The 72,089-nt window shown below is 42.2% G+C and overlaps 2 protein-coding genes across 3 annotated transcripts; one reads left to right on the top strand and one right to left on the bottom strand.

The window, feature by feature from the left end:
- Positions 1–874: 874 nt before the first annotated feature.
- Positions 875–10,613, top strand: trim35-13 (tripartite motif containing 35-13; the record flags this gene model as incomplete). Its single annotated transcript, XM_084329015.1, has 6 exons — positions 875–1,341; positions 5,571–5,666; positions 6,724–6,954; positions 8,488–8,510; positions 9,221–9,339; positions 10,033–10,613. The coding sequence occupies exons 1-6, from the start codon at positions 1,177–1,179 to the stop codon at positions 10,611–10,613; spliced, it is 1,215 nt and encodes a 404-aa protein (XP_084185141.1). The 5' UTR covers positions 875–1,176.
- Positions 10,614–10,956: 343 nt separating this feature from the next.
- slc27a1a (solute carrier family 27 member 1a) lies at positions 10,957–55,708 on the bottom strand. 2 transcript variants are annotated; one of them, XM_084329316.1, is made up of 13 exons: positions 55,224–55,708; positions 54,727–54,897; positions 49,996–50,390; positions 46,229–46,396; positions 29,663–29,732; positions 25,400–25,491; positions 23,356–23,465; positions 21,631–21,840; positions 21,039–21,165; positions 19,806–19,943; positions 18,675–18,839; positions 16,644–16,790; positions 10,957–12,629 (listed from the first exon to the last, which is right to left on the bottom strand). In XM_084329316.1, exons 2-13 carry the CDS (start codon positions 54,894–54,896, stop codon positions 12,472–12,474), a joined length of 1,950 nt encoding a protein of 649 aa, XP_084185442.1. In that variant the 5' UTR covers position 54,897; positions 55,224–55,708; the 3' UTR covers positions 10,957–12,471. The 2 variants fall into 2 exon arrangements, with proteins under 2 accessions (XP_084185442.1, XP_084185441.1); XM_084329315.1 differs by lacking the exon at positions 55,224–55,708 and having other exon boundaries at positions 54,727–55,065.
- Positions 55,709–72,089: the final 16,381 nt, after the last annotated feature.

Genomic DNA, 72,089 nt, shown 5'->3' on the forward strand with positions numbered 1-72,089 from the left:
ATTGGTGAGGTGTAACGTGTGGGAGGTCACACTACCCTCACCATCTCCCTCCCTCGCTGTGCAGGCGCCCTGACCGACCTGTAGGAGTCGCTGTTTACAACGACCATAATACCACCCCACCGGCTTCCCTCCCGCTGACTCTGCCAATTGAGCCAAGTATGACGGCCGGCCAAGCCGGAGGCAACGCTGACAGCCGGATTCGATACCAGTGTCTCTCGCATTGGTGACGAGCGCTTAGTCCGCTGCGCCACCCAGCCGCCCTCTCACACCACTTCTCAAGTGGAAGCATTCAAACCTCACCAACATCCTCCGATTTCACCCACGAGTCATTGGAAATGGACTATTGGGGCGTCTGGGTAGTGTAGAGGTCCGAGACCCGGGTTTGATCCCTGGCAGCGGTACCTGCAGCTTGGGCAGATGTTCCAACAAACACAATTGTCATCGTTCATGGGTGGGAAGCCAGTGAAGGTAGTATTCCTGGTCGTTGCAACAGCGACTCCTACTGGTCGGTCAGGGGGGGGGTCTGGGAGAGGTAGCGTTATGCTCTCTCTCTGGAGAAGACGATAAGCTAATTTCCCAAAATGTTGGCGTGTTCTTTTAAAACGATCACGTGTGACTCCTCAGGTGCCAATTCCCTCCTGGTCTTATTTATATGACACTCAATGTTCTCGTTGCTTCATTTGACAGAAAAATTAACTACCAGCAAGCTACTGCAAAATGTAGTCAAACTGCTAGTTTAATTCCACGCAGGGAAGCTTCTCCCCAGCACTTGAGTGGCTGTAACGTGCTGCACGCTCAACACAACACACATCCTGTGGGGCGCTGAGCCGCCCACTCCCTTATTTCAGGCAAACATTCAGGTTTAAATGGGGTGTTGCCTTGAGAGGCGTGGGAAGGGGGTCATTAAAGCCCTCCAAAGCAAGAGCCACCCGCTGCCAGACACACTCTTCTTCTCCAGGGCAACCTTTCTTGTCCAGGGCAACCTTTCTTGTCCAATCTGCAGAAATATTCTCCATCAGCCGGTGGTGCTAACTTGTCTGCAAAGCCCGTCTTATAGCGACAGCTGGGACGGACGGGGCAGTGTGGGGGGGGGACAGCTGTCCTTTGTGCCGTCTTTGTTTCGCGAGGTGACTATAGTGGTGGAGCCCGGTGCCGGAGGCCTGTAAATCCCCCAAGATGAGTAGAAACACAAACGGCCCGTACTGCTGCGGCGAGCACAAAGGAACACTAGAGCTGTTCTGTCTGGAAGACCTGGAGCCGGTCTGTGGCGTGTGCCAGAAATCTGATGCTCACAGGAGTCACAGGATCTACCCCATTAAGGAAGGTGTTCATGACTGTAAGGTAGGAAGGAGAGAGGTTGTTGGAAGTCATTCAAATGGATAATCGACTTTGTATGAATTTTTGTTTAAAAACTTTTTTTTTCTTAAATTTCTTTTTTTTAAAGCCACAATAACTTGTGAACAATCAAACTCAGCCACCTCGAGAGTTTCACCAGCATTAAATACACTAAACTTTTAGTGATTACTGCAAGCATGAACATATTCTGGGGTCACGCTGCTGTTATGCTAGGTTTTCACAACGACTACCACGTACTATGAAGAAAATGCTACGCAGGATCATTTTAAAGTCACTGAATTGGCACTCAACTAATTGCTTGTTCAGAACGTTATTAGCTTTTGTCCACTCCATGTGTGCGCGTCATTTATAACCCAACATCTAACGTTACATAACTTTTCTTCCTCACAAATAATCATAATTGTTATTATCATCATCCTCATCATCATCATTATTACATCATTAACTTAAGTCTTTGTGATTGCCCTGTGCTCCTCCAAGCCGGACACATTATACCCTGAAACGGGAATATGTATGAGGGGCGCTTGGCAGAGTTAATTATATTTCTAATAATAGACTTATATTTTGGGTGGGTTGCTGCTCGGGGCCCCTCGGGGAAACTTGAAACCAGGAGCGTAAGGTTTTTCGTGAGACTTGGCACCCGGAGCGTGCTACTCTCCTGACCTGACCCCCGCGACCTACGGGGCGGGAGAACACCTCCCGCTACTCTGGCATCACCTCCCGCTCCCTCCATAAACTTCAGATGGTCCAAAAATTCAGCTGCCCGCCTCCTCACAAACACCCGGTCCCGTGACCACATCACTCCTGTCCTCCACTGGCTCCCGATCAAGGAACGCGTTAACTTCAAAATACTACTCCTAACCTTCAAAGCCCTCCATAACCTGCCCCCCCCCCTACCTGACTGACCTCCTTCTCCCTTACTGCCCCTCCGGTCCTCTTCCACTGCTTCCCTCACTGTCCCGTAATCCAAACTCAAAAAGTGTTGGTGATCGGGCCTTCTCACGTGCTCCACCCCGAGTCAGGAACACCGTCCCTCAGACCATCAGAGACTCTCCCTCACTCTCCACCCTTCAAATCCCATCTCAAAACCCACCTGTTCTCCCTAGCATTCAACCCCCCCTACCCATAACCCCCCTCCTCCAACCTGTTGTTGCTCGTTACTGTGGCTCTATGTTCCTGTGTCTCTATGTTCCTGTGTATTTCATATTGTTCCCTGTTTTTTGCCTACTGTCAGCGACTTCGGGTTACTGAGAAGCGCTATATAAATTAAATGAATTATTATTACAAGAGTTAACTCTTTAATTAGGGATGCTCGATATTGGCTTTTTTACCGATACCGATATTCCGATATTGTCCAACTCTTAATTTCCGATACCGATATCAACCGATATCAACCGATACCGATATATGCAGGGTTTCCCCGTCCAAAAAACTGAATAATTTCAGGTAACTAATAATTTCACTAGATATATAACAAATATTGTTATTGTTTTTTTTGTTTTTAAACCGATACCGATATTTTCCGATATCACATTTTACTGCCGATATCGGCCGATAATATCAGTCGGTCGATAATACCGGACATCCCTATCTTTAATTAATTGCCAGATCCGAGATATCTCGGGTTTTGGTAATTTTTTCTTTTATTCAATATTTGTATTCATTATTCATCCACTGACATCAGAGTTGCCATAGGAAAGGATTTTGTGATCGCCAAAGTGCACTCAAATGTCTCCGGGCGCTATATTTAGACGGAGCCGAGTAAGTCGCTTCATCAAACCACTTTGGAACGCATCTGGCACACTTGATCCATAAATTGTGACAAATTATGTCCGGGACCAGATGGACACCAATACTGGAAATCGCGATCAGACAATTGGAATATTATTTTTGGAATACCCCCGACCACAGGGACTATCTGACATCAATTTCAGCTTGATCCAACAATGTTTTGATACTGATCCAGCTGATCAGCGTTTTTAGTGTTCAATACGAATGCCGTTACTGGCAATCAAAGCATCAGAAACGACCCCCCCCCCCCCCCCCCCTTTCATGCATTCATGATGAAACATAATACCTATTATATACATTTGATTTGGAAATAGTAGCGTGTCCAGGCAAGAAACGCCAACGCTTATAGTAGAATTCAAGTTGTGCCCTATAAATCGCTTCCCAAGAATGATCCCGGATCACTCTGAAATTATACTTATATTCACCACGGGATAATGCGCGAACATATTCATGAAAAAATTCTCCTTTTTGCATCTTGGACAGAAGAATGTCACTGTCAAATGACCATAGTATTGTCCCCATAGCTATAATATAGAATATAGATATAACTCTCCAAACATAGTGACGCACAGTGAAAATATGTAATGGAAACCTGGCACGTTAGCTACAAGGCCAAGACTAATAGCTGGCACCGAATGAGTTAATGGAGACTAATAATGTGACATGAATGCACGGCTGACTCTCCTCCCTGGACGGCCGACACTATGGACGCCTCAGATCCAGTATGTCTATGGATGCCGACACTATGGACGCCTCAGATCCAGTATGTCTATGGATGCCGGGGGGGTAATCTGGAAGTTCCCGGTTCGATTCCCGCTCCTCCCGGGCAGCGTGTCGAAGTGTCCTAGAAAATATATAATTTCTATATTTAATATAATTTCTTCAATTTATACCTACCTACTGCTTTCATCATCTACAACTGCCCTGCACTGTAATCATAACTACCTACCTCATATAGTCTACCCATATAACTCTGTATGATAGTATATTTATATTCGGTAGTCGACTACCCCCCCGAATGCAAAAAAATAATATATATATATATATATATACAAATTTAATAAATGTATCATTAGCAATATTTTACTCTGTCCATTCTATTGCATAATTTTATTATCTATTCTACTATTTTATTGCACTGTATTATTTTACTCTGTCTATTGCTTTTTATTACAGGTTCAAAACTGTCAGGTATTAAACTGTGTGGGTAACAAACAAGAGACTGTCAGGCTTTGCACCCTGAGAGAGGGAACTGCGCCCTGAGGGGGAGGTTTGCCCTGGGTGGGAGGTTCAAAGGGTCAAAGTGGGTATAAAACAGGAGGGAAGACTGTCAAGTTTTAAACTGTGGATACCAAATAGAGAAGGTAAAGACGACTTTGAACTGTTGAACAGTAATCCAGAACCATTTTATTGCACTGTAAAATATATATATATTTTTTATCTATTCTATAATTTTATTGCACTGCACTATTTTACTATACCATCTATTTTATCTTACTCTTTTTATTATTGTCTATTTAAAACTGAATCAAACCATAAACGAGGTGGCCTGTTGGGATGTAATGTGAAAAACTGTGATTTTATATGTCTGCACATTATGTGCTCATTTTATGTTGTGAAGCACTTTGAGCTGCAGTTTCTGTATGAAAGGTGCTATACAAATAAAGTTTATTATTATTATTATTATTATTCCATTTGGGCTGTGGGGGGTGCTTTATGTCTGAAGGAGTCGACTGAAGGCTTCTTGTCCTCTGCAAAAGCATGCAATTGGTCCACTGATGGATACATCTTGATATTTGTCTAGTCTAGTGTGTTCATTAGATGGGTGAAATCCTCTTTCAGCGCCTCTGTGCCAATTTTTTTTAGGCAATTAGCCTCGCTAGTATGCGCGCCATTAGTGTTAGCCACGCTTCTAGGCCTCTTTGCTTTTGGAAAGAATGATAATAATATATATACCGGTAATATAATTTTTTTGCATTCGACTAAGGTTGGCAGTCGACTACGGCTCCTTTAGAACGATTAGTCCACTATTCGACTAATCGGGGTCAGCCCTAATATATATATATCTATATATGCATACATATCTGTCTGAATATACCTGCATATAATCATTCTATATACCTAGAAGGGGTGACAGAGGCTCAGGAGGTAGAGCGGTCGTCTGGTAGTCGGAAGGTTACCGGTTCGATTCCTGCTCCGATTCCTGTGTCGAAGTGTCTTTGAGCAAAGACACTTAAACCTTAACTGCTCCCAATGAGCAGGTTGGCACCTTGCATGGCCGCCTCCGCTGTGAATGGGTAATATGTGAGGAACAAATAGTAAAGCGCTTTGGATAAAAGCTGCTATATAAATACACCATTTATCATTTTTATTTATTAATGCCAACACCGTGTTAAAGTGCTGTCTTGCCGTTGACCTTGCAGGCGGAGCTGAAGGCGGCTTTGCTGCCTTTGAAGGTCAAGCTGCAGGTGTACAGGAAGGCCAAATCGATCTGTGACGACGTGACAGAGCACATTAAGGTAGAGAGAGTGTTTTTATCACAACCAAATATCACTTTAAAGATACTGTAAGTAGTATGTCTTGTTAAAATAAGTGTTACATTTAAAGTGTTAAACATTCCGACAGCCATCGCTGAGTCTCCCGGTCTCTCCACTCTGCAGTAAACAGAACATAAATATACTGGTATCCCTTCCCACTTTATCCAATCAGGAGAGAGAACCCTAGATATTTTTTACTAATTACAAGAAATCTTATCTCACATATTTGCTTAAAACTACGTTTTATTTCTTATTTTTGACAAGACAACTTTTGCAGTGAGAGTTCTCTCTCCTGATTGGATAAAGTGGGAACGGGATACCAGGAAATTTATTTAGTGTTTACTGCAGAGCAGAGGGACTGGGAGACCCATGTTACTGACCAGACACTCTGTATCAGTGATGGCTGTTTACTGCAGAGCGGAGGGACTGGGAGACCCATGTTACTGACCAGACACTCTGTATCAGTGATGGCTGTTTACTGCAGAGCGGAGGGACTGGGAGACCCATGTTACTGACCAGACACTCTGTATCAGTGATGGCTGTTTACTGCAGAGCGGAGGGACTGAGAGACCCATGTTACTGACCAGACACTATCAGTGATGGCTGTTTACTGCAGAGCGGAGGGACTGGGAGACCCATGTTACTGACCAGACACTCTGTATCAGTGATGGCTGTTTACTGCAGAGTGGAGGGACTGGGAGACCCATGTTACTGACCAGACACTCTGTATCAGTGATGGCTGTTTACTGCAGAGCGGAGGGACTGAGAGACCCATGTTACTGACCAGACACTATCAGTGATGGCTGTTTACTGCAGAGCGGAGGGACTGGGAGACCCATGTTACTGACCAGACACTCTGTATCAGTGATGGCTGTTTACTGCAGAGTGGAGGGACTGGGAGACCCATGTTACTGACCAGACACTCTGTATCAGTGATGGCTGTCAGAATGTAGAGCTACTTCTTTGAACATGTAGAACAAAAACATTACAGCACCTTTAAGCAAATAGAGGTCATCAGTCTAAACGCGTCTATTTACAGAACCAGTTTGAGCACACGGAGAGGCAGATCAAGGATGAATTCGAAACCCTTCAACAGTTCCTGAGAGAAGAGGAGGCAGCCAGACTCACCGCTTTAAAGGCAGAGGAGATGCAGAAGACTGGGATGATGAACCAGATGATGGAGGAGATCAACAAGGAACTGTCGTACCTCAGCAACACAATAGTACAAGTGGAGCAGGAGATGAGAGCAGAGGACATCCCCTTCCTGCAGGTCAGTTGATAAGAGATTCTTCAACTAATTGTACAAAGAAAGTTCAAATTGAAATACTTGAATGTACAGGTGCATCTCAATGAATTAGAATATTGAGGAACTATATTGATTCATGCAAAAGGAGCCCTGACCAAGTATTGAATGCGTATACTTTTCAGTAGGCAGATTTTCTTTTTAAATAAATGTACGTATTTTTCTCCCATCCCAATTTAGGTGTTATGCCAATGCCCTTCCTGGTCGTTGCGCGCATTTCCCCCCCACTTGCCGGCCTAGGGAGGGTTGATAGATACTATCACATGTCTCCTGCACAGTGTTAATTTTGTCAACGAAAATGACTAAATATGGTTGTCAACAAAGCCTTTTCCCCTGACTAAATCTAGACTAAAACAAAAAAGACAAAAACTGACAGACTAAAATGCTAGTTGACTAAAACGACTAAGACTAAAATGAAAAATAAATGAAGGTGACTATATATGAAAATGAAAAATGAGCATTTGACACATGACTAAGACTAAAACTATTGGTTTGATTATGTCTTATGGTGTATATATGGGGAGTGGGGCGTCTACATGAATCTATGATCCCAATAGAAATTAATGTGAATTTGACTGACTGTAGCGGTACAATTGCATTACAAGAGAATAAAATGCCTTTTTTTTCATTAACGGAAAAAAATGACAAAAATGTCATCCGTTTTCTGCGACTAAATCTAGACTAAAACAAAAAAGACAAAATCGAGACTAAAACTGACTAAGACTAAAATGTTCAGACCTGTAGTTGACTAAAACTGACTAAACGAAAAATAAATGAAGATGACTAAATATGATAAACGAAAAAGGAGCATTTGACACATGACTAAGACTAAAACTAAAGTTAAAATAGCTGCCAAAATTAACACTGCTCCTCCGATACATGTGGAGTCAGCCAGCCGCTTCTTTTCACCAGACAGCGAGGACTCTCACTGGGGGAGTGTAACGCGTGGGAGGATCACACTACCTCCCCCAGATTCTTTCCCTGCTGAACAGGCGCCCCGACCGATCAGTAGGAGTCGCTGTTTACAACGACCAGGATACACACCCCACCAGCTTCCCACCCGCTAACACTGCCAATTGTGTTAGTATGGACGACCGACCAAGCCGGAGGCACCGCTGACAGCTGGATTTGATACCAGAGTCTCTGCGGTGGTAGGCAGGCGCTTAGTCCGCTGCGCTACCCAGCCGCTCAGTAGGCCGACATTTCTGTAATATATATATATTTCTTTATTAGTCTCGTTCTAATTTTCTCAGATACTGAATTTTGGGTTTTCATTAGCTGTAGCCATAATCAACATTTTAAGAAATAAAGGCTTGAAATATTTCACTGTGTGTAATGAATCTATATAATAATATGATTTCCACTTTTTGAATTGAATTACTGAAATAAATCAACTTTTCCTCGATATTAAAATGTATTGAGATGCACCTGTAATGTTTGAAGTTATATTACTTGAACATAATACATGGTGAAAATCGTTTTCTTCAATTTGCTTTACAGAATTACAAGGACACAATCAAGAGGTACAGTATGTTGATTCTTGTCAAAGCCCATTTTAGTAATAACTCTTCAATGCTTTAATGAGATTTCCCAAATGGGTGTGTTCAGCTCTAGCAAATCCCGGCGAACAGACTTTATATAATCCCCAAATTCAGGGTAGACCACTAAATACTAGTTAATGCGGTATTAACGCGTCAGCGCCCGATTCTATTAACGCCACTATTTTTTTTAACTCACTATTAACTTTTTAGATTTTTTTACTAGACTTCACTCCGGTGTATTATTGATACTCTCATTGATACTATGTTTGTTTCTGACTCAAAGTGTGTGTGTGTGTGTGTGTGAGAGAGAGATAGAGAGAGGGGGGGGGGGGTGAGTACTCAGCCCTTGTGTGGGTGAATATAACAAGTTCCTAACGTTTTCTTTCCCCTATTATTTCATTGTTTTAAATTATTATTTTCTTTTAAGTTATTTTGTGCATCACTCTGTTTTGAATTTGATGCAAATTTGCGATGCATGAGGGTCATCCTTTTGTGTTAAATGGCTGCATAAAGCAAGCTTTTGTTGACTCATGTTGATAAGAGTATTAAAACATGGAACTTGAAAAAGATCAGTTTAAGGTATGAATTTTTTTAAATGAGATTAATCGCGAGTTAACTAAGGAAAATCATGCGATTAATCAGATTAAATATTTTAATCGATTGACCGCACTAAATACTAGATCTGGTTACAGAACCTGGCGAAGCACCTCAGACCCTGAGATGATTCCTGGAGCCCTGATTGACGTGGCGAAGCACTTGGGCTCTCTGAGATACAACGTGTGGGAGAAGATGAAGGAGATCATCAAATACAGTGAGTTCCTGTTTCTAATATTCCGGCTGGTTCTTAGGGTTCCTCCAGTTTGCTCTGAACTAGGAAAAGCTTTTTCCTGGAATGCCCTTCGACTGACTCTGAAGCTGAAGGTTCTTCCTTCTTTTGCAAGTATGATCTCCGACCACTGTGTGTCAACTTGTAACCGTCTTAGCTGATTCTTTTTATAGTTTATTCTTATTTATTGTCCCTATGAAGTTGCTGATAAACAGTCTTGTTTTGTTAGCTCGTCATCGCTGTAAATGAGGGTGACCTCAGTGTCTTATAAGAGTTTAAATAAAGGTTTGAAATTGAAATAATACTGTATTCTATTGTGCTTCTATTTCATTTAGTTTATATCCCATTTTATTCCACCTTTTTATTTTACAGTTGTACAGCCCTGGCCTATTCCCCTAATTATAGTTATATTCTATTGTGCTTCCCTCTTTTTTTTTATGATCTTTTCCCCCCTTCTTTTTCCGTTTTCTCCCCTCCCAATTTAGTTCATATTCCATTTGATTTCATTCCATCTTTTTATTTTATTATCCGTCCGTTATTGTCCACGACCAAAGCAAATTCCTTGTATGTGAAAACTACTTGGCAATAAAGACCTTTCTGATTTTGATTCCGGTTAATATCACTCTTTCCTTAACTTTTGTCCGATTTCCTCGTCCCCCCCCCCCCCCCCCCCCCCAGATCCCGTGGTTCTGGACCCCAACACGGCGGCGAGCTGCTTCGACCTGTCCGAGGACCTGACGACCGTGCAGTGCTGCCGCCCGATCCGCAAGCTGCCGGACAACCTGGAGCGCTTCGACATCAGCGCGGGGATGCTGGGCTCGCAGGGCTTCTACTCCGGGCGCCACAGCTGGGACGTGGAGGTCAGCGACAACACGTACTGGGTGCTCGGTGTGGCCAGCGAATCCATCAACTGGAAGGGCAAGCACGTCCTGACGCCCGCGCAGGGGTTCTGGACGATACGGTTCCGCAACGGGGAACACAAGGCCTGCACGGCGCCGTGGGCGTCCCTGACCATGACGAGAGCGCCGCGGGTGGTCAGGGTGGTGTTGGACATGGACAGAGGCATGGTGGCGTTCTTTGACCCCGGAGAGAGGACGCCTCTCTTTACTTTTGCGGATATCGGCGCGCCCAGAGTCTTCCCGTACCTCTGCACGACCTGCACCGAGCATCCTCTGAAGATGCTGCCTACGAGAATATCTGTGTCAGCCGAGCTCGATTCTCCACGGAGGTCTTCTGCTATCAGAGCCACTAGACGATAGGAAACGTTGTTCTAGATGAGAGAATCGGGAGTTGCTTTTCAATGTTATATTATTGTCTATTTTAAAACTGCCATAGAATCAAACCATAAACAGGGTGGCCTGTTGGGATGTTGGAGCCTAATGTGAATTGTATATGTCTACACTTTTTTTTTTTTTGCTGCTGTGAAGCACTTTGAGCTGCAATTCTTGTATGAAAGGTGCTATACAAATAAAGTTTATTATTATTATTATTAATGACATGTGTGAAGAATAAGGCATGTTAGTCTTTAGTGAAAGCAGTGCGCATTAGAACACAAGCCACTTGTAGTGTTGTTATGAACACACGTAACGGAACACATCTTCTGAAATGTTTATTCGAGTTACACTCAAACGTTTGCCAGATCTCAAAATAATGTTAAGATTCACAATCATTTATATCTACATTATTACTCTACCGTCGAAACACTTTTGTTACATGGGGTCAAAACAATGTATGCCACTGAGCTTCTTAAGACACAAAAAAATGTAATGAGAACTGTTAAAAATCTATTTCCGCATTCTTTGTGAACTTCAGGCAAATCGTTAAACACAATTTGTAAATGGGGCACAGGATGATGGTTCATATAAGGCACATTCAGTAACAACTTTGAGAGTGTGTGTCTGTTTATAAACCTGTGCATTACTTCAAAACATGATTCGTGCACAACTTCCAACTAAAGTATCTAGGTTTCATTTTGCTACAAAATGTAACATTCCATAAAAAAAAAAAAACTAAAGAAATTAAATAAACCTCCTACAGTTAGTGTTTGTCCTAGTGCATGTACGCTGCATGTTGCATAATGGTTAATCACAGCCTCACTGTCATCCTTAACACACAGCCATAACTCAAGTATTGCTCGATTCTACACAGATCCTACCCGTTCTGTGGCGCTTGCAGCATTAATTCACCCTGTTCACCCTGTTCACGGGACTCCTTCATTATCTCTTAACCACCAGGCGAAATATTCTGGTGCCATAACATGAATCCCGTTTCAAGTGAGACCCTCCCCCCCCGCGGGAAGATCACTTTGGCTGCGTTCACACACTGCAGACGAAAGTGGCCCCCGAATCTGATTTCTTTCTTTGCTCATTATATGGCTCAGATCGGATTCTTTCACGACCGTGTGAACGGCACAAATCACATGGAATCTGATCTTTTCAAATCCGATTCGGGCCACTTTCATAATGTGGCCCGGAATCAGATACAGGTCAGATTTTTTGCAACGCGACCTCAGTCTGAACAGTCATGTGATTATTATTTTTTTTACATCAGTCTAGATTGACATTTGTCACAATTCTTTACGTCCCGTCTTCTTTATTCCTCGTTTGCCCCGTGCGGGTCAGTTCAGGAGCGCGAGCAGTTCACACTGGAATCTGATATTGGCCACATATATATATATATTTTTTTTTAAATGTGAACAGCCAAACAAAAAAACGAAAAAATCAGATCTGAGCAATACATCAGAATTGAGCACTAAAGCTTGCAGTGTGAACGCAGCCGTAATGTCTGAAGCCCCCCAGGTGTTCTTCTGGCTAAACTATGAGCAGGAAAAATGATGAAATACAACGGAAACGAATGCCCTCGCACTATTGTCCTGGGGTGTTATTCATACAGTGTTAGAACATGATCTGTAACAGTACAACGGCTGCCTACTGACGGAGCCCTTTCCTCTACAGTCCCTGAATAATTCAGAGTCAGGGAGGTGTTTTAGAGAGGAGAGACAGATCCATACTGCCACCAGTACACAGATCCATACTGCCATGCAGTACACAGATCCGGCCCCCTCTTTCTACTGTGTTCAACAAGAGGCACCCTGACTGCCTCGCTCGCTCTGCCATCTCATAGAGACATCCTACTCTCCACTATGTCATTGTGCATTTCCTCATCTACGACCTCGTAACGCCCTGCTCTGGAGTTCAAAAAGTAGATCTGGTCGGTAGAGAAGCGCGGGTCATAACCCTCCCTCTGCAGCCTGGTCTTCTGGATTTTAAAGGTGCCTGCAAGCAGAGAAACAGAAAGATACGTTGTGTACAGTATATTTTTCATTCGTTCAATCTTTATTTAATCCGGGAAGGATCATTGAGAGCAAGCACTCATTTACAATGACGTCGGGAAATACAACACGTAATAAATAAATATATATATATATATTTTTTTATTGTTTGGGCGAGCCCACAACACAATAGACAATAGTGTCATCTGCATAGAGATGAGCCTGACAACCCCTCAACGAAGAGACAATATCATTAATACAAATAGTAAATAAGACTGGCCCCAGGATTGAACCCTGCGGTACGCCTTTTGTAATGGGCAAGCGCTCGAATTAGACATTTACCGTTTGTCTGAGCACTGAACGACAACATGCACACTTACTGGGTGGCGGGCATAACTAGCGGGTCCATTAACTGGAAGGGCAAGCGTGTCCTGACACCAGCAGAGGGGTTCTGGACTATAAGGGTTCACAATGGAGAACACAAGGCCTGCACTGCCCATGAAGAAAACACCACAGTTGGTCAGGATAACCACCACTTTAAAGCGACACCTGCTGGCAACAAGCGGTACCGTCTGTGTTTTCAATACATTTCACACAAGCCTCTTTGCTCTATTGCCTCAGTCACGTGTGCTTTCTTTTCTTTTTGTTTTACATGCAGAAAGAATTCTTGGTTTATTGGCGGTCGAGGTAGCTGCATATTTGTTTTCAATCGTTGCAAAAAGATACCCAGTGTTCTGCGAGCGAAAAAACGATCACGTCTCGTTCGTTCTGGGCGTACTTCTGGTATCGTGAGGAGGCTGACCCAGACCCTTTGAGGCCAGAGCAGCGAAGGTGAGTCCTGTGTTGAATTGTGGTCACAATTTGCTCTGTACACGCTCCACAACTTTATGGATGTTTTCTTTCAATAGAAATAAAAAACCCAAATTAGCCCATTTTCAGGAATCTGAATCTTATCGATACTTCAGTCAGACAACTTTATAAACTGAAAGTGTCTGCTCCGTCTGTGTGCACAGCAGAGTCGCGGCACAGAGTAGCAGAGTAGATTTCACCACGTGACGGAGAGAAGGAAGTCTCTGGACCACATGACATGGTTACACAATGGTGCCAGAGGATTTGGCAATATTTTGGATTTAAACCCAACGCTAATAGGGAACCCGTTAACGTTAATGAGGCAATCTGTGACCTTTGTATGAGGAAGGAAGTTGTACAGCCGCCAGAGTGAGGCTACTGGGCCCTACAGCAGCAGGACAGACCAGTCGTGATGCACTGAATATAAGAGGGACAGTGTGAGCATTCGTGTTGTTCAAAGTACTGTACGAGTGTATTCTTAGTGTAGTGTACATACTACCAGGAAAAGTCATTGCATTTCAATATGTGGAGTGAAACTGTGGAACAGTCTGAATGTTGTGCTTAAGTAATGTCCAAATATAATACAATTCAAACGGAGTTATAAAGAAATCATTTTCACGAGGTACAGGGATGAGGAAGGGATTTGACATTCACGGGTGTTTACATTTTTATTTTATTTTCTTCATGTTTTACATATATTTTTTTATGTTTTACATATATTTGTATATATATTTGTTTTGTAAGGATTTAAATCAGTAAGGAATTACATACATTTTGAGTAATGGAAAAGGGGTAGGATTAAATAAGTGTATACTTCTTCCTGCTCCTTTTCGAACATGTAAATAAATTTTTTTTATTTCATTGTTAGAGATTAATGATTGTTTTTGTTTTATTTACATAAAGATTTCAAATCAAATCAAGAGAAAGATCTAAGGCTGCATAGCTACATTGATCCGTCAACGAACGGATAGAAAATGTACAAGGTATTACCGTCCGTTGGTTTATTTTTTAAATGAACACATAACGTTAACTCATTCAGCGCCAGAGTAATTCAGAGTAAACTCGTTGTTGGCCGCCAAGCATTGAGCGCCAATAAAAAGTAAACTCGTTTTTAGATCCTTTGATATTTTTTCTTTGATCCCCGTTCTAAACAGTCCCCCGGAGCCTCCTGGCATAACGTTGGAATTGCAATGACGATCGAAATCTGACTGATTGGCTATTACCGTACGGCTTACTTTGCATGTCGGACATTTGCCCGAAACACGTATACAGAGAAGTTGTCGCGACATAGAAGTAACTTCCTAATCGAATTAAGACCCATCATAATCATATTTAAGACCCTTTTAAGACTTTGTAAGGTCAACAATTCTTATTAAATGTAAGACTTTTTAAGACCCAAGGGAAACCAGCTTGTTTCACCAAAGTGATCATTTAAAATACAGTCTTGTTGAAACCTTTGTGCATGAATTACTAGATTTTAACTACAATAAATACAGCCTTCTCTTGGGCATTTCCTGGTTGTTAAACAAGGTAGGTAAATACTTACACCTACAAACATAATAATATTCTAACAGCAATTAATGATTAGTTATTAATTAAGATTAATAAATTATTAATTCATTTAAAGGGGACATGCATTGCTAGTCCTTGCACTATTTGGGCAACTTTACACAATTCCTATGAGTCTATGGAAGACATCTGTAAGTTTTTTAAATTTTTTTTTAATTCATTGTTTTATATTTCTAATGAAGTACTCGAAGGCATAATTATTCAACCTCAGGATTTCAGGCCGTTATTGGATGGGCTCTGCCCATAAGCGCTTTCAGTGACAGTCACCCACACAGCGTGATACATACGAGAGAGAACGAACGAGCAAACGAGAGAGAGAGAGAGAGAGAGAGAGAGGGGAGAGATGCGTCCCCGACACACACGCAGTCAAGTTTGTGTGTAAATGCTCCGAGGGAGAGAGATGGCGCACACACATTTACACACACTTCTGCACGGTCCCGCCGGTCCCTCTCTAACTGTACCATGGGAGGCTGCAGTTGGTGAAGCATATGAACGTAAACGACTGAAGTACTCCAACATAGCAGCCGAGGCAGAACAACGCGGCTGGCGTGCCCAGGTGCTTCGGGTGGAGGTTGGTTCTAGAGGATTTGTTGCCATGTCCACAACCAAGCTTCTTAAGGAGATGGGAGTGCGAGGACAGGCGTTCCGACAAGCTGTCAAAACACTGTCAGAGGCTGCCGAACGAAGCAGCAGATGGCTATGGATTAAGAGAAAGGACCCCAACTGGGCTGCAAAATGACCATCGAGGGGTAAAAGCAGAGGGGGGCACACCTGGGACGCCAGGTGTTGCCGTTGAGCCCTTCGGAGGTGTCGTGGGCCTGTCAACGAAACACCAATGAAGGAGGGTGCCCACCTGAAGACCCCAGTGAAGCTTTTACCACTACCCCATTCAAAAAAGTGCTGATTATCTAAGGGATTGTAATATCTAGTCCTATAAGCTCAACTCTCGCTCATTCTCTGCCTCTGTCAAAACCCGTTTGAGGAAGTGTCAGGTTACACTATGCGCTACAACCAGAGGGGGCGTTACTGCAAATCAGTACCTTATTCACGTCAGCAATACAGTCAAATCAGAACAGCTTAGTTGAGTGAGGGAAGATCTCGTGAACTCGAGACTAGACTGATTAGTCAATATGATAATTAACGACACAGACCACATTGATACAATCCCCAATTGCTAGGATACAATGCTAAACACTGGAAAAGGCCATTTATAATGCATGGGACCTTTAATTATTCAAAAATATATTTTAAATGCATAGGTTTATTAAATATGAGGAGCTAAATGACAGGCCGTGTTGTATCAACAAATTAAAGAAAATGATGTAACAGACATTTTGATAGCAGGATAAGACGTTTTGAAAATGTGAAAAATACTGTCCGAAAATAATTATTGCAGCTTTAGAAATACCCATAATAGCATTCTTCGCGATACAGATATCGTGTTCTTTGATTTTTACGATATCAATATGAATTCTATTATTGTTCAGCCCTAGTATAGAGGACATGCTACGAGGAGAAAATAACTGGTACATAGATTGGTCGTTGGTTGGAAATTGATATGCACCTATAGGAATGAGATCTGGGACTGTGCTGATCTTACCTGTGGTGTCTACTTGTGGGGAGATTCGTAGGAACACAGGGCGAGCGTACGGGGGTAGTGCTTGTTGAACCCCCTTCCAGAAAGCATCACAGTCGAAATTCCCCAGAGTGTCTGCGATAGCTGCCATGCCTGCCTTCCCCTCCACCCCTGGGTTCGAAAACACAACAGAGTGATAGTGAGTAGGAGAAGGCAACCAAGAGGTTAATCATGTCAAGGCAGAACAAGTTTAAAAACACTATTGTGATATCGATTATTAATCAACAGAACATTGTCAACTTCTAACTGTTTTAGATTATTAATCAACAGAACATTTTCAATTTGTAATGGTTTTAGATTATTAATCAACAACAGAACATTGTCAATTTGTAACTATTTCAGATTATTAATCAACAACAGAACATTGTCAATTTGTAACCGTTTTAGATTATTAATCAACAACAGAACAGTGTCAACCTGTAACTGTTTTAGATTATTAATCAACAGAACCTTTTCAGCGTGTAACTGTTTTAGATTATTAATCAATAACCTCTTTCCCAGTTTTATCTCCGTGAGAACTACTGCCAAAAGTGTCTATGGGGTAGAATTTCCGGTGTATGTACTTCCCCTGGAAGCTGCCTCCGAACGGACCAACCAATTTGCCGAATCCTGTCGACAAACAAGCTAGAACGTCCCGGTCATGTAGTAAATTCTTCAGGCAAAGCCGTTGGAGTGGCTTAAGCGAGGAAATATTGTGCACTTCACACGTTTCTATAATTGTTTTGTTGGAACCGGAAACGCCTGTAGCCTGTACTTCCTGTACTTCCGTTTAGACACTTTAGGAGGCATATCTTGTCCAGCCTAATTAAGCAACAACAGAACATTGTCAACGTGTAACTGTTTTAGATTATTAATCAACATTACAACTTGACCTATTACTCTGCCTTTTTGTCTTATTTATTTATTTATTTATTTATTTATTTATTTATTTATTTATTTATTTATTTATTTATTTATTTATACTGTATTGTTATGTACAGGTGCAGCTCAATAAATTAGAATGTCGTGGAAAAGTCAATATATTCCATTGTATTGATGCAGTAATTTGTGCAAAAGGAGCCCCAACCAAGTACTGAGTGAACATACATGAACATACTTTTCAGAAGGCCGACATTTCTATATTACAATCTTTTTAAAATTTTTATTATTGGTCTTATGTAATATTCAAACTTTCTGAGATACAGAATTTTGGGCTGTAAGCCATAATCATCCAAATTAAAACAAATAAAGGCTTGAAATATTTCACTTTGTGTTTAATAATCCTATAATCTATGAGAGTTTCACTTTCTGAATTGAATTACTGAAATAAAATAATTTTCCCACAATATTCAAATTTATTGAGCTGCACCGTATATTGCAATATTTTTTTGATTGTACGACTTGTTTTACTGTTCACTTGTTTTGCTGAAATTATTGAATATTATATGTATGTAACATATCAAAGAAAGTACCAGAACTTATCAGACAATGTACCGGTACATATCAGACAAAGTAACTAAGTTAGGGGCGGTCGGGTGGCGTAGCAGAGATTGCGTTTGTCACCAATGCAAGAGGCTGCGGTCTCGACTCCCGGAGTCAGCATTGCCTGTGGCTTGGGCCGATCGTCATACTAACTCGTTTGGCCGAGTTAGCGGGAGGGAAGTCGTGGGTGGTAATCTGGCCAGGTCTGGTCAGGTCTGGGCGCCTGCTCAGCGAAAGGCAGGAAGTGGTGAAGGCAGCGTGACCTCCCACGTGTTACACTTCACCAATGAGAGTCCTCACTGCCAGGTGAAAAGAGAGCCACTGGCTGTCTCCGCATGTGTCGGAGGAAGCATGTGGTAGACTTCAGGGTTCCCTTGTACCGACCAGTAGGGGGAACATGCGCACAACGACCAGGTAGGGGAGGGGGGGAATTGGCATAACGACTAAATTGGGATGGGGAGAAAAGCATAGAAAATCAGGCGGAGAAAAAGAGGATTAAAAAAAAAAAAAAAAAGTAGCTAAGTTAGGTGTCACCTGGAACTGCCACCCCATATACGGCTACGTCTGTCTGGCCCAGCAGACCGCTCAGTGTGCCCTCCACCTCCGTGGTGGAGACATTTTCCCCGCGCCAGCGGAACGTGTCCCCGCTACGGTCCCGGAAGTACATGTAGCCCAGCTCATCCATCACCAGCACGTCACCTGGGCGAGAGAGACAGACCGTACAGGGACAAGAGTGACAACTGGTTTTCAACCTTTGTATCGGGTGGCAAAAACAATCACTTTAAACAAAATGTCACTTTAAAAATGGAAAGTCACTTTAAAGGAAGGAGGTACTGTATAGTATAGTTTAGATACATTAAGAGTTAAAATTGTAAATTGTATATTGTATACTAGTGTTTCTCAGGAACTTAGCATGTCTTTTTTTATCATGCATATCTTGTGTCTTACCTATTACATTTTTTTTATATGCCTATTTTATTATTGTATTTTGCACAATCAATGCGGGCATGACCACCCGCATTTCACTGTAATCCCTGGTATGTATGTGACAAAAAAAAATCTCTTGATTCTTGATTCAAGGTTGGAGAATCAGCATCAGCAAGGAATCAAACAAAGTCTGTGACTGAAACTAAACATGAAATACTTCTTTGTCTGACTCTTAACCACCGAACCCTGCACGAACTACAACGTATGACGTATAGCGTGCCAGTTAGGGTACCTTGTGCATCCTGCACCTTGTCTATACGGTTTACTTTTACTCATAGTATATATAATCTTTTACTATATTTATTGTAATGTATAATATAACCGATAGGGCATACAGACCCTCATCTGCACCTTATTATTGCCTATATTTATGTCTTTCTACTTTTACCCTGCCCATACCTTATCTTATCTTAATACATATCAGGGTTTTTTGTATTAGAACTTTGTGCACAAATGTAATATGATCAGGCATGCGATTATGAAAAACCTGAACATTTTCATAATGATACCTTGCTAAACAGGAATTTCCAATGTCTTTCAAATGTCTGTGAAAAGGTCTCTTCACTTTGTATAGTACTGTATGCTAAAAATAATTAGTTGAAAATACCTGTGTTTGAGATTACCATGAAATCTGTATGTATGTTCCATCAATTATTTAGACAAAAGATTATCGCTAACCTGATAAATATGCGGAGTCGTTTTTCTTGAAGACATTGTTGGCTATCTTCTTCTTCGTGGCGTCCTGGCTAGCATAGCCATCGAAGCGCCGTAAGGGATCCTGTTGGTTGATACGACCCACCAGCAGGCCTGGCTCTCCTGCAGGGTGAGAGGGAAGGTCAGCAAAGGCTTTCCAGGAGAGGAGAGACGCACATGGACAGTGTCCACCAATCACAGTGAGCAAGCCTCCATCAATCACAGTGATCAAGCCTACACCAATCTCAATGATAAAACATGTAAACAAATAAGAAATAAGAATGGAGACAGGATTTCATTCTCTAGTTGATTGACTAAACTCTTAGATTAGATTATAATTTCCAATTCATTGTCATCATACAGCACAAGTACAGTACATTGCAAATAAGTTTGGCATCCAACCAGAGTGCAAACAGTAAAGTGCGATAGTAATATACAATGTACAGGTGATTAAACTGGTAGTTTAAGTACTACTGAGTAATAGTGCTAATCAGATATATGTACAGGGTTGTAGTATTAATATGTACAGTGATACAGGTATAAAGACACTGTGGTAGTAAGTTGTACTGGCCAGCAGTGTAACTAGTAAGAATAGGTAAGGGATATGTACAGATATAGACATTGTATATTACTATCACTTTACTGTTACATTTGCACTCTGGTTGGATGCCGCACTTATTTTCGTTGTACTATACTTGTGCTGTATGATGACAATTAGGGATGCTCGATATTGGCTTTTTTACCGATACCGATATTGTCCAACTCTTAATTTCCGATACCGATATCAACCGATACCGATATATGCAGGGTTCCCCCCCAAAAATGTTTAATAATTTCAGGTAATTAACATTACATATCTCTTGTTGTGGAATTAACACAACATTATGCATACTTTTGACAATACAAAAAATCTGAATTTGTTCTTACTTGCTTGCCTGGGTAAATAAAGGTTATAGAAATGTAAAAAATAAAATGTATTTTTATTAAAAAAAAATGTAACCGATAGATACAGATATTTTCCGATATCACATTTTAATGCAGATATCGGCCGATAATATCGGACATCCCTAATGACAATACATTTGAATCTAATCTAATGTTAAAATGGTAAAAAAAAATAATAAAAGATTGGGGCTTTGGTGGTTTGAGACGACAGCAAGCGTGGCTGATGTCTGGGTGCTTTGGGTGTAAAGTGCCGGTGTTCACGGTGCTCCTCACCAGGCTGACACGGCACACAAAGCCCCCGGCTGTCTCGCACCAGCTCCATGGTCTCCTCGTCCACCTTCACCAGACGGATGGGGTAGATGTTGGGGAGGATTCGGCTGTTGAACCCGCAGGCTCCCACCTGGAGACGAGAGGGTTAACTGCACCCTGTTCCGACTCACTTCGTTCAAGACTCAAGGTGTTTATTTGTCATAATACACGGTTAAACAGACAAGTTACGCGGTACAATGAAAAAATCTTTACTTTGCTAGTCACAAAATATAGACTTAAAACTAAAATGGAAAATATTAAGAAAAAGTTTAATGCTAAGATAAAGAATCTTAAAAATATATAAATAAAGTAGAAAAATAAGGCAGTGAGAGTAACAGTATTGCACATTCAGTTCACAGTGTAGTGGTAGAAGGATACAAAGTGCACTATTATATATATACACACACATACATGTATGTAATGTATATATATGTATATGTATGCATGTATAATAGTGCACTTTATATCCTGATAAAGTGAGTTGGAACATAATATTGCAATGCATATATTTCACTTCATATCACCCGAGAGACACAGAATCACTTTGACCTCTGACCTTGCCGTCCATGTTGGCGATGCTGCAGTTGCACTCGGTGGCTCCGTAGAACTCCCCGACCTGGGCCACCTTGAAGCGGTCGGTGAAGGCCTCCCAGACGCTGGGACGCAGGCCGTTCCCGATCGCCAGGCGAACCCGGTGACCCTTCTCCGCCGGCTTCTCCGGCTGGGACAGGAGGTAGCGACAGATCTCCCCAATGTACTGCACCACCTGTGGAGAGCCAATCATGTTCATTCAGGTTCCATGTGATGTACTGCACCACCTGTGGAGAGCCAATCATATTCATTCAAGTCCCATGTGATGAACTGCACCACCTGTGGAGAGCCAATCACATTCATTCAGGTTCCATGTGATGTACTGCACCACCTGTGGAGAGCCAATCACGTTCATTCAGGTTCCATGTGATGTACTGCACCACCTGTGGAGAGCCAATCACGTTCATTCAGGTTCCATGTGATGTACTGCACCACCTGTGGAGAGCCAATCACTTTCATTAAAGTTCCATGTGATGGACTGCACCACCTGTGGAGAGCCAATCACGTTCATTCAAGTTCCATGTGATGGACTGCACCACCTGTGGAGAGCCAATCACGTTCATTCAGGTTCCATGTGATGGACTGCACCACCTGTGGAGAGCCAATCACGTTCATTCAAGTTCCATGTGATGGACTGCACCACCTGTGGAGAGCCAATCACTCTCATTCAAGTTCCATGTGATGGACTGCACCACCTGTGGAGAGCCAATCACTCTCATTCAAGTTCCATGTGATGGACTGCACCACCTGTGGAGAGCCAATCACTCTCGTTCAAGTTCCATGTGATGGACTGCACCACCTGTGGAGAGCCAATCACGTTCATTCAAGTTCCATGTGATGTACTGCACCACCTGTGGAGAGCCAATCACGTTCATTCAGGTTCCATGTGATGGACTGCACCACCTGTGGAGAGCCAATCACGTTCATTCAAGTTCCATGTGATGGACTGCACCACCTGTGGAGAGCCAATCATTTTCCATGTGGATATTCTTGCTTCCAAGCTGCGATAGAAAATTGGCTTCCAGTACAGAATGTTCAGATTTGCACTACATCTCTACCTCATTTCTGCATTTTGTACATTGTATATTTTTTGTACAGTGTTTGGTCTGTATTCTTTTTACTTGTTTTACTGTATGAAGCACAATCTTAGGGGGCTCATACAGAACCAAGCATTTCACTGTAATGTACATGTACCTATGTGACAAATAAAACTTGATCTTGAAACTTGAAATAGATCCAGCTTTCCTGTGATTAGTAGAAAGAGGATTGTTGAAGCCGTTTTCTAAATCTGGACTATGGTGATGTGATTTATAGACAGGTTTCAACTCTTAAAACCTTTGATGCTTCCAACACCTGGAACGCCGTCCGACTGACTCTGAAGCTGAAGGTTCTTCCTTCTTTAGCTGCATTTAAAAGTATGATCTCCGACCACTGTGTGTCGACTTGTAAATCTTAGCTGATTTTTTATTGTTTATTCTTATTTATTGTGCCTATATGTATGAAATTGCTGATAAACTATCTTGTTTCGTAAGCTCGTCGTCGCTGTAAATGAGGGTAACCTCAGTGTCTCACGGGTTGAAATAAAGGTTTGAAATGAAATATTACAGACTCAGAATCCTGCTTCTGTTTTTTTTTTACAAACATCGTCACTCTGCAACACTGACGTACGGTTTGGAAGAAGAAGCCTTACGGTGCAGTTGTGCTTGATGCAGTCCTCCCAGAAGCGGCTGGCGGAGAACTTCCTCTTCACCACCACAGTGAGGCCGTTGATCAGACACTGTCCCACTCCCATGATGTTACCTGAGCCGGGGGATAGAGGTCTCACTTAGGATAGTAGCACAGGTAGCATGAAACACAAGCATTTACACAGGGTGCCCAATCTTACACATACAGTATCTGTAACTTGGTGGGCGGCACGGTGGCGCAGTGGTTAGCACTGTTGCCTCACAGCAAGAATCTCCTGGGTTTAAACCCCAGCAGTGGTTAGCACTGTTGCCTCACAGCAAGAATCTCCTGGGTTTAAACCCCAGCAGTGGTTAGCACTGTTGCCTCACAGCAAGAAGCTCCTGGGTTTAAACCCCAGCAGTGGTTAGCACTGTTGCCTCACAGCAAGAAGCTCCTGGGTTTAAACCCCAGCAGTGGTTAGCACTGTTGCCTCACAGCAAGAAGCTCCTGGGTTCACTTCAAACCCCAGCAGTGGTTAGCACTGTTGCCTCACAGCAAGAAGGCCCTGGGTTCAAACCCCAGCAGTAGTTAGCACTGTTGCCTCACAGCAAGAAGGTCGTGCGTTCACTTCAAACCCCAGCAGTGGTTAGCATTGTTGCCTCACAGCAAGAAGGTCCTGGGTTCAAACCCCAGAAGTGGTTAGCACTGTTGCCTCACAGCAAGACGGTCCTGGGTTAGAAGTGGTTAGCACTGTTGCCTCACAGCAAGAAGGTCCTGGGTTCAAACCCCAGCAGTGGTTAGCACTGTTGCCTCACAGCAAGAAGGTCCTGGGTTAGAAGTGGTTAGCACTGTTGCCTCACAGCAAGAAAGTCCTGGGTTCAAACCCCAACAGTGGGCCTTTCTGTGTGGAGTTAGCATGTTTCTCCCACACAATAAAGACACGTGCATGCTAGGTATATCCTGCCATTACCCTTGGCGAAGGTACTGGCGTTACAACTGGAGTTGATCCCCAGATGCCGCACTGTCTGGTTGCCCCACTGCTCCTAAATATTTAGGATGAGTCACAAATGCAGAGGGCGAATTTTACCAGGGGGATTAATAAAGGTTCAACTTATTAACTTAACTTAACTTCTAAACTTTATCTTTCAAAAAGAAACAGCTGTTGCACTAGCCCAGAACAGCAAAGACTCAATGTAATATTATAATCCTGCTCAAGATATTCAGTGATGGTGGATCAATGCATATAATCCTTTTTACATATCTGTAGATCAGGGGTTCTCAAACTCTTTTATACCACGACCCCATTTTATTTAGGATTTTTTTTGGCGACCTCACACTTAATGTATCGGGTAATTTCAACGTGGAATTAAGGAATATCAAAATAAAAGCACACGTTGTTGAACTTGATCATGCATATCTATTCAAAAATGTTATTACATCACTATGTTATCAATACACATTTATAAAACGAGGCATATTTAGCCAAAATATGTTGCCAGAACATACGTTTATTTTTTTACTTTCCAATGTGCCAACTGTCACCTACCCACGACCCCACTTTGGGTCGCGAGACCCGTAGTTTGAGAACCGCTGCTGTAGATACTATATCTATACATATCCCTTACCGACTCTTACTAGTTACGCTGCTGGGCAGTATGACTTACTACCATAGTGTCTTTATACCTGCTTCACTGTACATATGAATACTACTAATAATCTATTAAACTATGTAAATACTGGTACATCTTATTAGCACTATTACTCAGTAGTACTAATTTATATATTTTATATTATCCAGTTTAACCACATGTACATTGTATATCACTATTGCACTTTACTGCTACATTTGCACTCTGGTTGGATGCCAAACTTATTTTCGTTGTACTGTACTTGTGCTGTATGATGACAACATCTTAAGTCGTAAAGCACTTTGGATAAGAAGCGTTATATAAACGCAGTCCTGCGTCTGACCATGATAGCGATGACCATTTCTACCATGGTTTATCTGCAGGTGAAGGCTGGGAGACACAGATGACGGAGGAGAACGGAATCACAGACGGCAGCCGTACCTGCAGAGTGGTAGAGGGGCAGGCAGTCGTAGATGATATCATCCGGCCGCATGCGGAAGGCGTAGTACCCGAAAGCAGCTATGCGGTAATACCTGTTTTTAAAGAGACACGTGAGGTCAGAGTCTTCCTCACAGAGAGGAAGGTGCAGCCTGTTGGAGGGAACGTGGGAAGAAAGACTCCGACAATAGTCATATCTACTGGGACTGTTCGTCCGTTCTCCCTCTACGGACACGAGTACACAAGTACATGGAAGAAATACTACAAGTAGAAATACAATTCAAATTCAAAGTGATGGGATAGGATTGAGGGAAATTGATTTTGTTATAAGGGATGACGACTACAAGTATATTTTTAACATATTATGGGTGGCGACCAGAAAGACTCTCACCAAGGAAACTCTAAAAGGAAGGAAGGGTCGTCACATCAGAACACCAGCGTTCTATGCTCAGCTTGGTGTCAGACTTTGATGCCAGTTCTATTGAAGCCTGTATTAAATAAAAAAAATATACAAGCTAGCCGAGTATATGAAACCAGTATATCAAACGTTAGCTAGTTAACAAGGCAACAGATTGCAGATGATTCTGACGATTCTGACATCCGAGGTAATAACCTGTTTAAATGACGACGGTCATTCAATCTTTATTTATACTCGATAATACACAAGAGTAATTAAACTCATTTACAGTGCCGCCGAGATGTCACAGTGCGTTCAAAGACATCAGACAATCAGAATAATTAAGAGCACATTTTAAAATAGCTAAAAGTTAAAACGGAGGTAATAATTTAAAAACAATTACATATTGTGGTGACCCGATTGGTCATTAAGGTTCTAAATCGAACCATAGACACTAGAGTGTCTAGTTTCAGTGTTTCCTGCAGGGTATTCCATGATGTGTAGGGGCAAAAAAGCCAAAAGCAGATCTACCAAGTTCAGTACAAACTCTAGGCACTCTAAGTGTAAGCCAAAAACTGGACCGTGTACGACAGGGTCCAGTGGTCCATTCCAATAAATAACTAATATAATTTGGACAATCTCTAATTATGGCTTTATAAATAAAAAGATTGCAATGCAACCTACGTCTCTCTGCCAGAGGCCCATCCGACCTTATTATATAGGATACAATGGTGAGTACTAGGGATGCACGATATTGATTTTTTGACACCGATATCTTTATGCTCCTCAAGCCGATAACCGATATCGATATTTATTGTATTATACATTTTTTTTAAATGTATATATATATATATAATTTTTTTAATCAATTTTTTTTTATTTTTTTTTTAGTATTTATAAGCTCAGACGTCATCGGTACTGCTATCGGTACTCGAGAAATTATGGGTTTTTTTTTTTGAGGAATTTAAACGTCGCAAACTAATCTTGTTGGCCGTTTTCTATCTCTCCTCCCTGGGTCTCTCTCTGCCTACGCGAGCCAGCCGGCTGTGCTCTTACACACACTCACTCACTCACACACACACACAGCTCTGCTCTCGACAGCCCCCGTGTGTGTGTGTGTGTGTGTGTGTGTGTATGTGTGTGTGTGTGTGTGTGTGTGTGTAAGAGCACGGCTCACGCAGGCAGAGAGAGACCCAGGGAGGAGAGATAGAAAACGGCCAACAAGATTAGTTTGCGACGTTTAAATTCCTCAAAAAAAGTCTGGGTCTATTTTTACTAAAGTCGATGCTGACAACGCTCGTTGCTACAAGTGCAACAAGACATTTGCCAGTAATGTACAGTATAAGCGCTGGTACTTGTCAATGTGGCTGGCGGGGAGCAGCCAACGTTATACTAGCTCCGAGTAGAATAATGGCCGACAATCCGGAGGTAAATAAACGAACGAGAGCTTCTGATTGGTGGTAAGAAGAAGAGGTGGGTGCAAGCAGAGGGACGTAATTGGCAGATCGACTGTCTGTCTCCGAATGTAACGTGACTACGTCACAGCCAAGAAGGGGAGCGCTGGATTTGTGAAAAACTCCCTGTTCCTAAACCACACGCTATCAGTTTTACCACAGTACTGGCAAAACGGGAGGAGGCTATAATAAAAACAAGCGCCCTTCATCCAAATCCACACACACCGGATTTCTTTTAACCAAAAAATGTATTACGTTATCGGAGCTATCAATAACGTTATCGAGTTTATCGGGATGACGTCATAATTGCTGATATCGGCCCGATAATTATCGTGCATCCCTAGTGAGTACCATAACTATCACCGGTGATGAATCTAATGGCTGAATGGTAAACAGAGTCTAAGGGCTTAAGAGTGGAAGCCGCTGCATGTCTATAAATCACATCTCTGTAATCCAAAACAGATAGGAACACTGCTTCAACAACTCTCTTTCTGCTAATCATAGGGAAGCTGGCTCTATTTCTATACAAAAAGCCAATCTTTTTCCGTAATTTCCTGACGAGAACGCCCACATGATATTTAAATGTAAGTCCTTCATCAATCCAAATACCAAGGTTTTTGTATTCTGAAACTCTCATTATCAGAACCGTTCAGAGTAGATATATGCAAGTCACTATAAACAATATGTTTGGCTTTGGAAAACAACATGAATTTAGTTTTACTGGCATTAAGCACCAATTTTAGACTAATAAGTGCATCTTGTAGGGCGTCAAAGGAGAGTTGTAAATATTTAGTGGCCAAGCACCTGTATCAAAGCCAACACTCGACACACAATATTTGTAAGAGGAGAAGGTGGTCAACAGTATCAAACGCCTTCGACAAATCTACAAACAGGGCAGCACAATGCTTTCCTTTGTCAAGGGCTGATACAATACACTACCTAAAGCATACTGCACCTTGTGACACTGTGAATACTGGAATATATATTTCATATTTCATTTAGTTAGATTTAAATTATAATTATATTGACCAAATTGTTTACCCCATGCTCAGTATGCTCAGTATATTCTTACTGTATTTATTTCTGTATATTTTATTTCATTTCATTTTATCCTATTTTATTTTACTCTACTCTTATCCTAGGCAACTTGAGTTGATTTGTGTTATTATTCTAATTTGTGACCTGTCCTGTCTAAATGTTGAGCGATTTGCAGTGTCTAATTTCCCACGGGATAATAAAGGTATTTCTATTCTATTCTATTCTAATGTCATTTATAACTACAGTAGCCGCCGAGATTGTACTGCGTTTTTCTCTAAAACCAGAATGGTGTGGGTTTAATATAGAGTGCTTTGTGATGAATGTTTTAAGTTGGTCGTTTACCAATAACTCCAGGATGTTTGCTAGACAGGATAACTTGGAGATTGGTCTGTAATTATTATAAACAAGGTCATACACGAGGAGACAGCTGAACCCATTCAAGTCAATGTCGAACGAACTGACAAAATGTCCACACTTGGCACCAATGTGCGCATCACGTGCTACACAGTGACGTGATGATGAGCCTTCTTTCTTTTATAGTTTCCTTTTATAGGTTTGAGAAGAAATGATCCATGAGCTTTATTTGATGGAAAGATTGACGTATGCATTGAGACGACAGAGGGAGAGGTTGGAGGAGAGGTGGAGGAGATGGTGGGAATCGGCGAGGCGCACAACACCAGAATTTATGTGACTGAGAAAAGAACAATGAATGAACCCTTTTTGTTTTGTTTATTTATTTAATTCGTTTGTATTAGATAAGATGGGGGAGGGGGGGGGGGTACAGGTATGGGCAGGGTAATAGTAGAAATACATAAATATAGGCAAGAAGATCTTTTCTGAATATAAAATATGAGAAAAAAATAAACAGCGTAAACAATATAATTAACACCGAATATAAAAATATGAGAACAATAAACAGTGTAAACAATATAACTAACTAACACAAATATGAGAGTTCATTATATATAACTATAAATACAAGTTTTATGAGTGTTGTATTGAAAAATGACACAAGAGGGGTTACAATTTTACCATACAGGTTAGCTGTGCATTTAATCACCTGTACATTGTATATTACTATTGTACTTTACCGTTTACATTTGCACTCTGGTTGGATGCCAAACATATTTTCGTTGTAATGTACTTGTGCTGTATGATGACAATACATTTTAATCTAATCTCATCTAATCTAATAACAACCCTACAGAATATCACAGACTTGACAACTCTAGACGAGACAAAGTTTACTTCCTGTTGCTAGTGTTTGCTAATACAGACAGCGGACAAGGAATACAATTGGGCCCAAGCTGTTCCCATAGCAACAACACAATGCCACCGAAAAGGGATCTACAAGCTGGAGTTTAACGGCACACTTACCGACTCTGCACCACGATGGCAGCCTTGGGCAGACCGGTGGTACCCGAGGTGTAAATGTAGAACAGGCGATCTGTAGGAGAAACAGAACATTAACCACGTTGATAAAAAGAGAAAGACTCAGAAGAAGCTTCTATCCCCAGGCCATCAGGCTGCTAAACGAACAATAAACACTATGCAACAACCATCAAATGCACACAGCACACACACCCACACTCACTTAAACAAACAACACACTGCAGCACCCACTCTCCACACTTTAGATCACACAAACACTTTATATTTATTGATATTTATTGATAAAGGATTTGCACTACAACTCGTACACCTACTGTAAATCGTACCTAAATTGCACCTCATCCTATTTCTGCCTTGCACTATATAGTATTGTATATTAGTACACTACACAGTATGGTAACTCAGTTACGTCTATTCTGCATCGAACATTGTACATATGTCTATACTGAACACTGACTGAACATTTTTTTTACTTCTAATTTACATGCTATACTATGTTATTTTATTTCATACTTATCTTGTCTTGCACAGTCTCTGGAGCGTAACAGTAAGAAGCATTTTGTATAAAAGTATTCTGTACTTCTGTATGACAACTATTAAAGAAACTTGAAACTTGAAACACTTGCGAGCTGCGTACAATCTGTGCAATGAGTCACTGCCCACAATCAACTTCGATGAACATTGTTACTCAGCTGATAGAGTTGTGCCCTTCCTGATGACTTGTCGTACAGAACTTGTAAGTCGCTTTGGATAAAAGCGTCAGCTAAATGACTAAATGTAAATGTCAACAGATTTATCTGGAGTCATAAATTACATTTGGGGTCACACGCCTACATGGCACATTGTATTGTATTGTGATGACGATTGAATCATCAAAAACTTTGTTTGTGAACGAAAGAAGGAACAGAAAGAAATAGTTTTGGTCGGATTGGTTAGCGCCGTCCCCTGTGGTCTGGGCGACGCACGCTCGATTCCCGGCTGCCAATACATTAGCTCAGCATTATTTACTAGGCTTTACTTATGTTCTCATAATACTCATGTTTCATGTTTTTAATATGTTTTGAATACAAATCTCTTCCAGTTTACTCATACTAATATAGAATATGAAATCTGCTACTGCCTTCCCCCTAAATTACATGTGTAATCCATAATCCCATAATGAACATGCCACTCTTACTCTTCAAAATGCATCTTCAACTTTGTTAATTGTGTTGTTGTTGTTGTTTAGTTCCACTCCCAAAGTATCCGTCAATTTGAAATGATCCTCAGGTTTTATAGTTACTGCCATGGATTGTTGACACTTTTTGTAATCAGATTACCGGGATCCTATTATGTAATCCACGACTCGTCAACCTTGTTTACCGTTTGACACGTGTGGCCGGGAGTATTCAGTTTCCATGTCCATCAGCAAGTTGCAACCTTAGCTAAACCTCAGTCTATTCCCTTCTATTCTGGTGAGGCTCCCTCCCGGCGCTGGAGCCTCGGTTCAGGTTTGCCCTGCGGTGGTTCACACATGTTTCCATTGTTGCAATCAGCTGTTTTACTACTAGTGGACTTCCATCAGTCAATACCAGTCTTCCACCCACTGTCAAAACATACAAGCAGCTACACAACTAAATGAAGCATTAACAATTAATGTCAAACAATTCACTGTAAGGGAATGCATTGCACAAAACAACGACAACACATACCGAGTTCTGTGTCACTTTTTATTAAAACATCCTCAAATGTATGAATAATTGAAGTCTACTAGTCAAGTAGAAAATGTAGACTACTTTGGTTATTGTTTATCTAATCGAATATATCTGGTTATAAGTAACAAGAAAATAGCTTGATATAAGTATCTTGTTATAATGAGAAAAGATATTCATATAAATGATATAACGAGATAAAGAACCGGGTAAATCTTTAAATTGGGGCAATGGAAGAGCTGCGTGCTTTCCTCCCGAGCGACCGTGAAGGTTTTACAGGCCTGCAAAGTTGACAATTATTGTCTGTATTTTAACCTTTTCTCTTGTTGCATGTTATGTATATAGCCCTACCTGTTGATCCGTGGGGTGGGTGGGTGGGTGGGTTTGGGGGTGGGGTAGATTATACAAAAAAAGCGAAAAAGGGTGAATGAATAATTCTGACTTTGTAATTGTACAAACTTGCTTCACCAATAAAAACGTTTGTTTAAAAAAAAAAAACGAATGATGAAACTAATGAATACACAAGGACGCTGTCCGTGCACCAACTGCACCTGCTACTTCAAATAACACTTCCGCCATCAAAGCACAGTAAGGAGATAACAATATCACAGTAGTAGTCGAGGTAGAGTGTAAAGTAGTAATTCTTCTGTGAGTAAACAGATGGGAGAGGACCAGGGCTGGGAGCTCTATATAAAGTGTTTTAATGAAGTAAACGTACAATTATAAAACTGTACAGGTTTTAATATCAATTCTCTGCAAATTTTATGCCAGTCTATAATTATGCCAATTTTATGGTAATTCTATGTCTATTTTGTGTCCATTTATGTCTACATCGCTGCTGTGAAGCACTTTGGGCTGCAATTCTTGAAAGATGCTATATAAATAAAGTGTATTATTATTAGCATCATTAAATGTAACACAAACATCAGAGACAGACTGGAGAAAACTCAACACGCTACCCGGTGCACCACCGACTCCTCGCCCCCCTCCCACAGGACACTATCCATGCCGACGCTGCTCTTGCCCCCCCCCCCCCCCCCAGACGCTGAAGATCAGGACATTCCAGACCCCGGACAACCAGACTGACGCCTCACAATCTGCACATCAGAGGGAGTTATGTATATATATATATATACATATTACGCCATACGCTGCCCACTCCTCTATATTGGCCAAACATTCCGTCCATTACTCACCCGCATCATAGGACAGAAAAGTGCCGTACCCCACAAAGACTCCTAAGCCCCACTCGCTGAGCGTTTCACTCAACGCTCCCACAGCTGAAATCATCTCCCGTTTTTGGGGGCCGATTGATTGGTCAAACCCCCCCCCCCCCTCTGAGGGCGGAGGTTTTGAGAGGACACTCCTACAAAGTGAAACGCTGGATCATTCTCTCAATAGTCTCACCCCCCGTGGACTGAATGAGGACCCGTGTTTGTTTTCTATCATTCGTGGACAATTTTATTTTTTTTTATTTACGTATAGTATCAGTATATTTGATATTTACATTTAGCATTTAGTCATTATTCTAGCTGATTCTTTTATCCAAAGTGACTTACAGATTGTGAACAACAGGTCAGCAGGAAGGGTACAACTCTGGCAGCTAAGGGTCTGTGGTATTGTTCGTCAAATAGTGTCGAACTTGAGTGTTACACTCTTGAGTGCATACCGGTAGTAGTATAGACACATTAGCCTGATAGGTAGTAGTATAAGTATAGTAGGCATAGTAGTAAGGTACGTATTAATATATATATATTTTTTTTAATATTTCATTTATTTTGATATGCAGTTCTATGTGGTGTACTTCTTATCTGTCGAGGCACCTGCTGTGCCACGCCCCTTAACCTTGTTCCTATCTGGTCCAGAAGAGACGCCCCTTAACCTTGTTCCTATCCGGTCCTACAGCCAAGTAGAATTTGCCGCCTTTTCGATCATCACCTCACTCAACCTATTGCGTGCTTGGGGTCTCGAGTTACAAGACGAAATAGCAGACAAGCGGATTTGACAAGCCGCTCGGACGAGTGACCACGTCCGGTTGTGAACGGTCCTGAACTGACCAGTCACCGCCGATGGCGAAAATTATTGACCACCGTTGTAGCCAAGGAGCGTCTGCTCCGAAAGCGATCCCAGACGAGCACTGATTGCAACGAGAAGAGGGCAGAAGAAGACCCAACAAGTTTCTTTGTTTTGACTCGCGCGTCTGAATGAATGGCAGCGGACGGCCATTTTTTTTGGATAATCACGCTGAATTATTGCGGTACACACATTACAAAAACCTTTGTAAAACAATCATTTTCCATGGGATTCTTCTATAAACTTTGGACCTGTATGACTATAAGACTTCAGGCTATGGAACAATTATGTTTTCCAGCTCCTACCTCTCAGCTGGATTCCAAAAACAGGCATCTGGCAGCAACACAAAAGTAAGGAGCAAATAATTTAATTCAGTGTGTTCAAACCTCGGTTTCACTATTACATTAGCACTCAAAGTGATTTTTCTTTATTGTGTAAGAAACTTCAGAATATTACCTTTCAGAAGAGACCAGACTCATGCATGTGCTATACGTATAAAGTATCAAATCAAATCAAATTTATTTATTTATAAGGCCCGACAACACACGTTAATGTCCCCATGGGCCGTACATGTCTTCTTTAAACAAGTCAAGAACAGAACAAGAACACCCATAAGGTCCAACAAATTTAAAATAAATGCAAATAAATGAAAGAATGCAAGCACTCCCAGACATACCCCACGTGAAGGTAAGGAAAAACTCACTAAAACCTAACAATAGGGAAAAATGCTCCACAGGCAGTGTGGAGGAGAGAAACCTTAGAAGGGCCATTCAAGGGGGGATCTCCCTTCTTAGATGTCGGTGATAGTAGTGTTGCAGACTAACAGTTGGTAAGCATGCACTCAAGTGTGTAGTGAAACACAGATGAGTGCATGCAATAGCAACTGAACATTTTGAAAGATTAAAGATAGAGCTGATAGCGAATCTATTTGAGGCACAGGGGCGGCGCAAAGAGGGTCGCATCCTCCCCGTCTTAATCACGGCACATTCAACACTCCGGTCATTGCTCAGGGACAGCCGGAGACAGGGAGATAGGGGGCGGCGCAGAGAGGGTTGCGACCTCCCCGACATCATTACGGGACGTCCGACACTCCGGTCAGCACTCCAGTATAATAGAAGCACTCCAGTATAATAGAAGCAAATTACTTTGGGTATGCAATCGACAGGCGTTTTATCCAAAATTTGCCCAACCGTTAAGACCCTATCTGGTCTTACAGCCACGGTCCTTAACCTTGTTCTTAACACATTCTGTGCCATAAACGGCTTTTTTCATTTCGGGGCGCAGATTTTTGGCGCCGTCGTTTTTTTGGATCGTTTGATCTTTTTACTTTGATCCCCGCTCTACACAGTTGCCCAGAGCGATCTGCATCATTTAGGCACGTCCCGACACATTGGAACTGCATTCTGATCGACTATCACCAGGTGGCAGTATCGTCCCGTGTCTGAACTGCATGGGGCTCTGGGCTGATAGTCAGCTTCACTTTCAGTTTCTCCTCGCGAGTCACCCCTCCTTCTCCTGGGACAGAAATTCACAGCCCTGAGGGAGGGAGGCTGGCCCTGAGAGGGAGGTTAGAAGGGTCAAAATACCATCACATACATGAAGTCGTATCCTGAAGGTAGAACTCAGAGAGCATGGGCAAATGGTGAGCTATCCTCTGACCTTAGCTGTGATTTTGGTGTCCCCCAGGCATCTATACTGGGGCCGCTGTTGTTTAGTCTATACATTAATGATCTTCCAGCTATATGCAATGAGTCTGATATCCAGATGTATGCAGATGATACGGTAATTTATGTTCATGCAGCTACCAAGCAGCAAGCTGCAAACAAGTTAATAGCGTTGATGACATCGGTCACTGAATGGCTGACTAACTCATGTCTGCATTTAAACACCAAAAAAACTGTTTGCATGTTTTTTACAAAGCGGTTGATGAATGCTGCATCACCTGATGTCTATGCGATATGTCAGAGGAGAAAAGTTGACAGTTGTGTCCGAATATAGATATCTCGGGATAAAAAAAATGTACTCCAATCTTACATTTAAAAAAACAAATCAAATCGGTAGTAAACAACGCAAAGTTTCACTTATCAAACTTCCGTCACATCAGAAACTCTCCGTCAACAAAAGCAGCAGCACTGTATTTTAATGCCATTATTATGTCACATTTATCATACTGTCTGACTAGCTGGACACAAGCCTCCTGTACAACACTACGATCTGTACAGGTAGTTTACCATCAGGCTGTGAAAGTACCCAACGGTAAATTTACCGGTACACCAACGGCAATTTTTTCCGGTACTTTAGTCTTAAAATTTTGTATCTACCTACCTCAGTTGTAAAATACGTGTCCAAACTTCTAATTATTTATTATCATTATTATTTATTTAGAACAATTTGTTAATATATAATATTGCAGTGAGCGTTGTCTGCATCTAGCTTTGTAAAGTGTAACCACACTTGCAACCGTTTTCGGCTCGCCATTGTCCCCGACTGCTTTGTTGTTGACGCGAGCGTGCGGCACACTTCATAGGTTTCGTTTCACGGTAAACGCAACGTTGACGTCATCGGACTAAAAAAAAAAAAAAAAAAAAACAATATCGAAATGTGACACCGGTGGATCTCACGTGAATCGGTACTCGGTAGTACCGACATGATTCGGTCGATACCCTTAAAAGTACCCGTTCGGTACCCATCCCTACACACCCCTTAACCTAGTTCCTAGACACTCTCCATCCGGTCCTACAGCCATCCTTTAACCTTGTCCCTAGACACTCTCCATCCGGTCCTACAGCCATCCTTTAACCTCGTTCCTAGACACTCTCCATCCGGTCCTACAGCCATCCTTTAACCTTGTCCCTAGACACTCTCTATCCGCTCCTACAGCCATCCTTTAACCTTGTCCCTAGACACTCTCTATCCGCTCCTACAGCCATCCTTTAACCTTGTTCCTAGACACTCTCTATCCGGTCCTACAGCCATCCTTTAACCTTGTCCCTAGACACTCTCTATCCGGTCCTACAGCCATCCTTTAACCTTGTCCCTAGACACTCTCTATCCGGTCCTACAGCCATCCTTTAACCTTGTCCCTAGACACTCTCTATCCGGTCCTACAGCCATCCTTTAACCTTGTCCCTAGACACTCTATCTGGTCCTACAGCCATCCTTTAACCTTGTTCCTAGACACTCTATCTGGTCCTACAGCCATCCTTTAACCTTGTTCCTAGACACTCTCTATCTGGTCCTAGAGCCATCCTTTAACCTTGTCCCTAGACACTCCATCCTTTAACCTTGTCCCTAGACACTCTCTATCCTTTAACCTTGTTCCTAGACACTCTCTATCTGGTCCTACAGCCATCCTTTAACCTTGTTCCTAGACACTCTATCTGGTCCTACAGCCATCCTTTAACCTTGTTCCTAGACACTCTCTATCCGGTCCTACAGCCATCCTTTAACCTTGTTCCTAGACACTCTATCTGGTCCTACAGCCATCCTTTAACCTTGTTCCTAGACACTCTCTATCCGGTCCCACAGCCATCCTTTAACCTTGTTCCTAGACACTCTCTATCCGGTCCCACAGCCATCCTTTAACCTTGTTCCTAGACACTCTCTATCCGGTCCCACAGCCATCCTTTAACCTTGTTCATTATTCAGCAGCAGTACAATGGAATAGCCTACCAATGGAGTTGAAGACCATAAGCCCCTTCTCCACTTTTAAATTAGCTATAAAGAGGTGGATCATAAGTAGCAGAAGCTGGGAGTAGTGAACAAAGGGTTTTTAATATGTGTTGCTTCTTTTTTATTCTTTTATAGTCTATAAAATGGAATATTATTGTATGTATTTTTTTTGTTTTTATACCACACATCCTGAAATACAGACACTACAAACACCCACGTCCACACACCAGTACATAAATCCACTGACACCAATGATGAAGCACCACAATGGAAACAAGCCTATGGCTTTATTGTGTTTTATGAAATCCTATTGGTAAATGGAGAAAATGTATACCCGTTTCATATTGTGATCAAATGTATACGTGTGATTTTTCTAAACCAATAAACTATTCAATCAATCAATCAATCAATCAATGTTCCTAGACACTCCGGTCCTACAGTCTGAGGACGACCTGTCGAGGCAGATTCTTTGTCAATTACAAGATGTACATTGTTTGCTAAGCTGTCCAGTTACAAGTGTACACCGTCTTCATTAAAACCCTTGTTCTAGACGAGCACCCAGCTCCACGTCCCTCCTTCCATTTACTCAGAGGAATGCCATTGCTACACTTCACACTCTACCAGGATGTTGTTAAGTCCTTGACATGCTTGCTGACAGGTGTTGATTGAAGTAGCAGGTGCAGTTGGCGGCGCATGGACAACATACTTTTGTTGACCTCAATGTCTGCCGTGTATAATATGCCTCCCATCTTGAATTGCGTCTTGAATTAACTTCGTGAGGGGAGCGGATCCATTTTCTGATATACAGTACAGATAAATAGTCAGCCACATGCGTGCAGTCGGAGTGCTTATAGCATTATAACCAGACTCTGTCAGCAGCATACAGTACATACTACTCCCGTTATTTGGGTTACATTCTAATATTGCTATTGTCGTCTATTTACCATCTAATTTTCTACAGTTTATTACTTTTTTTATTTATTGTTTTGAGTAAGGGGCAGGTCAAATAAAATAAATTGGGAGGTGCTTTTTATTATGAAATCAATATATTGAGATCTCTTTCTCGTCATAACGGCATCTTTATCTTGTTATATTGAGATATCTTTGTCGTGATAACATCTTTATCTTGTTATATTGAGATATCTCTCGTTATAACATCTTTATCTTGCTATATTGAGATCTCTCTCGTTATAACATCTTTATCTTGTTATATTGAGATCTCTCTCGTCATAACATCTTGTTATATTGAGATCTCTCTCGTTATAACATCTTTATCTTGTTATATTGAGATCTCTCTCGTTATAACATCTTTATCTTGCTATATTGAGATCTCTCTCGTTATAACATCTTTATCTTGTTATATTGAGATCTCCCTCGTCATAACATCTTGTTATATTGAGATCTCTCGTTATAACATCTTTATCTTGTTATATTGAGATCTCTCTCGTTATAACATCTTTAACTTGTTATATTGAGATATTTCTTATTATAACATCTTTATCTTGTTATATCGAGATCTCATTCTCATTATAACGACATCTTTATCTTGTTGTATCTAAATATTTTTCTCGTTAAAACGAGAAACCAGGCAAAACATTATTTATGTATTTATTTCGAATGAATGCAATACGCTTCCGTAAGATTTGGCCTTTCCAATTCAGTTTTTTTTGGCTAATGATCTCCCACTTACCAATGACAACATCGCTCAATAAGAGCCATTTCTCAGCACAATCCATGCCCTTCTTCACAGCGGAGACCCGCAGGTCCGTTTAGTTAACCGCTAAACAAATACCAACACAATGGATCTGAAATTCCTGCTGAAACCTGCTCTGGGTTCCCCGTTGGAGTAGATTTCAGTGTTTATTTAAGGGCTTGACTGCACACGTTGCCTTAGCATTAGTTTTGTGGCCAACACAAAACTATCTGCGTGGATAGATAGCGTTCCAGGGTTCTCTTTGCATTTTGCGTGAACTTACCCATTAATGTAACACAGCTTAAAAGAGCCAATCTGTGATCCAAACATTAACAAACAAGAGACATGTTTTCATCCTCTAGCTGATTGGCTGAGCTCTTCATACAAGGACTAGACAACAAATACTTAATTCCATATTGTGTATTTTGTAGGGCTGACCCCTATTAGTTGATTAGTCGACTAATCGGTCGAAAGGAGCCGTAGTCGACTAGCCAACCTCTTAGTCGAATACAAAAAGAATTAAATAAGAATTTAGATTTTATTTTTTGTCATTCTTTCCAAAAGAAAAGAGGCCTAGAAGCGTGGCTAACGCTAATGGCACGCATACCAGAGGCTAACTGTCTACGAAAACAGGAAAGAGGATTTCACCCGTCTAATGAACACTAGACTAGACAAATATCAAGATGTATCCATCAGTGGACCAATTGCATGCTTTTGCAGAGGACAAGAAGCCTTCAGTCGACTCCTTCAGACATTAAGCACCCCCCACAGCCCAAATGGAATGATAAAAAAAAATATTTTAAAGAAAATATTTAAAATATTATATATATATATATTTTTTTTTGTCGACCAATGGAACATTTTGGCCAATCATAGTCGACCATCCAAATCCTTAGTCGGGGACAGCCCACTATTTTGTGGCTGTGAGAGGTTTACCGTGGTTATGTTTATAAGTGTAATAGTTATCTATATTCCAATTCACCGTGGGTTTAGAAAGTTCCAAATAGAATATTTTTTGTGTACAGATAAAACTCTTCAAGAATGTATGTGAATACACCTCATATTGACCAAGATGACTGGAAATCAAATGAATTGAATTAGAAAAGACCAGATAGTACTAAATCAGACTCATTTTCATATTATTGCAGAAAATATTGACAACCACAACATTAACCAAAGTAGCCTACGTTGTCTAGTGTGTAAATTATTCATACATTTGATTTGTTTGAATAAATAGTGACACAGAACTCGTTTGTCGTTATTTTGTGCAATGAAATGTATTGAGATATTCTCATTATAACAAGATATTTATATCAAGATATCTTCTATTAGATAAACAATAACCAAAGTAGCCTACTTGACTAGTATTTAAACTATTCATACATTTGAGGATGTTTTAATAAAAAGTGACACAGAATGGGTTGTCGTTATTTTGTGCAATGCCTTCCCTTACAGTGAATTGTTTGACATTAATTGTTAATGCTTCATTTTGTTGTGTAGCTGCCTGCTTGTAAGTTTTGACAGTGCGTGGAAGACTGGTATTGACTGATAGAAGTCCACTAGTAGTAAAACAGCTGATTGCAACAATGGAAACGTGTGAACCACCTCAGGGCAAACCTGAACTGAGGCTCCAGTGCCGGGAGGGAGCCTCACCAGAATAGAAGGGAATAGACTGAGGTTCAGCTAAAGTTGCAACTTGCTGATGGACATGGAAACGGAATACTCCCGGCCACACGTGTCAAACGGTAAACAAGGTTGACGAGTCGTGGATTACATAATAGGATCCCGGTAATCTGATTACAAAAAGTGTCAACAATCCATGGCAGTAACTATAAAACCTGAGGATCATTTCAAATTGACGGATACTTTGGGAGTGGAACTAAACCACAACACGATTAACAAAGATGAAGATGTATTTTGAAGAGTAAGAGTTTCAAGTTTCAAGTTTCTTTAATAGTTGTCATACAGAAGTACAGAATACTTTTGTACAAAATGCTTCTTACTGTTGCGCTCCAGAGACTGTGCATGACAAGATAAGTATGAAATAAAAACATAGTAAAAATTAGAAGAAAAAAAAAAGAGGTCACAGTGTTCAGTTTAGACATATGTACAATGTTCGTAGACGTAGTTACCATACAATATACAATACTGTGCAGTGTACTAATATACAATACTATATAGTGCAAGGCATAAATGGACAAGGTGCAGTTTAGGTACAATTCACAGTAGGTGTACGAGTTGTAGTGCAAATCCTTTATCAATAAATATAAAGTGTAAGTGTGTTTGTGTGATCTAAAGTGTGGAGAGTGGGTGCTGCAGTGTGTTGTTTGTTTGAGTGAGTGTGTGTGTGCGTGTGGGTGTGTGTGCTGTGTGCATTTGATGGTTGTTGCATAGTGATTATTGTTCGTTTAGCGATTATTGTTCGTTTAGCAGCCTGATGGCCTGGGGATAGAAGCTCCTTCTGAGTCTTTCTGTGCTCGCCATAAGACTCCGGTATCGCTTGCCTGACGGCAGCAGTTCAAAGAGGCAGTTGTTCGGGTGGCTCGAGTCCTTAATAATTCTCTTAGCCTTCCCCTTGCACCGCTTGTTGTAAATGTTCTGGAGGGTGGGAAGCCCCCCTCTAATTGTGCGTTCGGCTGAACGTGTCACTCTTTGTAGTCTGCTACGGTCTTGTGCAGTGCTATTCCCAAACCAGGAGGTGATGTTGCCGGTCAGGATGCTCTCTATTGTACATGAGTAGAAGTTCCTAAGGATCTTCTGACTGACTTGGAACTTCCTTAGGCGCCTGAGGAAGTAGAGGCGTTGTCGTGCCTTCTTCACAACACTGTCAATGTGTGTGGTCCATGTCAAGTCCTCGGATATGTGGGCTCCGAGGTACTTGAAACTGTTCACTCTCTCAACTGGTGCCCCGTCGATGCTGAGGGGGCTGTAGTCCTTGACCCCCGACCTCCTGAAGTCCACAATCATCTCTTTTGTTTTGCTGACGTTCAGGGAGAGGCAGTTCTCCTGACACCACTGTGACAGGTTCTCTACCTCTTCCAGGTAGGCCCTTTCGTCGTTGGCAGAGATCAGGCCCACCACTACTGTGTCATCAGCAAATTTGATGATGGTGTTGTTGTTCCGCTGTGCTACGCAGTCATGTGTGTACAGGGAGTAGAGGAGGGGGCTCAGAACACAGCCCTGGGGGGCCCCTATGTTGAGCGTGATGGATGAGGAGGTGCAGTTGCCGGCTCTTACCACCTGGGGTCTGCCCGTCAGGAAGTCCAGGACCCACTGGCACAGGTCATAGTTCAAGCCCAGGTCCCTGAGCTTGGCTATGAGTTTGGAGGGGACTATGGTATTGAATGCTGAGCTGTAGTCGATGAACAGCATTCTCACATAGTTCCCCTTCCTCTTGTCCAGATGTGATGCTGCTGTGTGCAGCACATGGGCTATGGCGTCCTCCGTGGACCTGTTGGGGCGATATGCAAATTGCAGAGGGTCCAGGTTGATGGGGAGGGAGGAACAGATGTAGCCCTTCACTAGCTTCTCAAAGCACTTCATGGCTATGGAGGTGAGGGCTACAGGGCGGTAGTCGTTGAGGCAAGCGGGCGTAGATTTTTTGGGTACAGGGATGATGGTGGACTTCTTCAGACAGGTGGGGATGACGGCCTGTTCCAAGGACAGGTTGAAGATGTCAGTGAATACCGGGGCCAGTTGGTCGGCACAGACTTTTAGGACGCGGCCGGGGATGCCGTCCGGTCCTGCTGCCTTCCTGATATCCACTTTTTTAAAGATCCGTCTCACCTCATGCTCTGTTACCCTGAACACTGAGTCTCCATCAGCAGACCCCCCCCCCCCCATTGCCGTGGTTTGTAGGCTGGTGTTGTTATTCACAGCCTCAAACCTCGCATAGAAGGAGTTGAGATCATTTGCTAAGGAGATGTCACTGTTCAGTTTGAGGGGGGTTCCTTTGTAGTCTGTCATTGTTCTGAGGCCCTGCCACATGCCTCTAGAGTCAGCCTGTTCAAACTGAAGTTCAACTTTATCCCTGTAACGCCGTTTTGCCTCTATTACTGCTCTCCTGACGTTGTATCTTGCCATCTTGTGTTCTTCCATGTTGCCTGTCACCAGCCCGGTGTTGTATGCTGATGTGCGCACTTTCAGAGCCTCACGGACGGATTTGTCTACCCAGGGCTTTTGGTTTGGGTAGATATTAATTTTGGTGGTGGGGATTATTACTTCTACCTGAGTACAGACATAGTCAATCACCGTTTCGGTGTATTCGTTAATATTGGCTGTGTTATCACGGAGTACACTCCATTCTGTGCTTCCCAGCACTGCTTGGAGTGACTCTACTGACGTCACGGTCCAACGTTTAACCTCTCGCGAGACCACCGGCGTTCGCTTGAGACACTGTTTGTACTTAGGCAAAAGAAAAATTGCAGCGTGATCGCTTTTACCGAATGGACTAAGAGCCTGTGACTTGTACCCATTCTTAAATTGCGAGTATACATGGTCTAATATGTTCTCGCCTCTGGTGGGACAGGTCACATGCTGATAGAAATTCGGCAGCACCTTTTTAAGACGCGCGCTGTTGAAATCCCCCAAGACCAAAATGGCCGCGTCAACGTTAGCTGCCTGGAGTTTGTTTACCTCGTCGTGAAGTTTTGAAAGTGCGACCTCAGTGTTCGCGTGTGGTGGAATGTACACTCCGATGAGGATGATGGACGTTAACTCTCTTGGGAGGAAGAAGGGTCGACATTTTATCGTGATAAACTCCAGGTCTGGGGAACAGTGGTTAGACATTTCCTTTGTGTTGCCTAAATCGCACCACTCCTTGTTTATCATGAAGGCGATGCCGCCTCCTTTCTTCTTTAGTGACTCTAATGCCGTCCGGTCTTTTCGTAGAACGAAGAAGTGGTCTGCCGGTTCTATTGCATGATTCGGGACATCTGGACTCAGCCAAGTTTCTGTGAAACAGAGGACGTTACAATCCCGAATGTCCCTCTGGAATTGGATCCTTGCTCTGATGTCGTCCAATTTGTTTCCTATCGATTGCACATTGGCCAACAATATGCTGGGCAATGTGGTTCTGTGTCGTTTGGACCTCAGTCTGTTCCGGACCCCGGCTCTCTTTCCTCGTCTTCGCGGCAGCTTTTTTTCTTGTCCGTGGCCGGCATAACAAAGGATCTCGGTGGGCCATTTCTGCTGTTCAGCGATCCGATCCAGAGAGCAATCCAAACGGTAAGTTTTTCTTAATCCAATGTCAATGATTGACTGACGGTCATACACATATAATGCACCAACAGTTGGTGCAAATAAAACTCCTAATACTATAAAAATTAACAAAATAAAGCACAGTCTCGTCGGAGCGATCAGAAAGGCAGCCATCACAGCAGCAGTGGCATGTTCATTATGGGATCATGGATTATGGAGATTATGGATTACACATGTCATTTGTGGCTGAATACGGTGCGATCTGATGGATTGCAAAATAGAGGGAGAGAGAAAAAAGCGAGGGGCTGAGAGAAGAAACAGGCCGGTGAAAACGACAGAACGTTTCCAATGTTTGGGATCAGCTCAAACTGAAACAAAACAGAAACCTCCACTTCCTCACCAGCTCTGGAAAAACAAGCGGCCAAGCTTCTCTCGCTTGTTCTTTCTTCACTCAGAGAGCGACGCAGAGATGACCTTTTCTCTAGCGCCACCATCAGTCCAAGATTTGAGGTTTGGACCGATGGCGACGCTAGTGGATAGGACACTGGGTCACCAACATCAATATGGTTCATCATCTAGGGGTCATGAATGTGCACCTTAATACACATGACCAGACCAGCCTCTGTCAAAACGGCTGAAAATATTCTATGTGAATAATTTTGACTTTATTTTCGCGATTACTGTATATCTCACGGGCCGAACAAACCTGAACGTTATTGCCACAAAATACACTGTTAAGCCCTAGCCCTATTTTCTGAAAATCCACCAAAAAATACATACCTAAGTAAATGTAGGATTGCTCCACTTCTTTTTGCATGTTCTTGGTATCTAGGGACATCTGTGGATCTCAGGGAATGTATTCCCAATGTCAGAAATATTGTGTTGGTTACTAGGCTTGAGTAAATTGTAATGAACCAAAAGGAGAATATAAATGTTTTATTTATTTAATTTTTTCATCTTTGACGGTGAATAACACCATGCTAAATTGACCAAACATGAATAATTGCCACTGAGCTCATTCAGGAGCTTCTTGAGATTACGTGTACAAAACATCTAAGCAAATTAATAAAGGGAAGATGATTAAACAGAAGGTTTTGTAGATACAGTACTGAATTCTGCCATCCGGACGCATGCAATTTGAAATATGATTATAGAATATAGAATATCAGGCCTATAAATTACCTTATTATGGCCAAGTCGCACATCTATGGATCAGGCCAAATCACCCCTTTCCAATGGCAGAGTTCAATCTGGATTTAGTATCACCAGGCGTGCAGCAAAAACCGTGAATGAAATCTCAGTTACTTTTTTTATAATGTAAATTTCACCGCCATTTTTAATCAGATTCCAACGCCTTTTTTGCTAGACATTCACAGAAAGGTAGAGAAACTAACTGTGTTCTAATTTATGACAATAACGTTCAGGTTAGTTCTCAAGTTCGCCAAATCCCTGCGTCAAACCTCGCCTTTTCCCGAAGCTCATATTTCACTAATAAAACTTAAAACCATTGGTAAACAAACAGTGCTGGAAATATACACTTTGACTGCTGTTTTGACAGGGTTAGGGTTTTAATCTTGGCTACATAAAAACAAAAACGCAACATTAATTCATACATTCTGTAGAGATGGATTTATGGCGTGATGTCATTGTCGGTCCGGTACCGGACCGCTCGGGCTTAAGAGGTTAACACTTATTTTAACAAACAAAAAAAACACCACTTACAGCACCTTTAAGCCTGGAGGGAGGCTTTCCCTAAACAATGGTATAGGCCAGGGGCACAGACAGCGCCACCATGACGACGTGCCAGCGCCACCATATGGTTTAAAGAAAATAATACCTTTTAATTACATTTAAAAAACGTTTTGCAGTGAAAGTTTGGGGCCAGCGTAGAAAAAGATGCATCATTGTCTTAATACGTGATTGCTTCGTCCTCTTGTTATTTTGTTCCACTGTGCGTGTGCGTTTGCATGCGTGTGCCTGTGTGTGCATGCGTTTTTGTGTTAAACGTTAAAATATTGTGCAACCATATACACTGTACTTAATGTTTTTAAATTGCAGGAAATTACAGCAAATGGTTCTTTATCACTAATCCCTTGCCTCCTGGAAGAAGGGGGGGGGGGGGGTTGGACCACCCACTAATTGAGACTCAGCGACCATCTTGTTTGAGTCGTGGGGAAATCCCTGCTGGAGGGACTCAGAGGTTCAAACAGTGTGAGAACTCACCATTGAAGCCTTTGGGGAGGAGGCAGGCAGGAGGGGGGAGTCTAGAGGAGGAGGCCAGGATGGGGTCCAGGGGTTGGGCTCCCAGCCAGGCCAGATGGTCTGCACTGAGCTCCCCAGTACAGAACCGTACCATGGACTGGCTCAGGGAGGGACCCACCTCCAACATCGCTGAGGTTTGTTAAGGGAAAAACAAGAGAGACAGACGGGGGAGAGAGAGAGAGAGAGAGAGAGAGGATCAGTTGGGGTGTCGACACGGTCCGAGAGCTGTGGTCGGCAATAGTTAGATGCTGGTGTACGAAATAAAATAACATCATAGGCAAACAAGATTTCCTTTCATTCATATTTTCAATTCTGTTCATCATGTCATTATTTTTTTGCATCATTGTTAGGCAACATTGCCAATGAAAAAACTAAATGAAAACAAGCAGCAGTGATGTCACAGACAGACAAGGCGTTACAGAGAGGTAGAATGTTGACAATACAGTGCGAGGTCACAGTGACAGAATTGTGATATGACAGTGTGATGTCAGAGAGAGATTGATCTGTCGGAGTGATGTCACAAGTAGACAGACTGTAGACCATGTTATGTCATAGCCCCTTCCGTGACTGCGATGTGCAAGCCAGGTGCTTTTGAATACGCAGTCACTCGCAGCTCCATAGCAGCCAGGCTAAGTTGGACCACGAAACACTGCTTAAAAGCTCGGGGTGGGTCCGAAATATATCAGATATAAATTTCAAAAGGTACCCAGCGTTCAATTAGGGTTTCACACACACATACGACGGGATTTGAAAGCTCTGAGTTGCTAATAACATTTTAAAATAGTTTTTATAAAACGAGTGGTACTCACAGAGAGCGCAGTGATTGCTGGACGCACCAGGCATGTCACAAAAGCAGTATAAGAAGAAGAAGCCATTTTGCCAAGGCTCACTCTGTGAGTACCACTCGTTTTATAAAAATGATTTAAAATGTTTATTAGCAACTCCGAGCTTTCAAACCCCGCCGTATGCGTGTGTGAAACCCTAATTGAACGCTGGGTACCTTTGAAATGTATATCCGATATATTTCGGACCCACCCCAAGCTTTTAAGCAGTGTTTGGTGGTCCAACTTAGCTTGGCTGCTATGGAGCTGCGAGTGACTGCGTATTCAAAATCCCCTGGCTTGCAAATCGCAGTCACGGAAGGGGCTAGTTATGTCATAGATGGACAGAATGCAGACCAGAGACGGTGTAACAGACAGAAATACAGAATGTTGGGCAGAGACTAGGCCTGCCACGATAACACATTTTGCTGGGCGATTAATTGCCCCCAAAAATATCGCGATAAGCGATATTATTGCGACCGGTTAGAGAATTTTTTTGAGAAATTTATTTTCCAAAACTTTTATTTTGAAGCCCACCGCTCCGTCTTTTCCGGTGTTTGAGCTTTTATTTTGAAGCCCACCGACCGGACCGGAAGTATTGTTGTGATTATCCTAGCCGACAACTTGTCTCGTCCGGTTGTGTTTTTTAGTTTTAACGTTAGCTACTAACGTTAGATGCAGCTACTACAGGCAATCAACGATGAGGAGGAAGCGTCAAAGCAGTATATAATAGAATAGCTGTGGTGCGTAGGCACTGCAGCACGACTCGAAAACGACCCGTTATAATAAATTAATTCATGTTTAACTTGTCCCCGTCTCCAGTCCTTTGACTAGCCCCACCCGTTCATTGTAAACAATGATGCATGTAATTGTATTAACGTTATTCTGTGTTATTCTAACATTACACTACAAATAACGCTACTTGGTTAAAAGGAGCAACACTATTGAGAAATGTAGTTAAGCTATATGTGGCGTTGCTACTGCCCCACGGAGCTCCCGTGCTGTGCTCTGTAGTAAGGCCAGCGGCCAACCCACACGGAGAGAGACTGCAAGGGGCACTGGTTCCGCCTCATTAAAACAAACGCGCAAATAGCAATTAATCGCGCCCGTCAAAATCATTGCATTCATTTTAATTATCGCGGCAATTAATCGATTTATTGCTTATCGCGGCAGGCCTAGCAGAGACAGTGTGATGTCATAGACACAGACAGAAAGACAGAATGTTGGGCAGAGACAGTGTGATGTCATAGACACAGACAGAAAGACAGAATGTTGGGCAGAGACAGTGTGATGTCATAGACGGACAGAAACACAGAATGTTGGGCAGAGACAGTATGATGTCATACAGACAGAAAGACAAAATGTTGGGCACAGACAGTGTGATATCATACACGGACAGAATTACAGACAGGATGGCATAGACAGAAAGACATAATGTTGGCCACAGACAGTGTTGTTGTCATAGATAACAATTTGTTAATTTGTAATAATTAAAATAATCATCATCACAATGATAATATAATCTGCTATATTTCTGATAAATATGTATATGTATGAGGTTGAAACCTTGCCATGGCAAGTTTGGCAACATCTTTGTGTAAACTCACTCCTGAGTTAAATACCCCCCCTTGGTGTAAACTCACTCCTGAGTTAAATACCCCCCCCTTGGTGTAAACTCACTCCTGAGTTAAATACCCCCCCTTGGTGTAAACCCACTCCCGAGTTAAATACCCCCCCCCCCCCTTGGTGTAAACTCACTCCTGAGTTAAATACCCTGCCCTTGGTGTAAACTCACTCCTGAGTTAAATACCCCCCCTTGGTGTAAATTCACTCCCGAGTTAAATACCCCCCCCTTGGTGTAAACTCACTCCTGAGTTAAATACCCTGCCCTTGGTGTAAACTCACTCCTGAGTTAAATACCCTCCACTTGGTGTAAACTCACTCCTGAGTTAAATACCCTCCACTTGGTGTAAACTCACTCCTGAGTTAAATACCCTCCACTTGGTGTAAACTCACTCCTGAGTTAAATACCCCCCCTTGGTGTAAACTCACTCCCGAGTTAAATACCCTGCCCTTGGTGTAAACTCACTCCTGAGTTAAATACCCTCCACTTGGTGTAAACTCACTCCTGAGTTAAATACCCTCCACTTGGTGTAAACTCACTCCTGAGTTAAATACCCTCCACTTGGTGTAAACTCACTCCTGAGTTAAATACCCTGCCCTTGGTGTAAACTCACTCCTGAGTTAAATACCCTCCCCTTGGTGTAAACTCACTCCTAAGTTAAATACCCTGCCCTTGGTGTAAACTCACTCCTGAGTTAAATACCCTGCCCTTGGTGTAAACTCACTCCTGAGTTAAATACCCTGCCCTTGGTGTAAACTCACTCCTGAGTTAAATACCCTGCCCTTGGTGTAAACTCACTCCTGAGTTAAATACCCTCCCCTTGGTGTAAACTCACTCCTGAGTTAAATACCCCCCCTTGGTGTAAACTCACTCCTGAGTTAAATACCCCCCCCCCCTTGGTGTAAACTCACTCCTGAGTTAAATACCCTAACAATGGTGTAAACTCACTCCTGAGTTAAATACCCTAACAATGGTGTAAACTCACTCCTGAGTTAAATACCCTTCCCTTCACCACCTGAGTTGGACCGTGGTGTTTAACATACGTGGTCACATGGTGCTGGTGAGGGTTGGTGGTTCGAGGCCGTGCTATTGCCTAGTGACCACCGTTACACATAAGATCAGCTGGGGAGGCAAGAGGCTGGCCAGTAACCGAAAGGTCGCTGGTTCGATCCCCGGCAGGAGGGTATATTCCAGCTGTGAGCTGCTGACTGAGGGGTGGCTGGTATTACATCTACGGTGCCCACCATCTCTGCCCAGTGTCTGGTAAGTGCCCTCTCACTTACCGTCGGCGAGCTCCGCCCCGAACACGATCCCCCGGGACCCCGACACGCCCACGCAGTGCATGAGCGAATCGCGGCGGAGGTTGAAGTTGATGAGCGCCGCCTCCACGCCCACCTTGGCCAATCCCAGCCAGAGGGCCACCTGCAGGGGCCGGCTCTCCATGAAGAGGGCCACCACGTCTCCGGACACCCAGCCCTGGGCCCGGGCCCACTGGGCCACGGCGTTGGACAGCAGGTCCAGCTGGCTGAAGGTCCAGATCTCCCCGGTGGCGTCGTAGATGAGAGCCGGCTTGTCGGGGTGGAGCTTCACGGTCTCGGCGAAGATGGAGGGGATGTTGCTCCCGCGACGCATGTGGCGCCACAGAGACAGCTTCACCCGCATGAGCACGTAGAGGCCACTAGAGGGCGGTCACGGGAGGAGAGGGAACCACAATGAGAAATACTCTGTGAAAGCAAAGTGATTGTGCACTTATACGCCAGTATCTGTCCCAACAATGACAGAAAAGTTGTTTTGTACATTTAATAATTTAGCTGACGCTTTCATCCAAAGTATAGTAGTAAAGTATATAATAGTAAAAAGACAGTGAGAAGGTGTATTTCTTCTTTATTCTTGTAGGTATTCTTAATGATATTTGCATCCAATGAAATTACATTTACAGCACGTTGTAACTAAGCTAGGACTCTGCCTCTTTAACTAAATTGAACACATGTTCAATGCTAGCTTGCAAGCTAACGTTACTAATGTCGCGAAACGTTGCTAATGTACGTTGCTAACATTAACTAATGCCAATCAATATCCAAGACAAATCCCTCCCTAGCTTCCCGTTTTTACTAAATAGCGAACATGAGCTAATCCAACAAGCGAGCTAGCTGGTTGGTGTCATTGCTAACAGCTAGATGTTCGAGTCGCAGCAGGCAAACGTTATTTCCTGGAACAAAAGCATTAATTACTAAAGTTACATCGTTGATGCTTGAAATGTCCAAGCTTCCACGTTAATGTATGGTTTTGTTTTCACATAAGGCGAGACAGTACCCCAGAAATCACATTTTTGCTTCTTTTTTTATGATATTGAGATAGTTATATTTTGCTTCCTTAGCATGTCTTATTTCAAACTAGTGGCAATAAAATATCGAAAACAGACTATTAGTTGTTTATTTTACTTACATTTTGTCTGATTGTGTCCATAGATCACAATTACAATACAGAACTTTGAGGGCGTTTTCTCAAAAACTAGTTTTTATGCATTTTACTTACAAACAAAGACATGGAACTCCATGTCCCTAGTACCTACACACACCAAACACTCCACATTTCTTCCCATCCATATCCTGCTTCTAATTACAGAAGGGTTTGTTGATATATAATTCATAGCCGGGTTGATAGTACATTTTATACCAAAACTAGGCGAAAATCGATGGATAAGATGATATAGCCACAATCCCTTCTGGAAAAAGTTTCGTTTTGAATGTATCAACAAAATTAAACCAAGTATTTGAATCTGGCATTATCCATGTTGGTGATTCGTGTCTTGGCGATATATGCAAATGTGAGCATTTGTAATGAGGAAGTGCCTCATTTGCATATATAAACATACAATTCAGAAAACGTGCAATATATTTTTTCTTAGTTTATATGTACATAAAAAAAATTGGGAAAGTTTCATAGTGATCTCTATTCAAATATATGTTTTTCCTATTAGGGGGTACCGTCTCGCCTTAATAGTGAACGTGAGATAATCCAACAAGCGAGCTAGCTGGCTGCTGTCATCGCTAACGGCTAACGCTAGCGGAGCAGGCGGACATAAAGCATACTGAACATTACATTAGAGCCATATGGAATCCGCGATCACGGAATCGCGGACGGAATCGCGGAATTGAGCAATAAAAATGGAATCAACTAAAAAAAAAATAATAATAATATAATTTTTTTTTTATGTTGTGGGACTTGTACAGCACGTTGTTCAACTTTGTCAGTGCTGTAAAGTTTAAACCTTTTTAAATCTTAGACAAACAAAACACTTTGCTTTCATGAAAAATTGTAAGCCGTCATTTGAGGCTTTATAAAAGCAGCACAATGAACACAAATCTGTCAGTGCCGAGTCCGACCTCATCTTAAATAACAAACAGCATTGCTTGTTGTAGTTAACAAAGAGAGGCAGAGTTGATTTTGCAAAAAAATATATATATATCATTTATATTTTTATATTTTTTAATAATCAAATTTTATTTTCATATTCGAATCCCATGCCCATCGAACGAAGCTTCGAAGTATTTAAGACAGCCCTATTAAATGGACTGTTATATCTTATTAAATTGTGGAAATTTATTCATTCCCACTTATTAGACACTATTTCTGATGGTAAAATGAGCGTACAAAGCAAAATACAGAATTCTGAAATATTAAAACGGAAAAAACGGAATTTGAAAAAAAAATTTAATGGAATTTGGAAAAAAATAAAACGGATTTCATATGGCTCTATTGAAATGTGTGAGCTTAGTGAGACAACATGGCAAAACGTACAAAACTTTGCTACCGTGTAACATCTCATATGGGTGCGAGAGCTCACACAAACCCATTTATGGGCCCACAAAGTCAACAATCTCCCATTAATAGTCTATGGAGCAGCCACATATTTGACGTCCACTTGACATCATACACTATAAGGTTTCTCCAGCTGCCCTAGCAGTGGTGTTCGTTCTGGACTGAACCGTCCCGGGGAACTTGTGAAATCCTCTATTTTAACCGGCCAAATACAATACAAAGAAAGTACAAGAATTCGCCTATGGTGCAGAAACCGTCAACATTTCACAAGTTTCACAGTATGACAGACACACAGGTGGTCTAGTGACACCGGGACAAGAGGACAGGCCACGCACAGGGACATAAACAACTCAACTAGACAGTGAATTATCACTCTGTCCCTTTAGTATGCCTACTATGTAGCCTACATTAGTTTTAGTAGTGGCAGACAGCAGGTGATTAGTCACACTCTCCAGCACAGGGCCGCCTCTACGTCACACAGCCTGAAACACACTCCTACACAGAGCTGCCTCTACACCTGTACGTCACACAGCCTGAAACACACTCCTACACAGAGCTGCCTCTACGCCTGTACGTCACACAGCCTGAAACACACTCCTACACAGAGCTGCCTCTACGCCTGTACGTCACACAGCCTGAAACACACTCCTACACAGAGCTGCTTCTACACCTGTACTGTACGTCACACAGCCTGAAACACTCCTACACAGAGCTGCCTCTACACCTGTACGTCACACAGCCTGAAACACACTCCTACACAGAGCTTCCTCCACGCCTGTACACCACACAGCCTGAAACACACTCCTACACAGAGCTGCCTCTACACCTGTACGTCACACAGCCTGAAACACACTCCTACACAGAGCTTCCTCCACGCCTGTACGTCACACAGCCTGAAACACACTCCTACACAGAGCTTCCTCCACGCCTGTACACCACACAGCCTGAAACACACTCCTACACAGAGCTGCCTCTACACCTGTACATCACACAGCCTGAAACACACTCCTACACAGAACTGCCGCTACGCCTGTACGTCACACAGCCTGAAACACACTCCTACACAGAGCTGCCTCTACACCTGTACATCACACAGCCTGAAACACACTCCTACACAGAGCTTCCTCCACGCCTCTACGTCACACAGCCTGAAACACACTCCTACACAGAGCTGCCTCCACGCCTGTACGTCACACAGCCTGAAACACACTCCTACACAGAGCTGCCTCCACGCCTGTACATCACACAGCCTGAAACACACTCCTACACAGAGCTGCCTCTACACCTGTACGTCACACAGCCTGAAACACACTCCTACACAGAGCTGCCTCCACGCCTGAACGTCACAGCCTGCAAAACAGCTCTGCAACAAGTGCCTTATAACTGGACCAAATTTGGACGTCTGCGACAAAATTGGTTTGAAAGGACAGAGGCAACCATTCAAGGTGCCAACCTGCTTATCGGAAGCAATTAGGGGTTAAGTGTCTTGCTCAAGGCCACTTCGACACGCTGGCCGGGAGGAGCGGGAATCGAACCAGGAACCTTGTTTAGGGGTCCACTGCAGTACAGAAGTAGCACACTTGTGTGCATCATTAGATTAGATTAAATGTATTGTCATCATACAGCACAAGTACAGTGCAAGGTTTGGCATCCAACCAGAGTGCAAATGTAGCAGTAAAGTAATATACAATGTACAGGTGATTAAACTGGGTATACAATATATAAATTAGTATGACTGAGTAATAGTACTATTGATGTAAGACTCCTTTTGTACACATAAACAGTACTGTATATTTGTAGATCTGGTATGTCATAAATGTCTAGATGCAATAGTACTGTCAACCTGTATGTCATATATGTTATGATGAATTGAAAATGGGGGACCCTGATGTAAACAAGACTAAAGTCTTTCTCTGGTCTGCATCCCCTTAACAATTGTGTGTATTGAGCTGTACTGTATTGTACCCATTCTGCAATCTGTTAATAAAATGTGCAATCAATCAATTCAATGGTAGTAAAGTACATAATAGTAAAAAAGACAGTAAGAAGAAGGTTTGTTGGTTTGAAGAGGTGTGTTTTCAGTTCTAGAACCATTAGTTCATCACCACCAGTTCTAGAACTACCTACCACAACAACCAGATCAAAACTTTATTTATATATTTTTTTAATAATAATTCTACTATAACACTTACTTGATATCTCTCTTGGCGGTGCGCACCGCGATGTAGAAGTACCTCCAGCTGCTCGTGCCCAGGTAGACCCCGAGGCCCGCGGCCACACTCCAGGACCAGGACACCCCGAGGAACCGCAGCGCGCCCAGAGAGCCCAGAGACACCGAGACACTGGCCACATTACTGCGCATTCTGGAGGACGAGGGGGAGAGGGTGCAGAAGAAACAGAAGGAGAAACAGAACGACTTCATCGTCACGATCGATCACGACTTTATTATTAGCAGCATCCACAGATTCAAAAGACGTCAATACGAGAGAGGAGTAGCCTCTTCATCCAACAGCAAACTTGGGCGATGTGTGGAAGAGTGGTATTATGACTGAAATACAAAATGGAAGAGGAGCAGGTTTGACCAGTTTACCTTCTTCAAGTTCAAGGCTGCGTGGGTGCCATGCCGGGTCATAATAGTTAGACAGTTATGCCGTTGAGCAAAACATCCGACCAAATGATAATAACTCACCTACTGTAACGAACCAGCAGCAGCGGCACACAGTGCGACGCGTCACCTTTCACCTACTAAACACAACTTAGAATGTGTTCCACGTAACAGAGAGTCGCTGCTAACAAATCAATCAAAACCGCATCGGATCTTTGTTGAGGTCGTTGAAAGATAAGTTAGATATGATGATGACGCTTCTTTCGATGTTCGGATGTTTGAACAGTAGGAGGACAGTTTGTTATTAATAAGTGTTTCACTATAGTTTCCCCACACACTGCCTGGCTGTCAACGCGGTCCGTATAGTGTGAGAGGATCGAGTACCAGCACCAAGCACCTTACATGCAATCAAGTTGTGAATGCGAAACATTCACGTGTTTTTTTTTATTCGGTAGCCGCGGATTCAAAGTTATTGATGAACTACTTCCAAAATGATTGCGATTGCGGATCGGAATCCATTTGTGTTGTGTTGAAAAAGGGGGGGCTAAGAATTTGGCTATTCGCTGTTGTACTCCATGTTGAATGTTATTATCGTTGTAGCAGCAGCAACCGAGGATAAGCACCGCCCACTTCGGGTGTTCCGTTTTTCTCGTCGAGCTCACCCATTCGACAAGGTAAACGCTCGTCAGGATTTCGCTCAATTCGATTGGACGACATGTGTTATTTTTCGACTCACCACCAGAACTGCAGGTGTTATAACGGTAACGCTAGTAGTAGCCTATGGTCAAATTATTTTAAAACTTTTTTATTCGGTTTAAATCATTTCTGTACTTTACTAATTTGCCGACTAGCTAACGGTTTACATTAAGCAACGCCTTCCCTCACCTGCTGTAAAATATTTTTTATTATTGATCCACTATAGGCTATTGATTCCCACACAATAAATAGCACAGCTACACATACATCAAGTAAGAGGGAAATATATATATGTATACTTTTTTTTTTTGCTAGTCAGTGCTGACTGAGGGCCTGTGTGTGAGTCCAGACAGGGGCTTTGTCTGACAGAGTGGAGAGAGGGCACAGCAGGCATTTTACCCCAAAATGTGGGTCAACCTCACAAATTGAAACAAAAACAAACTCAATGGATTTCCTGTCCTCTATGTGTTCTGAATGAGAGAAAAAAGACTCATAAGGAATTGTAGGAAGAGGGAAGGTTTTGAAAAGCACCTACATATCCTACCAAAATAAATGTTTAGCCATATTCAATTCAATTAAATGCAATCTTTATTTATACGTGATAAATACACAGAGTAGTTGAACTAATTTCCAGTGTCATCGAGATGTTACATTCACAAGTGTCATGGTACGTTAATACCAGACAATCAGAACACATTTGAAAAATATAATAATTTGTTTTTAATATAACATAATTTGAAAAACGTATTTTTTAATAACCAAAAAACAGGTACCAATTTAAAAACAATTACATATTGTGGTGACCCGATTGGTCATCAAGGTTCTAAACCGACCCATAGACACTACTAGAGTGTCTAGTTTCAGAGTTTCCTGCAGGCTATTCCACGAGGTAGGGGCAGAGAAGCCAAAACATGCCGGTGACCATGCTAGATTACATAATGCTGTATTTTGTCCTTGAGGCAGAAAAAAACAACACATACAGTATTTATCAGTGAGGAGAACTTATTACGATCACATGATCACATCAATTCTCGTAAGAAATAACTGTAGAGAAATAACTGATCAAACTGCTGATCAAACTAACCAATTATCAACTCGGAGAAATAACTGATTAACTGTTGATCAAACTAACCAATTAACCCTCTGAGACCCGCATAGATCATTGTCTTTTTTAGACAAGAGGATCTTTAGAGGGAGATAGCAGGACTAGCAGTATTATTATTATATACCGTTTATATTATATATATCATTATTATGTATATTATATTCAGATACAATTGTATTGCCATATATATTTATGTCTTTCTACTGAAGGGGATCAATAAAGGAATATCGTCTTTTATCTTCTCTTATCTTATGCAACATAAGCCCTGTTCAGACCGCAAGTGACCAGCTCTAATGCCAGTGTGTGAACGAGCTGAGATCTGAAATCTGATCACTCAAACGACCACGTTCACAGGTGGTCTGCGTCCCATTACGGCCACGTCCTGTTAGCAGTGTGAACACAAAAGCGAGTCGGGTCACTGGAGAGATCAACATTCTAAAGCCAGGTGTGAACAGATGTACTTATAGAGCTGGTCACTCGCGGTCGGATCACACAGATCTGATCTTAATGAAAATGGTGAAAAATGGTGCTGACCAACTTGCTTCCGTTTTTAACAGATATTTTTAATTGGTTTCTCAGCACAACTTAAAAGTCCCGGCATGTTATAAATCTGCCACAGTCATCCCTGTGTGTGCCCAAGAAATCTAACGCCGCTCGTCTGAGCGATTACAGGCCCGTCGCTCCGACCTCGGTCATTATGAAGGTGTTCGAGTGGCTCGTCTGCGATCATTTTATCCAGTATATCAGTTTGCTTATCAGCCTAACAGGTCTGTAGAGGATGCTGCTGTATCCATGTGTTTATCTTCTGTGGCCTCTAGTCTATATATGCCACACACATCAGGCGGAAAGGGGAGAAGGTGATCGGTGACCCCTCTCACCCTGCTTACTTACCTCTTTAACCCCCTTCCCTCCGGTATAAGACTCCCAACGTCTCGGGTGTAGGACATCTCGTTTTAGGAATAGTACATATCCCGAGGTTGTCAGTCACCTGAACTCAAGCCCTAATGTACAGGCACTTTGTACTAGAAGGGCTAGCAGTAGCCAACAGGCACTTTAAGGCAATGTGCACTTTAAAAAAGGAGCACCGAGCTCTTTTATGCACTGTAGCAGTGTTGCATTTTTAGGAAAGAATTTTTATTAAAGAATAAATAAAATAAGACGAGACAAGATCAAATAAAAATAATTATAAAATATATTCAGGTGCAGTTTAACAAACCAGAACATCCCATCCAACTCAAAAAGCGAAAATCCCCATAGATCACAGGCCCACCATACACAAAGTGAAACACCCCTAGCAGTGCCGTCTGGGAGAAATGCGAGGCCCTGTGCAAGATTTAAACGTGAGCCCCCCCCCCCCCCCATAGGTAAAAAAAAGTTTTTTTTTATACATTTTGTGCATACAGTCAACGTATTCTTAAATAATAGCACAGATAGCTATCCCACAGGCCACAGCCAACACAGATAGCTAGCCCACAGCCAACACAGGTAGAGAGGGGAGCATGCATGTTCCCCGGGTCCAATGTTCCCCGGGTTCTATGTTCCCCGCTTTGATTGATTGATGAAAATTTTAGCCCACCAGCCCTGATTCCAAACTCTAACCTTAACCAGTTCGAAAGAGGGCCTAAGCTTAACCGTTCGAAACAAGGCGGACATTAATAATTTATTAATGTACACACATGACTGTGGCTCAGCGGAGCAACAACACAATCATCAAATTTGCTGATGACACAGTAGTGGTCTCTGCAAACGACGAGAGGGCCTACCTGGAAGAGGTCAAGGTCCTGGCGGGATGGTGCCAGGAGAACAGACTCTCCCTGAACGTCAGCAAAACAAAGGAGATTATTGTGGACTTTAGGAGGTCGGGGGTCAGGGACTACAGCCCCCTCAGCATCGACGGGGCACCGGTTGAGAGAGTGAACAGTTTTAAGTACCTCGGAGCCCACATATCCGAGGACTTGACATGGACCTCACACATTGACAGTGTTGTGAAGAAGGCACGACAACGCCTCTACTTCCTCAGGCGCCTAAGGAAGTTCCAAGTCAGTCAGAAGATCCTTAAGAACTTCTACTCATGTACAATAGAGAGCATCCTGACTGGCAACATCACCTCCTGGTTTGGGAATAGCACTGCACAAGACCGAAGCAGACTACAAAGAGTGACACGTTCAGCGGAACGCACAATTGGAGGGGGGCTTCCTACCCTCCAGAACATTTACAACAAGCGGTGCAGGGGTAAGGCTAAGAGAATCATCAAGGACTCCAGCCACCCGAACAATAATAATAATAATAATAATAATAATAATAATAATAATAGATCAACTGCCTCTTTGAACTGCTGCGGTCAGGCAAGCGATACCAGAGTCTCAAGGCGAGCACAGAAAGACTCAGAAGAAGCTTCTATCCCCAGGCCATCAGGCTGCTCAACGAACAATAAACACTATGCAACAACCATCAAATGCACACAGCACACGCATCCACACGCACACACTCACTTTAACACTTTGGGTGCCGGGAGCCGTCTTTAGACGTCTTTGCTGGCCATGCTAAAGTTGCCGGGGGACGCTGTACGTCGTCTTTATATCAATATTTCAAAAATCTGCGATCGGATTCATAATGTCCCTCCGCTGGCCTGAGATCCACCAGCAGGACCCACTGAGCTCTCTGGCGGTTCAGGAGCGCCATCTGGTGGCCGATCGGCGCAAGCGCTTAACAGGAAGCGCACTAGAGGTTTTGCTAGACGTCCGTATTGCTTCCGGCCACTCGGTACATGTCCCGTGACTCTAGCTCGTCACTCTACATAGCGATCGATTGCCAATAACTCGATAAACAACATGATTTGGACGTATATACCATTATACAAGCTGGAGATGGACCGGGTAATAATATATCCCATAATGATAAAATTTCTACTCGACGATGATCGCCCAACGGCGCGCGGAGACTGGGGTGAGTTTCAGCGTGTAACGTTACCGTCTTCGATAATAACTGATATTATCAACATTTGACCCACATTAGATGATTGGTATAACGCTGCCCACGGAATTATAAACGCCCCCTCGCCCATCCGGTCAACATCAGATGACGTGTAGTAACTTCTAGAAGTACGTCTAGTTGGAATTTTTTATATCGCACTGATTGCCATCAAACTGTATTTCATCATCAATATAATGCATTTGGGGCTATATATCACGTTCTGGAGAAAGCTGCAGAAAGAGATGAAAACATACTTATACATTAGACCATACTTTACTATGAATATGTGAATGAAAAAGTTTAACGTTGCTACACAATGAACAATACATATAGGACTTTGAATGGGCCCTAATAATGGCAATGTAGCAATAGAATTTAAAAAGTTATAGCCCTGCAAAGAAGGGGACTTTCTCCATAGACAAATAGCGCTGGCAATCTATGGTATATCATTAATTTAACCTTAGGCAACCAAAGTGTTAAACAAACAACACACTGCAGCACCCACTCTCCACACTTTAGATCACCTAAACACACTTTATATTTATATATACATTTCTGCTTTGCACTATATAGTATTGTATATTAGTACATTGCATAGTATATTGTATGGTAACTCAGTTACTTCTATTCTGCATCGAACATTGTACATATGTCTATACTGAACACTGTGACCTCTATTTTTACTTCTTTTTACATGCTACTTTATTTTATTTCCCACTTATCTTGTCTAGCACAGTCTCTGGAGCGTAACAGTAAGAAGCATTTTGTATAAAAGTATTCTGTACTTCTGTATGACAACTATTAAAGAAACTTGAAACTTTAACTAATTAATAAAATAATAAAAATTTATAATATTTTCAATCTATTAATCAATCAAAGCGGGGAACATAGAACCCGGCGAACATAGGACCTGGGGAACATAGGGATGATCCCGTAGAGAGAGAGAGAGAGAAAAGACTACCTCTCGAATTACAACCTTGTTAGCTTTCTGTATCATAACGTTAGCTTTCTGCATCATAACGTTAGCTTTCTGCATCATAACGCAGAATGAGGAAGGGTGAAAGCGTGACCACTTCCTGCCTATTGTAGGGGCACGCAGAGGAGTGGCGTGGTCACATGCAAGTGGGTGCATGCGTTTTGGTTTCCATGGGCACAATTCTCCACTTGCACAATCTGAATGTAGCCATTTCCGGCTGACTTCCGGTTGCCAATAGCACTTCCTGTCCCATCCAAATACATTGGTTTTAGCTACTTTTCTCCCCTTATTTAAACAACTTTGTCGTCACAGAGAGGCAATGAAACGTTTGTATTATTATAGTATAGAATGTATTTAATAAGCAAACGTTTGTCAGCAGGGTTTTTGGGCTGTATTTCATGTAAAAACGTTTACTGTTAGTTTCCTTGCTCAGCCAGCATTAGCTAACCGAAGCTAGTGGTTAAACAGGCCGGATTAGCTTTGAGCTAACTATCTTTCCCGACCCATGTATTCATTCCATTCTAAACATAACGTTAGTTTACAAAACATGACCCGTCTATATAACGTTGAGGAACAAATTATATAGACGGGTAATGTTTTGAACAACTGACGTTACGTTTAGAATGGAATGCATCGGCAAAGATCCGTTAGCTCAAAGCTATTCCGGCCAGTTTATCAACTTCCTGTCATTTAGAAATATGATTTTATAGTGAAAATCATTACCAAAACGTCCGGAAAAACCTAACGGGAGCATTATAGACGGTCATACAAATGTACAAATGCTATAAGGTGGCAAGAAATGCACTATAAACAATACTTTATGCATCGGCAAAGATCCTTAGCTCAAAGCTATTAAGGCTAATGCTGGCTAACAAGAGGCTAGCGCAAGAAACGACGCCGCAAAGTATTGTTTATAGTGCATTTCTTGCCACCTTATAGCATTTGTACATTTGTATGACCGTCTATAATGCTCCCGTTAGGTTTTTCCGGACGTTTTGGTAATGATTTTCACTATAAAATCATATTTCTAAATGACAGGAAGTTGATAAACTGGCCGGAATAGCTTTGAGCTAACTATCTTTCCCGACCCATGTATTCATTCCATTCTAAACATAACGTTAGTTTACAAAACATGACCCGTCTATATAACATTGAGGAACAAATTATATAGACGGGTAATGTTTTGAACAACTAACGTTACGTTTAGAATGGAATGAATACATGGGTCGGGAAAGATAGTTAGCTCAAAGCTATTCCGGCCAGTTTATCAACTTCCTGTCATTTAGAAATATGATTTTATAGTGAAAATCATTACCAAAGCGTCCGGAAAAACCTAACGGGAGCATTATAGACGGTCATACAAATGTACAAATGCTATAAGGTGGCAAGAAATGCACTATAAACAATACTTTGCGGCGTCGTTTCTTGCGCTAGCCTCTTGTTAGCCAGCATTAGCCTTAATAGCTTTGAGCTAAGGATCTTTGCCGATGCATAAAGTATTGTTTATAGTGCATTTCTTGCCACCTTATAGCATTTGTACATTTGTATGACCGTCTATAATGCTCCCGTTAGGTTTTTCCGGACGTTTTGGTAATGATTTTAACTATAAAATCATATTTCTAAATGACAGGAAGTTGATAAACTGGCCGGAATAGCTTTGAGCTAACGGATCTTTGCCGATGCATTCCATTCTAAACGTAACGTTAGTTGTTCAAAACATTACCCGTCTATATAATTTGTTCCTCAACGTTATATAGACGGGTCATGTTTTGTAAACTAACGTTATGTTTAGAATGGAATGAATACATGGGTCGGGAAAGATAGTTAGCTCAAAGCTAATCCGGCCTGTTTAACCACTAGCTTCGGTTAGCTAATGCTGGCTGAGCAAGGAAACTAACAGTAAACGTTTTTACATGAAATACAGCCCAAAAACCCTGCTGACAAACGTTTGCTTATTAAATACATTCTATACTATAATAATACAAACGTTTCATTGCCTCTCTGTGACGACAAAGTTGTTTAAATAAGGGGAGAAAAGTAGCTAAAACCAATGTATTTGGATGGGACAGGAAGTGCTATTGGCAACCGGAAGTCAGCCGGAAATGGCTACATTCAGATTGTGCAAGTGGAGAATGGGTGCTGGAGATAATGATATCTCAGTAAGGCAGAGCGAGACGCGATTGCCAGTATGAGATATAACTGCAAGCCAAGGGAAACCCCCTGTGATCAAAAACTAGACTACACTGAAAATGCTATAAAAATGGATGATGTCAGAATGTATAGAGAGGCGGTAGGTAGCCTTATATATCTAACCACATGTACAAGGCCAGATTTGAGTTTTACTGTGAGCAAATTATCACAATATTTTGCTGAGCCTACAGAGGTTCAGATATCTCAGAGGCACTGCAGAGAAGGAGTTGTGTTTCAGAAGAAACGTCAGTGAGGAGCTGGGCATAGTAGCCTACAGTGATGCCGACTGGGCTGCTGATACAAGAGACAGGCGTAGTACTACAGGATACTGTGTGAGAATGAGAATAGCGCCTTAGTTTCATGGAAAACTAGAAAGCAGCCTACAGTAGCTCTTTCTACTTGTGAAGCGGAATGCATGGCTCTAGCCTCAAGTTACAGGAGTGCATAATACTAGAACAACTACTTGAAGGTATTGATGACCAGGAATATACACTTACAAGGGTATATGAGGACAATCAGGGAACCATAGCTTTAGCCAGAAACCCTGCAAGCAGACAGAGGTGTAAGCACATAGACATAAAATATTATTTTATAAGGTCTACTGTGAACGAAGGAAAAGTAACTGATTTATTGTCCTACTGAAGAGATGAATTTAAAAACTGAAGAAGTTTGCAGGAATCATTTTTAGACTTCAAAATGTGTGAAGATATATGCATTTTACTATGCTTGATTTCTGTCAATACAACAACCTAAGTTCAAGTGGGTGTGTTAAGAGTATAAGGTAAAATGTCCTCAGTTGTACTATTATGTGCTATATATAATCAATGTGTTCTCTGTATATATCATAAGAGCAGTAATGTTGTAACACTATGGGGCGCTCCAACTAAAAGGTAGAGGCGCACATCTGTTCCACGTACTGAGCCTATAAAAGGGGTGTGTCCACCTGCTCAGCTCTCTCTCTCATCCTCTCAGCTGCACCTTGAAGTAGCAGGTGCACGCTGCAACAATATTTATGACCAATGTGAAATAAACCAGGCCAAAAAGGCTAAAGAGTTCATCGTCTCTCATCGATTCCTTTCCTCCGAATGCAACGCAAAGCTGCAGTCATTATCTTAGACTGTTTTGATCCGATCCTGCGACCATGTAGGCTACTGTACATGTCTGTCTGTGTTCTTTTTTGGAGCTCCTATTTATCTGCTGTAACATGAATTGCCCAGTTTGGGACATACTAGGGATGTCCGATATTATCGGCCGATATCGGCATTAAAATGTGATATCGGAAAATATCGGTATCGAAAAAATAAATATTTTTTTTTTACATTTCTATAACCTTTATTTACCCAGGCAAGCAAGTAAGAACAAATTCTGATTTTATTTATTGTCAAAAGTATGCATAATGTTGTGTGGGGGGGAAACCCTGCATATATCGGTATCGGTTGATATCGGTAATTAAGAGTTGGACAATATCGGTATAGGTAAAAAAGCCAATATCGAGCATCCCTAGGACATACCAATAAACTTGACCTTGACCTAAGTTGTTGCAGCTATTTTTTGGGTTGTGACCAGGGCTGGACAACCAGGTATGCTGCATACCATCTGCCTGTCACTCCTCCACTCCTTGTTCCATCTCTAGCTCCTCTCACGACTCTTGGACCCTTCTCCCACCTCCTGCTTCAATTAAACATTCTAAACCGCTCCATTCTCCTGTGCTTGTGTTCTGCTCTTGGGTCCCGGCAGCGTGAATATTAAAGGCAACCAACTTGTGTTCAGCTTTTCGTTCAGCGTTTCTCTGATTGGCCACACGGCCAATCAATCAATCCACTAGCACAAACATTCACGCGTCCCGGCACCCCCTAACATATACACATGGTCAGAAATCCCTCCGCGGCCGGGTAGCGCAGCGGACTAAGCGTCCATCTACCACCACAGAGACAGTGGGATCGAATCCAGCTGTGGTGCCTCCGGCTTGGCCGACCGTCCATACTAACACGATTGGCTGTGTTAGCGGGTGGGAAGCCAGCGTGGGTGGGTCCTGGTCGTTGTAAACAGCGACTCCTACAGTTCGGTCGGGGCGCCTGCACAGCAAGGGAAGGATCTAAGAGAGGTAGTGTGACCTTCCACACATTACACTCTCCCAGTGAGAGTCCGCGCTGCCAGGTGAAAAGAAGCGGTGGGCTGGCTACACATGTGTCGGAGGAAGCATGTGATAATCTCCGCCCTCCCAGACCGACGGTAGGGGGTAGAGTGCGCAACGACTAGGAAGGGGATTGGGAATTGGCATAACGACTAACATTGGGATGGGAGAAAAACGGAAAAAGGGGGGAATAGATTAAAAAAAAATAAAAAAATCCCTCCAAAATGCCACATTAAGACACCAGGACCTCGAGGAACACCATAGAACCTTTTACATTGAGATTTCTGTAAGAATAGCATTTTTCAGCAATTGGATGGCGAGCACTTCCGTTATGGAAATTGCTCAACCCGCCCCTCTTATTGTCAATACCCAGGAGAGCCATGCATTCTCTGAAAGCCCTAGGTCTCTAGTTAGTGGTTTCAAAGAGTCATGAGGCTGTGATTATCCTAGAGGTCACAATAGATCATTTTATACAGTGAGGTAAAGTTTAAAAAATAATTGGTCTCACAACAAAATGGCTGCTAGGGACAAAAATTTCTGCGGTAGGCATAGTACAATATATATTACAAAATACAGCATATATTAATATACTGGGGTGACAGTGCCTCAGGAGGTAGAGTGGTCGTCTGGTAATCTGAAGGTTCCCAGTTAAATTCCGGCTCCTCCCCGCAGTGTGTCGAAGTGTCCTTGAGCAAGACACTTAACCCCTAACTGCTCCCGATGAGCAGGTTGGCATCTTGCATGGTCGCCTCCATCCCTCGGTGTGTGAATGCGAGGCATAAGTTGTAAAGCGCTTTGGATGAAAACGCTATATAAATGCAGTTCATTTTAATATGCACTAAATTCACAAGCAGTGAGGAACCATAAACATACGAGCCTTTTACCCTGATTTATAGGCACTTGATATACAGTACATACAAAATAACTTCAGAGAGACTCAGTACGGGCGCCCTCGTGGCGCACCACGTTAGTGCATCGCTTCCCGCTCCCGGTGACATTTGTCGCATGTCTTCCCCGCCTCTTCTCCCATTCACCCTCTCCTCATCCGTCGGTCATGTCTGACCAGGAAAAAAGCAATAAATGCTAAAAAATAAATCTAGAAAAAAAAAAGAAGAGAGACTCCATACAGAAAGGAGCTTCCATCCCCAGGCCATCAGGATGCTCCATGACTATATGCAACACAAACTCATCCATTGCACTCACCTTTAACATTAACTTTAGACACTAAAACTACACCATATCCATTTAATTTTATTACAAAAAGATAGCACTACATCTCATACCTCACTACCTCATTTAGCTTTTATTTTCTTTTGTTAACATTTTTGTACCTCATCGTTTGCATTTTGTACTTTAGTTTGTATATTGTAACGGCCCACAGTATGGCAGACAAGAACCCAACAGCAAAGACACGGCGACAGTTCAGATGTGGCAGAAACAGTTTAATGAGTAATCAGTGGTCAATACCAGATATCAGTCTATGTGGCAAACAAATCCAATAAGGGGACAGGTAGGAGCAGTGTAAAGAGTAAGCAGGGGTCAATACCAGATATCAATCTATGTGGCAAACAAATCCAATAAGGGGGCAGGCAGGAGGAGAAGTCTGAAATCCAACAGGGAGGGTCAATAGCAGAAACAGGCAGGATGTCAAGATAGCAAGGGAAATGAACAGGTCTAAATACTAGGGGTGTAACGGTAGGTACACAAAAACCATGGTTCGGTACGTACCTCATTTTCCAAGTCACGGTTCGGTACGGGTATTTGGTACAGTGGGGGATAGTTATTTGGCTTTCCATGTTCCACTCAGGGGTGATGTAGTAGTGTGCAGTAACTAATTGTACTTGTAGGGCTGTCAACGAATATTCTATATTGAAATTAATAATTGACTTGTAAAGAAAAGAAAAAATTATAATAATTATATTACATTGTGAAAAAAACAGCCCCCGGTGGGCGGTTAACATACCGTTGTGTTCGGTTCGGTACGGTACGGTACACACTGAAACGGTTTGGTATATGGATACGTGTACCTTTACACCCCTACTAACTACTGAAGGGGCTGATTAGCTAACGAGGGGCAGGTGTGTGTGAGTGGAGCAGGCCAGGTGAATGTGATCAGCAGGTGATGCAGGAGAGAGTGTCCAGGTCTGAAATGACAGGATATATCAGCAAACCAAAAACATATTAAAAACTGACTGAAGTTGTGACATATATTGTATATGTTGTATAGTGTTTGGACTTTATAATTTTTTACTGTATGAAGCACATTCTCAGGGGCAGGGACGTGCACAGGACTTTAGAGGGGCAGGTGATCAAAGGCTGAAAAGGGCACTACACTTGTATGTATATATTAACCGAGCGCGCGTAGCGCGCAAGCGCAATTTTTAAGGGCCCTTTTCTGGTGGGGGGCCCCCTTTTTATGCTTTTTGGGGGGTTTTGGTGATCAAATATTGAATATTGAACTATAATAATCAGTGCAGGAGCTCACTTATCCTTGAAAGACACTTTTATCACTGACTTAAAAGGCCCATATATCTCCATAAATGTTCAGGGGGGAGGGAATAAGTGCTTACCCTACAGACCCCAAGAAGTGCTGTATATTCGGTATTGTTTAATATAAATGCATTTTTCAGTTGGAAGGGCAGTCTATATGCGTAACGGCCTCTATGTGTGCACGTGCCTGCTCAGGGGGCTCCTACAGAAACAAGCATTTCAATGTACTTTATACGTGACAAATAAAACAAAACTTGAACGTGTACTCTTCTATTAGGGTACGGCGGCCCGGTTGTGTAGTGGTTAACACTGTCGCCTCACAGCTAGAAGGTCCAGGGTTCGATTCCCACTTGGGGACCAGGTTGCCGTGTTGCCAGGTACCCAGGTGGGGGTACCTCCCGGGCCTTTCTGTGTGGAGTTTGCATGTTCGGTCCCCGTGCTCACAAGGGTTTCCCCTGCCGATAAGATAAACCCAATGGAAAAACATGCAGAACAGATCGCTAACGCTGTCGCATCCCTGACGAAGACGGACAGGAGCACTTGGATTGGTCCCCGGGCGCGGCCCCACGCCGCAGCCCATGTCTGCTCCCGGCTGTCCTTGGGGGGGGGAGGGCGACGGGATGGGTCAAAAGCAGAGAGGAACATTTCATCGGCGACCCAAAAAGAAATAAAATGTGTATCTGTGTGCCGTATCTGTGTGCCGCCCATCACATGTGTGTGTCACTGCATGACGACATTGTCAATGTGTGCAATGAATAAAGACTTCTTCAAAGTCCAGTTTAATCTTAATACTTCTCTAGGGAATTGTGTACCTCTTCCCACCACTGAGTGCCTGATGGCTGGACGATCCACGGTTCTCATGTTCAGAAGACTTTATTTTGATCTCCTGTGGGCGAGTTCATCTGGTTGGTTTGCGAACACTGTGCACCACTGTTACATAAGATAACTGCTGATCCTCTTGATCCTCATCTCACTTCCTGACCCGGTCCGTTACCTCACTGTTGCCTAGTTTCGACCTGTCGTAATAGTTACAGTGTGATAGTGAAAGAGGAAGGAGAAGGGAGGGAGAGAGAGTTAAGATAAAAATAATGGGGGAGGGGGGGGGGGGGGGGGGGGTACAGGTATGGGCAGGGTGATAGTAGAAAGACATAAATATAGGCAATAAAATTTGATCTGGATATAAAGATGAGTCAAATAAACAGTGTAAACAATATAATTAAGTCTGAATATAACAATGCAGTGTGAGCGATGCAGATGATGGTCTGTATGTCCTATCGTTTATAGAGAGAGAGAGAGAGAGAGAGAGAGAGAGTAGAGAGACAGAGAGTAGAGAGACAGAGAGTAGAGAGGGACAGAGAGAGGTGTAAAGGATTTATCAGTATTGATGCAGTTTTCTTGAGAAGCCTACCCTACCCCAAAATCCTTGACATTTCAATATCTCATGTCAAGGAGATATTGAATGAAATAATAATGTTGTATTGCCGGTGTCAGTTTGAATATATATATATGGTATATATGGATTATTACCGTATATATATATATATATATATATATATATATATATATATATATACACATCTGTCTGTACATACCTGCATATAATTATTTGTACATATGTAACGGTTGTGACGTCACCTCAAACTTCGATGCCCCGAGGGAGATTGGAACACGGGTCTGCCACGCCACGTGCAACAACACAGACCACTATATCAAGAGGTGAATTCACTTCTTTGTACCGTGTCTATGCGTCTTTTGAGGATGTGAGTGAGTTTAACCCATAGCACCGCTACTCACCCCAGCCCTTCTTGACTGCGCTTCACAATACCATCCGTTACACATATCTGTAGATACTATATCTATATCTGTACATATCCCTTACCCACTCTTACTAGTTACACTGCTGGCCAGTATGACTTACTACCATAGTGTCTTTATACCTGTATCATACTACAACTCTGTACATGCATCTGATTAGCACTATTACTCAGTACTACTAATTTATACATTGTATACCCAGTTTAATCACCGGTACATTGTATATTACATTTGCACTCTGGTTGGATGCCAAACTTCTCTTTGTTGTACTGTACTTGTGCTGTATGATGACAATACATTTGAATAATCTAATCGCAACACATAGGAGGGGAACAGAGTGAAACAAATCTGTGAGGGAAGATAGTGACAAAGTAAAGCCAGAAGAAAGGTGAGCAAATCAATAAAGTTAAATCTTATTTTATCTGATTGATGGGTACAGTACAGTACAGCTCAATACATACAATTGTTAAGGGGATGCAGACCAGAGAAAGACTTTCGTCTTGTTTACATCAGGGTCCCCCATTTTCAATTCATCATAACATATATGACATACATGACATACAGATAGACAGTACTGCTACATCTATACATTTATGACATACCAGATTTGCAAATACAGTACTGTTTGTGATACAAAAAGAGTCCAGAAAAGAGAGTATATACATTTGACGTAGAAACTGTACATTGGAGGAGGTTGGGTAGGTGGGGTGGGGTTGGGGGGGGACTGTACATTGGAGGTGGTTGGGTAGGAGGGGTGGGTGGGTGGGGGACACTGTACAAGCAAAACTGTACATATTGACAAAACCATACTTGGTCATTTACTGTACATTGGATGGGGTTGGGTTAGGACATTTACAGGGGCCAGTTTCGAATTGCAGTCTCCCGTAGGTGTTCTTTGAGAGTGTTTTTGAAAGTGGGTAGTGATTCACATTCCTTTACAGCTGTGGGTAGGGCGTTCCACATTGATGTGGCATAATTGCGAAACGTGTTTAGTCCCTTGTTTGAGCCGAATCTGGGTTTAACATGATTTGTGGAGCTCCCTCTGGTGTTGTGATCGTGGTATTCACTGACCTTTGGGAAGTATTTTGACATTGATCTTATCTTAAAGGAGTACTGGTTTAGATAATCTCATGTATTGTCATAATTCTGACAAACCCTGGGTCCTTTTCTTCCTGCCTATGGTGGAAGTGAATGGTTTTCTTTCCCTTTTACCAGTAATTTCATCCGTTAAACTGCATGTGGGGTGAAAGGTCAAATGACCTGGCATTAAGATCAGATCTGGACGATCTGACCGCAAGTGACCAGCTCTAATGCCAGGTGTGAACGCGCTGAGATCCGATCACTCAAACCACATTCGGAGGTGGTCTGGGTCACATCATGCCGAGGGTGTAAAGTACTTGAGTAATTGTACTTCGTTACAATACTTAAGTACTGTTTTGGGGGATTTGTACTTTACTCAAGTATTATTAGGTTTGTAAACGTTGTACTTTTACTCCATTACATTTCAGAGAAAAAAAACATACTTTTTACTCCTTACATTTAAAATGCAGACCTACAAAGTACAAATCTCACAGGTCGAACCATTTTAATTAGTATATTTTTATTGTTTATCAGGCCGAACTAACGTTAACGCTATTAATCCTGCGACCGCAGGTAAACAGCCAATCAAATCCCCATCAATGGAAAATGAACCCGCCCATACCCATGCTGATTGGTCCTTGTGCAACACTAGAAAGCAGGGATATTTGATTAAACACCTGCTATCAGAAAGATAGACAGTCAGATCCGCATTATGCTGTGGTTAATATTGTGATATTATTCAGGGTACTCCAGTATTCTGTCTTTCATATTGTGATATTATTCAGGGTACTCCAGTATTCTGTCTTTAATATTGTGATATTATTCAGGGTACTCCAGTATTCTGCCTTTAATATTGTGATATTATTCAAGATAATCCAGTATGCTGTGGTTAATATTGTGATATTATTCAGAATACACCATTCTGTTTTTAATATTGTGATATTATTCATGCTGTGATGTGAATGCCGTCCATGTTAGTTTACCTTCAATGGAGAAGTGCATTAAATAATTTGTATGCAAAAAAAGTATCCTCTGTTCGTTCATTTCAGCATTGTCTATCGCAGAACACATTCCATTGTGGGCAGAGTGTATGCTTGGTTTCATTCCAGCCTTGCCTAAACACCAGCTGATTTTACTAATTGGCTCACCTCTTCAACTAACTCACCTGGTGCAATGTGTAATTAAAATGAAAACTTGGCCCACGATGGAATGAGTTTGAGACCCCTGGTCTATCCCTTTAAAAAAAAATTACTTTTACTTTTTAGTACTTAAGTACATTTAAAAGTAGGACTTTTTTTACTTTTACTCAAGTGTGTTTTTAGCCAGATACTTTGACTTTTACTTGAGTCAGATTTTGAGACGGTACCCATACTTTCACTTAAGTATAATTTCTGGGTACTTTTTACACCCATGCATTATGGCCACATCCTGTTAGCAGTGTGAACACAAAAGCGCGTTGGGTCACTTGAGAAACCACATTCTAAAGCCAGG

This window comes from Notolepis coatsorum (assembly GCF_963971535.1).
Source record: "Notolepis coatsorum genome assembly, chromosome: 14".
NCBI classification, from domain to species: Eukaryota; Metazoa; Chordata; class Actinopteri; order Aulopiformes; family Paralepididae; genus Notolepis; species Notolepis coatsorum.

Excerpts from the sequence above, each read along its gene's own strand:
- slc27a1a (XM_084329315.1), bottom strand. The coding sequence starts at position 54,956 with ATGAAGTCGTTCTGTTTCTCCTTCTGTTTCTTCTGCACCCTCTCCCCC. Across the intron at positions 46,397-49,995 it reads CGGGGCGGAGCTCGCCGACG|CGATGTTGGAGGTGGGTCCC; the intron begins GTAAGTGAGAGG and ends AACAAACCTCAG. Across the intron at positions 25,492-29,662 it reads GCCATCGTGGTGCAGAGTCG|GTATTACCGCATAGCTGCTT; the intron begins GTAAGTGTGCCG and ends CTTTAAAAACAG.